The sequence below is a fragment of the Sinocyclocheilus rhinocerous genome, unplaced genomic scaffold, assembly GCF_001515625.1.
Source record: "Sinocyclocheilus rhinocerous isolate Xijiao unplaced genomic scaffold, SAMN03320098_v1.1 scaffold11, whole genome shotgun sequence".
NCBI lineage: Eukaryota > Metazoa > Chordata > Actinopteri > Cypriniformes > Cyprinidae > Sinocyclocheilus > Sinocyclocheilus rhinocerous.
The window spans coordinates 233,813-302,615 of record NW_015625587.1 but is presented as its reverse complement, the minus strand read 5'-3'; the positions used below and the strand labels follow the sequence as shown (position 1 = coordinate 302,615).

Sequence of the window (68,803 nt, the reverse complement as noted above, 5' to 3'; positions counted from 1 at the left end):
GTGTGTGTGTGTGTATATATATATATATATATATATATATATATATATATATTACACATATTTACAAACACATTGCATTACTTTTCAAGTTTTGAGGGAAAATTCCAAGGATTTCATGTGGCCTACAATGTATATACAATTTCTGAAGTTAATTCAATATTTTCACATACAGATCAGCAAATTGCACTATTTTTTCCCCCAATTTTTGTTCTAAATTTTACAACAATTTGTGTCGCTGTCAACTTTATTTATTTGAATTTCTTTTGTCAACAGAATTCAAAGATCATGAAATCGTAGGACCAAATAGAAGGAAATTTAGGAAAATAACTGAATAAAGAAAACAATTTAATATATTTCCAATACAGCAACACTATTTTTTAGTTTAATAGTCACACACACCCTAGTTCCTGTGACACTGAAAATATATACACTTCATTTATCACCCTAAATGATGTCTAGAGCAAATATAGTGTCAAGCTTGCACATACTCAGACCCTGTAAAGCAGAAACAGATTTCACATGGCCAGCTCCATTCCCTGTCTGCCTCCTGTTTTTACCCTGCGAATTCGACCAAAATATGGACTGGACTTTGAACTGACATAAATAACGCTTTTGCACTTGAGGTTCTAACGACATCGTGTATTAACAAAGTCCTGTGTGTGTACTAATTACAAGAATATTATAATCTTCACATTCTTTTTCAGCTATCTTTAAAAGTATATCGCAGCATATATAGTCATAGTTAAATGATACTAAGTCATCTGACTGACACAAGCGTTTTTAGAGTGCAATATAATGTTAATATAACGTAATCCATCCCGAGTTTTCCACAACCCTCAAACCGAGTGCGCTAAGAGGCGAAGCACTACCTTCTGGTTCCCGGAATACTTCCGTGGCTCGCACAAGTATGTGTTAAGGTGACTGTTGTGGAGAATTATTCCTGAAGGATGATGTGGCACTTTCATACATAAACTTAAATTACTAGATCATATTTAACTGATATTAGCAAGAAAAACATGACCAAAAAGACAAGTTCAACAAACACCGAGCACTATCTAACATAGTTGTCACGTCTCCCTCTCGTGTACAATGCATTCCTGTGTTCTTCCGCGGGTGAGAAGGCCTTTTCAAGGTCCAGACTACACATGATGGGAAAGGTGTTCCGGCTCGATCAAGATTCTCTGCCACAAGTTAGCAAAATACGCGCCATGTATCACGAGAGCGGATGGGAAAACCCGTGTACACGAATAAACAAAATCAGAACATTTATATTATTTTACGAGTGTGTACCAAATGATAAAAACCAGCAGCATTAATTGATTTCCGAACAAATTGTTGACCATTTCACACATGTAAGCACGCCAATAACTGGTTAGACAGTTTAGTGTGTGTCATCTGTCTTAAACTGTTTTTAATTCGGTCACAAAATTAAAATTCAGGCGACTGCAGTTTCTCAAAATTCAATGATAAACGAGAAAAAGCTGACTACTATATTGTGTGCGCATGTAGCCGTTACGACAGTGACCTCTAGTGGTGATACTCTCCACTGCACTCACACACTGATCTATAAGCTGCTCATAGAAGGAAGTTCATCAATTTATTAACGCATCAAATCTTTCAAACTCAAACACTAAGATGTAGGTCTACAACACCCAGAACAATTATTCTCAGTTTCCTTCTATCACTGCAACTCAAGCTGAAATAATGGAGTTTAGTTTTTTGCTGTGGACAAAAAGTATTTTGCTTAGATACATATGTACATACAGAAACAAAATAAGTTTTTTTATATTACAAAATAAGCTTTATAGTGTATTATTTACCTTGTGAAGTCACATCTGATAAAATGAATCATCTAATTATTGCTTGTGTAGAAAACATTTTGCAACACATGAATCTAAAACCACTCTTTAAATGTTTAAGACAATAATTTAATTCTTGTTACTGTAAAATTTCAATTTAAAAACATTCGAACTGTTCTGTGAATGTAAATTCAATGTGGGGAACAAAAAACATTTATTTATTTTGATTATTTTATTTGCTCATTTGTTGAATTTCAACGTCAATCTGTTTGAGTGTGTGAAATAAGACCTCTGGAAATTGCTTCTTTTAGTTTTTCTTTTTTTAATCAATATAAAAACGGTTACAAGTCCATAACTTCATCCTTCACAGTTTTCCCAGTGGCCTCCATGTATTTCTCCTGTACACTGAGAGTTCTGAGATAAATGGTTAAGGACAGAAATTAATAGAATTGTGTTAACATAACGACAGCAAAACAAAAAAACAAACAAAAACAAAATTATACAGTATGATAAGGATACGTGCTGAACTGGAAGTCTGCTCCAACAGCAGCAGACATCATGGCCTGCAGATTCCTCTCCTCCAGGTCTCCAAAGCAGTAGCCATTAGCTTTGTCCACAGTTCTCAGAACTTGCATCATGCTTTCCTTGTCCTGTAGAGAGAGAACAATGGTCAAAAAACAATGTCACAAATCCACATGCATCTCATTATAATTACAAAAGTGAGCACTAACCTGTACGTTAAGAGGTACAAAAGACACCAAGCTGTAGTCCTGGATCACTTCAGCCAACTTCACATTCAGGTGGTGAAACTTTTTGAAGAAAGGGTCTGAGGAGAGATGCTCCACCAAATAAGACAAGTCCAGAACCTCAGTGTAGAAGTCTAGATTGAATGCTTATATTAAAAAAAAAGAGTTGGTATTAAATTAAAGTAATTCACAAATCAGACTTTCTGCATCAGTCTGGATTATATTATCTTACCAAGTTTGCCATACTGCTCAATGAGGTCCATTTTTGAGGGCACATTGACATGTGGCAATTCAACATGCAGCATGGTGGACAGGGAAGTACACAGTACAGAGATGAACTTGACCGGATCAGCACAGTAATGGGAATCCACCAGATGTACTGCAGTTAGCTGCCAACATCAGATGAAATCAGACAGGAAATACATCTTAATAAATCCGACAGAAGTACAAGAAAAGTTCCCACCGACCACTTACCCAGAAATTCCACTATGACAGCTGTGCAAATATATTCTTCACCGAATTATGGTGAGTGTAAAGTTCCACCTGACCTGGGCAGTCAAAAAGGAAGTAGTAGCCGTGGTGGTGCTTCAGCTTGTTCTCTAACCAGTCCATATTTGCCTCTAAGTATTCCATAGAGTAGATGAGGCCGCCATTGGGGCCAAGTTTTAGACCGTCCATCACATCATCCAGAGTGACGAGCTCGGATATGTCCACAGCACATGGATAGGGCAGCCCTTCATTGGCAGGATCCAGGTTTACAATGACCACCTTGCGTCCGAGGTGGCTGAGGAACTCTTGCATGCCCCGGCAGTAAGTGGTTTTACCTGAGCCAGGTGGACCAATCACAATCTGGCCAAATTGTAGAGCTGGTTTTGATGACGTCATGTTGAAGCAGGTTCACCACTATGCAAATGAAGAAACTAAGCTACATCTAAAGGAGAAAAGGAGATTTAAAAAAAAGAAAATATATTAATTTTTCAAGTTAAAAGACTTGAGCATGTTCTTATGTTATACGTTACATGAATGTATTGGAAAAAACAATCACTGAACAACATGATCATTTGTAACCCTCGGGTTTAGTGCAGATTCTGTGAAATAATGACCTCCATGGAAAAATGCACAAATGACTTGCATGCAAGAGTTTTGTGTTTTTATTGCTCTTTTATTTATTCACTTTTTTTTGTATGTATGTTTTAATGTAAAGTGTTAAATTGTATTTCTTTTAATGCTGCTAAGTGGATTGCTCTAACAGAATTTCGTTGTATAAACATTTGCAATGACAATAAAAACCTAACCTAACATGGTGTGATGACAAAATTTTCATTTCGTGAACTGTCTTTAAGAGAGATTGAAGAATAAAAAGGAGCTGTGATTTCATAATTTAATTTTCGAATATTGGTAATCGTTTTTTATCATTATCCTTAAATGTAAATACTAAAGAACAGATCCTGTAGATTTGCGCGGTCTGGGAACAAACTAATTCAGACAGACAAACCAAAATAAACTAGAATTAATGTATATGGAAAACGACATGCATCTGATATCGTAAAACAAACATTCATACGACAAAACACATATACACAAACCTTTGAAAGTCAGTGAATTGTTTCGCTGCCACATGACGACACAAACGTGATGGAAACCGGATGTTGAGGATTTCAAAATAAAAGTCGCTGACTTTGCGCCTTTTCTTAGCGAATAAAGAAATTGTACAAAACCGTACTTCATAAATCGGACGAAACTTACGTCAGTTTCACGAAGAAAATGTATTATTTGAAGGACAAAATGTGAGCCTTATGCCACTAAGCATCTCCGAGCACTGTGTACAATGAGGCGTAATTCAAATAACAGGTTACTATAATAATGTAGTCGAAAATTTTAATTATATAACACTATATTCACTGCATACATAATTAGAAAGTTAGAATTAGAAAATCACTTTCAGATTTCCTCATTTACTCTTACAATGTGTGCTGTCAATCAAAAGGCCAACACTCATTATTATCCATCTTTATTTTACAATACAAAACATCTAAAAATCAAATATGAATGTACTGTGAGAGAACAGCAAATATCTAAAGTAAGACGCCATCGTTATCAATATGCAATATTCAAATGAGTCTCAGATTTTTCTTCATAACCATGAGGATGATAATCTGCTGCAAAAAATCTGGTTCAACTAACCAGGACCCAGTATGTATCTAATCACATAGAATACAAACGAAAACACAAGCACTCACATCAAATACATCCAGTATATTTACAGTAACCAAATCTGGACATTATATTCACTACTTCAAGAGTATCCAAAATATATGCTTTTTGAAGATTAAGTTCTGGCATTGAGCACTTGCTTTGAAGGACAACACTGTACACAGTTTGATGGGATACAAAAGCTATCCACCTGAGAATAGTCATACAGACAACTGGGCAAGCTGAAGCAAGATTCTTTCATTGTCCAAAAGGAAATTCTGAATTAATAAATTCATGCTGGTTCTGATCTTACAGATGAAATTCTTTCGAAGATTCCAGCACAAAACAGGTAACTTTGGTAAACGCTGAGGTGAGAACTACTCATCCAGGCCCTCATCCAGGCCCTCATCCTCTTCTTCCTCCTTCTTTGCGTCAACCTCGGTTGTGTCGGAGAACTCATGAAGGAGCACATACTCTCTGCTGCTGAAGCCAAACTTCAGCACGTCCTTCTCTTTGAGCTCGTAGTAGCGCTGAGGTTCTATACGCTGATTGTTCAGGTAGGTTCCATTTCCAGAACCCAGATCGATGATATATGGCTTCACTCTCCTGCCCGTAGTGCCATCAGCCCGTGTGAACTCCACTAATCTGGAGGTGATAAAAATCAGATACAAAAGCTAAATCATTATGCGAGGGAATTAACACTTGAATTCAATAATATCTCTTTACATTTTTTAAAGTTGCAATGTAGCAAAAATAGCGACTAATCTTTTTTTCCCTACTGTGCTGTACATTGAATTTCATATTATGGAAAAAAATACTATGGAAGTCAATTGATTGACAGAATTATCATTTTTGGGTGAACTATCTCTTTAAGCATTTATTAAATATCTTTTATTATTGTTCTGACCTGTACTGAAAAACAGCATGCTGTTTGGAACAAGAAGGGTGGTCGATAGGAATGTCTGCAATCTTCCTTTGTCTTCCAAGTAGATACGCACTCTGTCTGTGGATGTACATGACTGGAAGGGGCTCGTCATTCTTAAAGGGATATAAACGCCATCTTCGTTTAGGTATTCGGGCCTCGGGAGGCTCATTATACTTGATCACCTCCCCCCTGAATGTATTGGTATCTTCCACCAAGGCACCTGATAGTTCAAAGTTGGGCTTTTCCTTCTCCACTGCAGGTGCAGAATCATCAGCCTGTTTACTGCCGAACTCATGTGCCTCATCACCACTGCCACTCTGAGCCTCTTGCCTGAGACGATTCTCCCGCCGCAGTTCATTATGCCGCTCCCTCTCAGCCTGCTGTTGCTGTTGTAGGTGGGCATCCCGTTCTCTTCCCCTATTCCTGTCCTGTTCTCTGTCTCGCTCTCTTTGCCTTAGCCGCTCTCCCTCCCTTTTCATCCTGCGATCATCTGAATTATCCCTTCTCTCACGATGCCTATGACTTTCGGATCCTCTGTGATCATCTTGCTCCTGTAATGAAAACAAAACCTCCTTAGTTAAAACCTCTACTTAGAACACCTTTTTAGTTGCTCTCAATAATAATAATCATAATAATGATTACATTTTTAAAATTATTACATCATAATAAATGTAATATAAAATGCCTTAAAATTAAATATATTCTAAAATAATTTAAAATGTTAAAATATATACATAAATGAAATAAAATTATACATTTTACATATATATAAAAATATAACATATTTCTTAAACAAAAACATGCATGTGTGTGTATTTATATATACATAATAAATACACACACATACACTATGTAAACACAAACTTTTATTTTGGATGCGATTAATTGCAATTTATCGTTTGACAGCCCTGTATGTATACATACATATTTCTTATATATATATATATGTGTGTGTGTGTGTGTGTAACATGTTGGGTTACATAAGTGTACAACATAACATTTTGTAAACAACAATGAAAATTGCTTATTTAATATCCTAAAATATCAACAATTTAACATATACAATGAAGCAATAACAACAACAACAACTACATTAATGTTTTTAAATTCCTATTAAATAAGATATTGTAGCCTGATACATATTAAAGGGTCAAATTATGTTTAATTGTATATTTCCCCATGAGGTCCCCGCATAAGTATTTGTGTCAAAGCCCTCTGTGCTCTTTAACCCTTTTAAATACAGCTTTTTCGTCAATTCATGATAAAGTCTAACTTGTTAGCCTAAGACAAGCTGATATGTGATATGATATGAAACTCACCCGCTTTAACCTTACGTCAGTGCTGCGCTGTGGGCTTCTACTCCTCCGAGCTCGAGGTGACCTCTCCTGCTGTCTGCCCGATGAACGGTCTCTCCTCGCTGGCGACCTGTCCTTTCTCCTGTCAGGTGATCTACAAATACAGTTCACGAAGCATCTTGTAGGAAACTACTGACTACAAATAAAACGACTTGTTGATCATCCCCACATAACTACAATGTGGTAAACGAAATATCCAGTTAAAATAGGAGCAATCTTGTTTATTCGGCTGAGCGGTCATGAAGATAAACACAACAGGCTGTGGGGTATAAGGCGCTCACCTGCTGTCTCGTCGTCTCGGTGGAGGGCTGTTGCTGCCTCGGCCGGAGCCTGAACTGGATCGGCGAAGGCGCGGAGGCCGCGTGGGACTCACTTTTTCTTGCTTAATTTTTGTCTTTACATCCCGGACAGGAGATTCTCTGTGTCGTCTCCTGTTGTCCATTACGAAATGAGCTTGCCTATTAGCTTCGTAAAAAGTAAAAGTCGTTCATACCAAAGGGGAGCATGAAAACAGATTTAAACCGCATTTACGAAACTTCCATGAACACTTCCGGTTCGAAGCTTGTTCGCTGAAAAAATGTGTCCTTCCTTTGAAAAGCAATTTAGTTCCGCTTTCTTCAGAGCTTCGACGTACAATTTTAATAGAGTTTTTAGATAAATGAAACAAGAGAAATATTAATAATATACAATGAACAACATACTACAAATTTTAACTTAAATAAATGAAATTATGTAAATAGCAAAATAAATATGGAAAAAAGAAAATTAAAATGTATAAAAAGTGTCAGAGCTGTTCAAAAGTTTGGGATCATTAAAGTTTTTAATGTATTTTAAAGAAGTCTCTTCTGTTCATCATGGCTGCATTTATTTGCCCCAAAATACATTACCATTACTTCAGTGTCACATGATCCTTCAGATCATTATCAATGTTGGAAACAGTTGTGCTGCTTTTTTTTTTTTAACCTGTGATACTTTTTTCAGGATTATTTGATGAATAAAGATTTCTATTTTAAATAAACGCTGTTCTTTTAAAAGTTTTATTAATCAAATAATGCTGAAAAAATATCACAGGTTCCAAAAAATATGAAGCAGAAAAATGGTTTCCACCATTGATAATAAATCGGCATATTAGAATGATTTCTGAAGGATCATGTAACACTAATGGCTGCTGAAAATTCAGCTTTGGTCACAGCAATAAATTATATTTTAAAGAATAGAAAAACATTATTTTAAATTGCAATAATATTTTACAATATTACTGTTTTTTGTATTTCTGATCAAATAAATGCAGCCATGATGAGCAGAAGAAACTTCTTTAAAAAACATGACAAATCTTACTGATACCATGCTTTTAAACGGCAGTGTATTACTTTAACATTTAGTGCCACCCAGTGGCGAGGTTTGTCTCGTGTTTTAAAATCTAAACGTTAGAAAAATAAAACAATACAATATATTTCTATGTAAATTATTTTAAAATACTAAATACTTAATAATAGTTATTGTTTTCCCCGATTATTTTGACTGGTTCATATGACCTTTTCAACGGCTCTTTTTTTAATTTATTTTTTTTATTAATGCTCAATAACATAAGAACATTGTCAAGGAATTACATACAAATACATATAATAAAACAAAAATATTACACACAAAAAAAACAAACAAAAAAAACCAATGAAAAACAAAAGATGACAAGGGACTCTGCCATATAACGACAGGTCCCGCTGTAACCAGATATTAAGAATATTTTTAGATTTAATTATCCTAGCTGAAAAGTTTAAGTGTTGTCTTGCCAGAAGATTTTTAGTAATATAAATACCTAGGTATTTCACCGTGGGCTTAACAGGAATATTTTCTATTGAATCATAATTCCCTTTTTAACGGCTCTGCTTGATGGGAAAGAGCAGTTGTTATAGCAACGGGAAACAACAAAACGAAACTTTTGCAGCGTGACGAGGGTGCTCGAATTCTTCCAAATCATACTAAAACACATAATTAGAAACATTCCTGTACATTTTCTTGACACTTCCACATTGTAACCATGATTCTCCCGACTGACTCCTTGCTGAAGTATGATTGTCCGGTGTTGGTGAGCAAGAATACAGAGAGGAAGTCTCCAAGGGTAAGCACAGTTATTGGATGTACGTTATACGACTAAAAACAAACATGCAACCACCGTAAAGTATATCTTGTTGTTGTAATGAAGCCTGAACGTTAGTTGTTCTTATCTTCTCTCACATTTTATTTAGAGTCGCCCTTTGAAAGTGAGTCCCCAACAGATAGTAGAGAGCGGCCCAGTCCCACCTCCACCAAAACCCAAGAGCCCCTCAGCGGATGCCAGCAAACAGCAAACCGAAGAGATCCTTAATGCCATTCTACCACCAAGGTAAAATAAACTAAGAGGTTTATTAGTATATTTATTAAACATTTTCTTTAACTGGGTGCTGATACTATCATAACATGGTAGTTTAGTTGCATATTTGTTTACGTCACACAATGCCTTTAAAAAGTTTGGGGTCAGTAAGATTTTTGACAAATACAAATTTCTAATTAAAATAAATGCTGTTCTGAATGCTGGCTTCCACACAAATATTAAGAAATGTTTACTGACCACCAAATCTATTGGTAAATCTATCTACACAGGTTATTAGAATGAGTTCTGAAGGATCACCTGACAAGACTGGAGTAATGACTGCTAAAATTCAGCTTTGCCATCACAGGAATACATTTTAAAATATATAAATATAAAACAGTTGTTTTAACTTTAACTTAACTTTCACAATACTGTTTATATTGTATATTTGATCAAATGCAACCTTGGTGGGCATAAGAGACATTTAAAAAATTTTAACAGACCCCAAACTTTTCAACGTAAGTATATAAATCTTAAAAATGGTTGTTGCAGGGAATGGATGGAGGACAGCCAGTTGTGGGTGCAGCCGGTGTCCAGTGCTCCGTGTACACGCATGGACGTCATTCATTTGCAAGAACAATTGGACAGAAGCCTGCAGGCGAGGCAGGCCAGAGAGACCGGCATCTGCCCTGTGCGCAGGGAGCTCTACTCTCAGTGCTTCGGTAAAAATAGACATATTGCAAATTAAGTGTCATATTAATAGCTCTTGAGATTTACATGGCATTCCCTCTTTCAAATCTCTTAGATGAGTTAATCAGACAGGTCACCATTAACTGCGCCGAGCGGGGTCTCCTGCTGCTGCAAGTAAGAGACGAGATTCGCATGACCATCGCTGCCTATCAAACACTGTATGAGAGCAGTGTGGCCTTTGGCATGAGGAAAGCACTTCAAGCAGAGCATGGAATGGCTGACATGGAGAACAAGGTAAATTATTACTGAAAGCATTATTCCGACTTTTTCTTACATTATTATACTTATATTCTAAAATAATAAAAAAATTATGATTACATAAAAAAAAAACTGTTTATATACATATAAAAATATATATACATTATATATCATAAATGTAACCTATAACAATTTGTAACCGTAAAGAATATCTTTTGTAAACAACAAAACTACAAAGCAAGTTAAAAAACTAAACCTATACAGTGACACAATTACAATAACTTTTATCTTACCTTATATTTTCTATTAAATAAAAATAATATACTTAATATAAATCATGTTATATCAACTTGTTAGCTGAAGACAAGTTTACTTGTGATTATCTTCCTCTTGTAACAGAAAACAAAAACTATTACATACACACACAAAAGATATTTTGCACTTATAATGAAAGTCAGTGGTGTCCATCACATTAGACCCCATTGACTTTGTATGCACACAAATTTTTTTTTCTTTCAAAATATCTTTCATGTACTGCAGAAGAAAGCAAGTCATTATTTTTAAAGTAATAGCTGACAAGCACACATTAAATTCCAATTTTCTGCTCGCTGAGATACAAACTCTTGGTAGATTTTAGAGTTAGAGAGTGAGAAGCGAGATTTGGAGAGGTTGTTGAATGAGCAGAAAGCTAAATGTGAGGCCATTGAGAGACGGGAAGCAGAACGGCGGGAAATTGAGGAAAAGAAGCATGCCGAAGAGGTCCAGTTCCTCAAACGAACTAATCAGCAACTCAAGGTAAAGCAGAGATCATCATAATCATGATTTCTGACATTATTTTTTAGACTCATGTGCTTCCATTTATTTTTTTTAGGCACAGCTGGAGGGCATAATTACCCTGAGGAATAAGGCTTAAATATTATTAGAATAATAACACACTAACTCTCATACTGTTTCAATGAATAAAACATTAAAGCATCTGTTCTGAGTATTTATTTTTTTCCTCCAAATAAAAGAAAAAGAACATATGTAGATAAACAGGTACATGATCCACATTTCAACACTGCAGAATCAGGACATTGACTTAAGTTAAAAGCTCTGAAAATGCACTGTACTGAAATTAATTAGTTGTAGTCATAATGTTCAGGACGATGGCTGGTGCCACAGTATGAATAAAGTGCATTGGAAAGACTGCATCACAGATCAACCAAACCTTCACTTTTTCACAAATCACCGTGATTCCACACCAGATGTTCCAACCTAGCCACCGACTTGACCTTGGAAACAGGGATTGATGTGACTGGGTATCTGGCCAGGTATTATCGCTTAGCTCGTTTGGCTTTCTTGCCATCCGAGGGCATTTTTCTGTTCTTATTCTTGTTCTTGACATTGTGCGTCTCATAATAGCGGACCCCCACTTTCTTCACTTTCTGGGCACGCTCCAGTCTTCTTTTCTGTTGAGGTGGAAAAGTTCAACAGAGAGAAGGAGATAAGTTTGGTCTCAAATTTATGTGATATATCTGGACTGAGGAATCAAGATGACTGAGCTGGGAGAACAGTGTATACCTCTTTAGATGTGAGTTTGGAAGGCGGTGCAGGCTCCTCATCTTCCAGAGCTTTCCTCTTTTTACCCGCATTCACAGCTGGAAAACCAAAACAAGATGAGTGTCATTACTCACTTATTTGAAGCACCAGACACCCCTAATCATTGACACATCTCTGAAAAGATTCTGTGGAATTATTTAGTGAATTCAACTGGATTTGCAAGCCTATTTTAAATATTTTTTATATTGCTGTCAATATTAACATTTAATATTATTGTCAATATTTAAATACTGTGAATATACTCTTTTTGAAAGAAATATGTTGTTCTTGAAAGAAATTCTTTTATTCAGAAAGGATGCATTAAAATTAGTCAAAAGTGGCAGGAAAGACTCTTAAAAAGATTTCTATTGCAAATAAATTCTGTTCTTTTAAATCGTCAAATCATCAAATAAACCTTCAAAAGTATATTTTTTCCCCCACAAAAATATTAAGCAGAACAACCGTTTTCAACATTAATAATAATAAAAGCTTCTTTTAAATTAGCATATTAGAATGATTCTTTGAAGGATCACATGACACTGAAGACTGAAGTAATGGCTGCTGAAAAAACTGCATTGCTATCACATGAATAAAATTAAAATATAAATGATAAAATATATAAAAAAAATTGCAAAACAGAAAACTAGTTTTTCAATTTAAAAGTTCTTTTAAATAAACCTTTTTGACCCCAAACTTTTAAACAGTATAAAATGATTACAAATATATATATAAAAAATACATTATATAACAAGAAAACAAACAAATAAGTAAATAATAGTGCTTTGTTGTACATTAAATACACAGTTCTAGAGGTCATGTCTTTTAATACATAAACATTTGGCATTAACTTTGGTTTCCCTTTCAGTCAGTCACTTTCGACTTCTAGGATTTGGAAGCTTCTCAGGGTGTCCCAATCCACTTGTTTGGTGGGCACCAAGGGTCAGATGGCAGCGTTTACGCGTATTCAAATTAACCAAAACACTCGCACCAGAGTTTGTTTTAATCAAACCAAACCAAACCTGCAAACTGTAAACACACCTTAAAAGGGTGGAATCAAAAGTTCAGTAAAAATTTGCCCAATTTTACTGTAAAAACCTGCAATTCAGTGTAACCAAGCACAAAATGTGCTGGAATATCCATGCACCATAATTTTATGTCATTATTCATAAAACTCAGTTCCATTTGCATGATGCGATCAATACAGCGTTATTTCGAACCATGGAAAGCAAGTTCCCTTTCAGTCAGTTACTTTGATGTTGTGTCAAAGTTCCGACACTAGGGGTCACACTTGGGAGCCCAGACACCTCTGACATCATTGAGAAAAGACCAATGAAACTGGCGAGCAAAATTTGCATAGCTGGCCATGCCCCAGGCATCCAAGTAAAAATAGGCCAGTGTGGCATTTGCTCACTCGTTCTGTTCTTCGGAGCCAATGCAGCATCTCTTTGGGAGATGCAGCACTGCATTCACCTTTCAATCTTCTCTTCATTGGATCTATAAAATAAGCAGCGGTTTCTTTCTTGGCCTCACAAAGATAAGTGTAGTGAGAGTACCTCTGTGTGCTTCAATGTGATCTTTGAAAGCAAATTTCCTCTTAAAAGTGCAATTTCTCTAAAAGAGCTTCACGGATGGATTTGTGTGCGTTTACAACATGCCTTTCCATCCGTGTCCTTCTGGTTGCAGGTTGTACATCTCGCTCTCTGACAGGTACGATTGCTGTGCTCAGTGTTTGCTGAAGCAGCTTTTGTGGATGTTCTTGTGAGGACATGGCTACTGGCACATTGCGCTCATGTCTTTTTTTATAAAGATAAAGAGTCACCTCAGCTGCTTCCCATCCTGGCCCTTCTACTTCTGGGTACGATGCCTCGATGATGTGCACTGAAGGAGAGCAAGGAGAAGTTGCGGGAACAGTTCTGCCGGATGAATTCCCGGGAACCTCTCATTCCTCCAACTGCACGTGTTCTCTAGTAAGAGTTTCTGGGTGAGTTTGAGAACCTGTGTTTACCCAGGCAGCAGAGAGCATCAGACTTGAGTGGACTCCTCCACCCTGTCCTGATCGCTCTCGCTTGGTTGATTGGTTCTTGATGACCGAGTGCGACACTCAGCTGCACTCTGCCCCAGTTCCTTTCTTCCCGGAAGTGCACAAGGAGTTGATGAAATCGTGGAAGGCACCTTTCTGCTATAACACGATACACTGGTTCCTCTGTTCTCACCACCCTTGACAGTGGTCCAACAAGGAAATATACGGGGTTTCCCCGAGTGGTGAGCGATTGCGGTGCATTTTTCCGCCTGGAAAAGCCATCCGAGACTCCTGTCTAGAGCATATAAGTTATCTCGTCCTTTGTGGTGAGAGCTTATGCTGCTTCTGGACAAGCTGTGTCCGCTCTGCACGCCATGGCTGTCCTGCAGGTATTCAGGCCAGGGTCTGCACAAGGGTGGTCCCAACCTGGAGCATGCAGGAACTGTGTTCGGCGACTGACTATGCCCTCTGGCTTACAAAGGTCACGGTGCAGGCTCTGGGGAGGGCGATGTCCACATTAGTGGTCCAGGAGTGCCACCTGTGGCTCAATCTGGCAGAGAAGCGGGATGCTGAGAAAATGCGCTCTCTCAACGCCCCTATTTCTCAGGTTGGTCTCTTTGGTGACACTGTTGAAGAATTTGCGCTGCAATTCTCCACGGTCAAAAACAAAGAGAGGCCATTAAACACTTACTGCCTCAAACTCACCCAGAAACTCTTACTGGAGAACACGTGCGGTTGGAGGAACGAGAGGTTCCAGGGAATTCATCCGGCAGAACTACCCCATTACCCCCCCAAGCAGTAGCCTCTGTCTGTTCATCGCCAGGGATGGCCCCCTGCGAGGACTGCTGAGGCCCCGCAACAGTCTGGGCCGGCAAGCCTGAACAGCGGCCAGTCAATGTGGCACAGCCAGTCCTTTCCTCAGGATGCTAAGAACCCGCGAAAGGCTTCATAGCGAATCTGAGATGGGCGACCCAGGGAGGAGGGACCAGCTGACCAGCCTAGCTCCACTTCCACTGGGAGGAAGGGAGGTGGATCCTGCTGGGCTCCGACTGTCTGCCACATAGCAGAGCAGTCACCATATAGTCATTAAAAGAGCAATTTCCTCCTTCCCTAGTCACACTCCCGGCATTTCTGGCCCTCCCATTTGCGACGGCCAGACGCTAATGGCGCTTTTCCACTGCATGGTACGGCACAGTACGGCTCGGTACGGTTCACTTTTGGGGGGTTTTCCACTGGGTACAGTACCTGGTACCTGGTACTTTTTTTAGTACCACCTCGGTTGAGGTTCCAAGTGAACTGTACTGTTACCAAAACGTGACGTGAAACTCTGCTGATCACTGATTGGCTGGAGAGAATCGTCACTACCTGCGTCACTGACCTTGCGACACAAACACAAAAGAACCGCTAGATTTAAATCAGCACAGCCAGCGAAGGATCGAACGCAACTGTTTTGAACGAGCGCACCTTTTTTTTTAACAACCAAAAAGTGTCTGTTTCGTTGTCCGTTGCGGAAGAACAGACGTTCCTCTCGTTGATAGCAGAGGAACGGATCCAGCGAGAGCTTGATGGGGCGACGAGGAATGAAAACGTTTATTTTTGGAGTCGTGGTAGTAGAGGCGGTGCAACTATAACGACATGTGAATAATCCCGCCCACTCTAAAGCGGTACTGAACTGCAGTGGAAACGCAAACCGAGCCGAGCCGTACTGAGCCGAGTCGTACCACGCAGTGGAAAAGCGCCATAAGATTGTGGATCAGAGCCTGTTTTCCTCATATTCTAAAGCAACAGGTCAGAACAAAACGAGTGAGCAAATGCCACACTGGCCTATTTATATCTGGATGTCCGGGGCGTGGTCAGGTATGCAAATTTTGCTTGTCAATTTCATTGGCCTTTTCTCAATGATGTCAGAGGTGTCTGGGCTTGACAAAACGTCTCCGTTCCCTCCATCAGGGAGCGAGGGTTACCATACGTAACTGAGACATTAGCTGGTTGTACCTTTCTGTTGCTCATTCTTTGCACCATTCTGCTTTGCTATGGTTTCATTGAACACCTTCTCAGAAAGGCCTTTAGGAATTCTGTAAAACATCAAGACAACATTATAATATCAAGAGATAAGAGCAAAACAGTGAAAAATCTAAATCAGTTAAACAGGCCACTGCAACAGGGTAAGAGTCAAAGGGATTGTTCACCCAAAAATGAATAGTTATCATTTTTGGGTGAACTATCCCTTTAACCTCACAGAACCTTCTCATTACCTTAAAATTAAATCATAACTTTCTAGATTATAATTTGAAGTAATTCTATGTTTGTAGTTTATGTTTTGTATTGCTTTGTTTATTATTGATCTTGCAGTCTATGCTGTAAGGTGTCCTTGAGTGTCCTGAAAGGTGCCTATACATAAAATTTACTATTATTATTATCAATATGAGTTTAAACAAACCGTATGGCGGAGAAGTGCTTTGACTTGGCACGATCAAGAAAATGTTTTAATTTGGCAATCTTCTCATCTATCTCTTCATTCACTTCACGTGTGCTCCTTTTCTCTGCTTTGGTTGGGGAGCCGGAAACAGTGGATTCTTCTTCCTGTTGTTCTCCAATCTGCTCTTCCGCTTTTTCCTCATCCTCCTCATTTTCCTCGTCTTGGCCATCTTCTGACCAGGAGGGATCCAGTATGTCAGGTATCTCAACAGGTACAAGGTCCTCCTCGCTGAACTCCGGAGCGACGTTTATTTTGCCAAAGTTCTGCTTGACGTTGCTGAAGATATTCTGCATCTCCTCCATTTTCTGTCTCAGCAGCTTTTGATCTTCCAGCTGGCTAGATGAAGCCCCCTCCACATCCTGAGCTTCAAGTCTGTTTCCCAACTCTTCCTTCTCAGTTTCCATCTCAGGCATTTCCAGCATCGGTTGTGCTTTGTTCTGAGTAGAAAGATCAAATGTCAGTTTAAGACTATAAATGTTTAAGTGCGCATTAGGGTCTGCCAGTATAAAGACAGGCAAAAAGTAATTTTGTTGGCCACAGTGACTTAAAAGAGGATTTGTACCAAGTAATTCAATATGCATTAAGGAAGTTAAATAGAAAATGTCTTCTGAGGTCTTTAAAAACAACATAAAGCTCTAATTTTAGCAAAACATGCAACAGTGATGATCTTGGAAAACATTTTTGAATATTAAATTGAAATTTCCAAAGACTGAGCAATTGTTTTGGCTAAAAGAAACTAAACTTTGTGGGATATTAAGAACAAATGTCCATTTACCTCTTCATCCATCTCGCCTCCTGGAGGTTTCACAAAAAAGGGGATGCGTCCCCTCTGCCAATCATTCAAAACCATTTTAGACACAGTAGACAGATCTGGCTCTCCACCCTATATAAGTGGAACAACACAAAATACCAATCATTACAGCAACAACATGTACAGTGTTTGGACAGAGATAAAGATGTGAACAAAAAAAAATACAACCTACCCTTTTTTTTTTATTTTTATATCTGATTCTGTACTAAATCTTAGTGGTTTTGGCATTATAGTATTGTAAATTGGCTATCCAAACTTAAAACTAAATGGTTTTCCACCGGCTTAAAGTAAGCAAACTGTCACATCTCAATCTGACACTCTAGAGGAAAGAATAAACAAATGTGCCACGAGGACCAAGCTGACAGTTCGTTTTATCAGATACTCCACAATCAGGCCAGACCTTGAGCAGTTTTCCGGTGCGAAAGGCGAGCTTTTCCAGGAAATCCTCGGCAGAGCTCCAGGACGGAATTCTGTATGTCTTCTGGATGTACTCTGCTTTGGCCCTCTCCAGCACCGCTCCAATGTGATCCTCTGGATTTCGGATCTTCTCCACTTGAACCTAAATGCAACAGATACAAAGTGAGCGGATGAAGCTGCTGGGATTGCCATATGTAAATAAATGGTTGACTTTAAGAGTCAAGGTCATCGTACCACTCCCTTCAGCACAATGTCAGTCTCACTGTCGTCGGAGGGATAGACGACGCCAGGACAGTCGATGAGAAAAATGCGCCTCATTAGTGTGATATACTGCCAGACCTGTCAGAAAGAAAGAAAGAAAACAGTTGGTTATGGCATAAACAAAGGTTGAGCTTGAGCCATCTGACAGAATGTCCACAGATTCATCAATGACCTCCATTTAAGAAACCACAAGACCGAAAACATTTTAATATAACGAACTGCATTTAAATATACGCAATTTATAATAACTTGCGACAAGTTAGCAAGCAGTCAATTAACTCTTAAGTTTATAAAACTAAATAGATTGTTTATGAATATTACTGCCTGGCCAAAGGCCTAAACAGTGATTCAGGCAAACGTAACATTTCAACATAGGAAAAACTAGATAAGGAAGCACAACAAGTTTTTAAGCTATTAAAATCAAATCAAACCTATCTATCTCATAATCGAACTAGAAAGACTGTTGTAAAAATAAAGGAAAATAGGAGACAGAAAATGTCTACTAATTGAAGAAACACTCAAATCAGGGCACACAGGGGAAATTTTAAATGATACAATTTATCATTTAAAACAAACACGAGCGTGGAAGTCCAGATTTGTTTAGAATTTGATTTCAATCTGGCCTCCGTCAGTAATGTTTTTCCTTTGCCTTGCACTTTCACTCGCTCTCTGAAAAACCATTTCTCAGTTCCATGTTTGTACAATAAGAGGAAAAATTTGACAACATAAAAAAGTAATTTCACACAAAAACATGAATACACAAAAGTTGCAGCCAAAACCAAAATGCTGGAAACTTAAGCCCTCCAAAATGTTACCACATGTCAGGAGCTGGCAGGTAACCTTACACTCGCTAAAAAAAAACTGAATAATTGAATGTCATGTACAAGAAGAATCCCTCAATCGTCTGATGTTCATGATCAGTACATGACAAACACAAGTACATGTTATAGGAACATCTCATCAAAAATGAAAACTCTTAAATAGAAGACGACTTAAAATACAGTGTAATGGGGTTATTATTAATAGTGTTTTTGTCATTTTTGGCCCCTGGTTCACAGCTTTTGTCAACATTCATATACACTGTATGGAAAATAGCAGCATGAACATTGTGCTAAAATTCTCCTTTTGTGTCCTTAGGGAGAAAAAATGTCACTCAGGTTTGGAATGGCATTAGAGTAAGCAAACTGATCATAGCCTTTTTTCATTTTTGGGTAAACTATGCCTTTAAGAAAAAAAAAAAATTTGGCCCAAACAGAGATAAAGGCATGTGATTGGCTAATGAGAGAAATTTAAGGGGAAAAAAACTGCTTTTCTCATTCAATATGACTATACAACAATAATAATAATTATATCAAATTACTTTATTATTATTTGTGAAAAATATTATATTATTAGTTAAATATGAACAATAAAAAAATCAATAAAGAAATATATTACTATTGCAATAATATTATTGTACTGTAAAATAATAATTTTATTTTATAGAACAAGTATAATTTCAACTACAAAATGCATCAAAGATTTTTTTCTCAGAATTCACATGGATCCTACCTTTCAGGTAGGAAAACACAGAAATCCATATAGATATGTTAAAATCACATCCCTGAGATGGAAAGAAAAAGCGTCTGAGGTCTTACCTTTGTCTCACCAGCAAGGGGTGCCACGTTACAGACTTTTTTGGAGCGCAGGGTATTGATAACAGAGCTCTTTCCAACATTGGGGTAACCAATGAAGCCAACACTGATCTGCTTTTTGTCTGAGTGGAGCTGAGCAAAAATCAATATGGACATGTTAAGACTAGGCAAACGTCATTTTGAAAAGCAGCAATTAAATAGAAGAAATGCACACATACTGTCAAGTCCTCTGATTTAATGTCGGTTTCATGGTATCGAGGTCAGGAAAACAAGATCATCTTGGATCAACCCTTCTCCCAATAATTCGCACACATTCCCTCTCACATTTCATTATACACATTTAAAAAGGGGGCCCAAGAAATAAAGACTTCATACACAACCTACAAAGGCCTCTTAAATGTCATTACACCTGCAGATTTATTTTGCACGCATGGCAACCAGGATATTTTTGCACCACTGTTTTCTAACTCTTAAAAGAGTGTCCTGTCATATAACTCTCAACAAAATATGTGTTACATAAGCCCACTCTCCTTTTTAGTATTTCTAATTTTTTGTTTACGGCTGTGCTCTCAAAAATAGCTATGAAGCAGATGTGAAGACAGGACAGGAGCCCAATAGCATGGGAGGGTGCGGTGCATCTGGTACCCAACCAAGCCACTGCTTTCTACATCTGTGGCCATTCCGGACCAAAAAACAGACTGACCTTGTCCTAAAACTGCAGCTTGAGTAGATAAATGACGTGGATCGAAACTGTTGTGTGTTTAAAACCTGTTACCCCCTGGTTTCTAAGGCACGATAATGTGCATGAGCATTAAAAAAAATGCTGTAAATGTTTAAAGCCTCACCTTGCCAAACTGCCGCAGGAGCTGAATAAGGGAGCCCTTGCCGAAGGAGTTGGTAAGGCTGGCATGAAAGGCCAAAGTGGGGTATTCCTGAGAAAGAACTGCAACCCAGCGTTTCTACAACATAGACACAAGAATAAGCAAGAATTAAATAACAAAAAAGGGGCCACACATATAAAAATGTACATAGAATTATCCTAAATGTGAATGAACAACAGTATTCATTAACATTCCTATGAATGATTTATAAAATGCCCGAATGTCCAAAAATGCTCCTTAAAGCATCCCTCTTTATAAATCACATTTTATCATAAATTCAAAAGCACTGTGAACATATAAACATATAAGTATTATATAATACCTACCACTATATAGACAAAAACGTTTTGGGACACGTCTCTTAGTTATTGAATTCAATGGTTTCTATTACTACAGGTGTATAAAATTAAGCACTTAGCCATACAGTCTGCATTTACAAACGTTTGTGGAAAAAATGGGTCATTCGGAAGAGCTCAATGAATTCAAGTGTGGTATTGTGCCACGTTTGCAATAAGTCATTGCCAATGACTTCCATTGCATGGGGGAAAATACCATGGAAGATAATTGTGACCATCAACAGTTTGTTTACCAACATTCTTCAAAATGTCTTCTTTTTTGTTCAACTGAAGAACGAAATTCATACAGGTTTGGAACAACATGAGGGCGAGTATAACATGAGAGTGGGCATAATGTGCCTATTTATCTTTCATACTTTTCATAATTGATGTTGAATTATTTTAATTACTGGTATGTGAGCATAAAAAATGTGTACATATGCTCTTCAGATGGAATACACATATCATTTTCATTTCAGTTTGTACCTTTAGAAATCTCAATCTGATCCTCACTTTTGATATAGGAAGAAAAGCATGGAATTTAGAATCAAATCTGGACGTATGTGCTAAATTTCTACCTCGGTCTAGATTCTAAGTGATCTATGAAATTGTTTTTGATAAGACAGAACAGATAAAACCCCCCCCCCAAAAAAACAAGGGCACAAGCTGCCTAACAAGAATCACCGCAGAATGATAAGTGATTCCCTTAAGTTTCAACAACAAAATGAATGGGTTTCCCAATCATTTGCCTGTTAGGTTTACAAAAGACCTCAGTCATAAATCTGAACGAGGTAGGCAAATGCTTTGTTGGCTTGAATGCAAAGGCCTGCAGCTTATAAAAAGCTGGTATAACTCCCTCATTCTTTGTTGTTGCATTTCAGAATCACCAATAACATGAATTACAAACAAGAATTACAGATGTGAAAGACGGAAAAAATATCTGTCAGGGAAGGAGCCTTTAACTGGTTAACTATTACAAATTTGAAGCAAGCCAAGATAAACATGCCTATCTGTCAGTGAAACAAACTCCAGAAACAGTAGAATTGAATGTACGACAGGACACACTGCAGACAGTGGCCTTGTTCCAGAAACCTAGTGAGCAGCCTTGCTGTCTACAGCCTAAGGTGGTTCCATACATCCTAACTGTTCTGGAACAACAAAAGTGACCATTTTGGATCACTCTATATAGGAACTTGCTAAGTTAACAACACGATACTCACGTGACGTTCTACTCCGAGCAATTCATGTCCTCAGACTTGGAATTATGGATTTCTATGGCAACACTATCAACGCCTAAACAGCACCTCAATGATTCTGCAGTTGTCACATGGTACAAGTCCTAGCGCTCATATTTTATCAATACTTTTCACTACTGAATAAATAAGTATATTTTTATACTTTTATTTTATTATTTTTATAATTAAGATTTTTGACATATTTTCCACCAACTGCAACAGGATTTCAACAAACTGGTGTTAGCATTTTGCTAAGATAACAAAACTCTAATACATACAAATACATAGCACCCATATATATATATATATTGGGTAAAATAGTCTTTTTTTTAAATTAGACAATTGTTTTATTAATATTTTATGCTACTAAAAGAATAAGATTTATCATCAAGATTTCTGTTGTTTCTGAAAACCCAACATAAATGGATTAACAGAGGCTGGTGTTAGCATGTTGCTAAGCTAATGTCACAATAATGACAGTATAGTTATGTCACAAATGCAACAGTCAGTTTTGTAATGGTTACTTTTCTGAAATAAGACATTAAGTTTTGACAAGCGAAGGCATCCTGCAAAACTTCTGGAACAGTAGCGTGCCTATGTCACCTTAAAATACCACCTACATAGGCAGCTCAACGGATTTTGGAACTGATACTGGAGTATTACACTTTCATTTCTTACCGTAACCCATGTGGGAATGAGGTCACACTTATTGAGCACAAAGATTAGGTGTTTCCAAGATTTCTCTTTCTTCAGGTAGGACTCAATGCTCTGGGAACGAGTGCCCATAGGGTCCCGAGCATCTAGCACCTGGATAATGACGTCTGAAGAGTCGATCACCTGCACAAAACATTGTTCATTTTAGGATATGACGTCATTGAGCAGTGCTATGGTTTTTCCTATAACTTTTAATGAAGGTGTTGGGAGATGGTAATAGCTACCTTATAAAGCTCGCCCCAGATCCTCTTTGACTGCCCTTTCTTAAAGATTTCCTCCCGAGCCTCTTCCCTGCAGTGACGAGAAAATGAAACGGCTTTAAGTCATTTATTGAGTCATGTCATGATATATAAGCCAAGTTTGCTAGAAAAACAAGGCTATAGTTTGTTCCTGTAGTAAGTACAGAACCTCATATTTTCAGAATCTCTAGAAGTCATTCGCTCACTTGACACCGCTGTCCTCAGACACCAAATCACGGTCTTTGTCAGCACTGTAGCTCTGAGCAGAGACCTCTGCCTGTTCAGCAAAGTCCTTCAGCTCTCCCACAGACAAGATGGGCCTCTTTCTTTGTGCCTTTGGCCCAAACGTGGTTTCAAACGTCTCTGTGTCCAGAATGTGCACCTTGGAGTTCTACAAAAACCAGCAGAAGATCAGTTGACAAACAGATTTCATGACAACCGTTTTATCGTCTTCATCATAAATCTTCATAACTTTTGGAATTTCTTTGATGAGGCATCTGATATTTTAGCTCTTGCAAGCAATTTGACAGCTCTCTGCGCTACTATTATTAATAAGAAAGAAGCCCCAATGATTTATGGTAGAGCAGAGTGTACTCATCTGCACATTCTGTGGCTTACAAGAGTGTGTCAGAAAATTGTGCGCCACACAAAACATGATTTATTCTATAAAGCATATACTAATATGGCTTTATTCACATTGCACATAAATCTATTTTGTTTCCTTATCTTATCTTGAGGATTGACTTTCTGCGTAATGAAATGGTGAAGTCAGTCTGTTTAGACAGTGTAGCCTGCATTTTATCTACTATAGAAAAGATTTAAGCCTAAACACAATGCTAAGTGACATAATTCACTAAATGAGGGTCAATTTGTATTGTGGTGTATTTGGCCACAGCTCCAGAAAGCACTGCACACTGTTGAATCCTACACATGGAAAACTTTAAATCCGATCTGACCATTTAGATACATTCCAAAAAAATCAGATGGTAATCTGCAATTCTCAAACAAAATGCAGATGTGGTTTACATTAAGTAAACACCAGCTTTCATGCATTCTTTTAAATATATAGAATGTTATATACAGTACTGTTCCAAAGCTTGTGGTCAGTTTTTTAAAAAAGAAATTAATACTTACATTCATCAAGGATGCATTAAATTGATCAAAATTGACAGCAAATATTTAAAATAAATGCTGTTTTTTAAACATTCTATTAATCAAAGAATCCTGAGAAAAAACAACAACATTGATAATAATAATAAAAAATTAATGAGAACAAAAGCAGCATATTAGTATAATTTCTGAAGGGTCATGTGACTGGAGTAATGGCTGCTTTGTCATCACAGGATTAAATTACAATTTCAGTAATAGAAATAAAAATAGAAAATAGTTAAATAGAAATTGTAATATTTCATATTACAGTTTTTAATGAGTTTGTGATTAAATAATTAAATAAATAGCCTTACGAGCATAAGACATATCTTTAAAAAATACATTTAATAAATCTTAACAACTCTAAACTTTTGAATGCTAGTGTATATAGAACATATACTTTAACAAAAAGACAACTAATTTTAATAGCGTTAATAACAGAAAAATATGCCTTAAGATAAAGTCTTTTTCTTCGGAACAATTGACGTGGATGATAAAAAACAACCTGATTTGAGGCTAACCACCACATCACATGTTCAAAATATTTCTGAGAAAGAGAAAAAATGGGCGCAAACAATGGGCATTATGGCACATGCTGGAGGAGCGGCTCAAACACCACAAATCAAAAAGAGAGGATGAAAATCAACAACTGACACAGTTTTGCCAGTTCCCTACAAAAAAAACAAAACAAAACACTGTGAGTGTGTCACAGTCCTCAGACATAGAACAAAAGTAAATTAGGACGTTCATTATGCAAAGTCCTAAAAGGTTTTGCTCACACATGGAACAGTTTAGATGTTGAAGCAAATCAACAACATTTGCAGAAGGAACATGAAGAACAGAGCAAAACCTTTTATTTTATTCTGAGCACATATATTTAGCTCTGTTCTTTACTACTGGCAGACAGCAGGCCTTTAGGTGCCAAAGAGCAAGTTCTATCACGGGTCAGGGTATGCCCTCACTACACCGTCAAACTAATAAAATCACTGTACCGTTATCATGGCACAACAATTGTTCTTGTTGTGTTCTTATCGTAGTGCCGCATGTGTTACATAAAGTCCACAACTTACAAGACGTTTAGCCAAGAGGTGTTATGAGATGTTATAAAACTGTTTTCTCATTTAAATACAAATGAGCAAAGCCAGTTGTTCACAGGAATTGCCAGAAATGAGCAGCTGACCATTGAAGCCAGAAACATTTTTGTTTTAATAAGGCCATATTTTTTCTAATCAAATGACAACACACAGTATCATACACTGAATCTTCTAACTTTGGAACGATCTACGTAGACAAAAACTGTGTATCATAAAAAAGCACATCTAATGCCTCATTAACTAAAAGTATTATTAATCATTTTCGGTAATTGAGATGAAATGAGGTGAAATAAAATACAAACCTTATTACATGAAAACCTTAAAAAATGTGTTGCCTGAAAAAAGTACAAGCTGAAGTGCTAAAATGACTAAAAATAAAATAATAGATTAAAGCTAAAGAGAAATATAAAAAAACACAAACATATAAAAATGACAAAAGCACATAAAATTTGAAATGAAATAATAAAAATGAAAATGAAAAATAAAAGCAAATTAAAAATATTAACAACACTATAATAGTAAATAAATATTATATACTCATGTCAAGCCCAAAGTTAGATGCTAGCATGTTGCTAACATTATGATATTCGAATAGGCATAAAATTATATAAAACAGATTAATTTTTTTAATTGATATTTTCTGGTTACAACTGAATTATAAATAAATGAAGGATTCATGTTACTTGGATGGATTTATTTCACTGAGCTCATCACAATGCATTACTGGATTGCCTGCTCTGAAAAACTGCAAACCAAACTGCATGCAAACAATTAGCCTACCTGTCTTCTCACATCATGCCACATGGTGACAAAAAAACAAAACAACAACAACAACAGGGTTTTTGTATAAAAACAGCATGCATGTGTAACTTGCGTTCATACTCACATGTGCTTTTATTCGGTCATGCAGCAAGGACATCGGTAGCTTAGTCTGTCTCATCACTACTCGGTACGGATCTTTCTTTACCGCGTTCATCTCTTCCTGGAATTTCTGTAAGGATGACTGCTTGATAACACGTGTATTGGCTGTAAAGGAATCATATGGGAAAACAGAAGAAATATTCACATATTCAAACATAGTTACATGCAATATGGATTTTGAACGGTATGACCTCAGAATAAGTGGCCTGTAATATTACTTAGAAAAGATGGCTAGTTCCCTCAATAAAAAGCTAATTCCTTTCAATCACACACACTAAGACTGATTAATAAAAATAAAAAAAAGCCATTGCTCTTACCAAACCACTTGATGTTGGGCTCAACTCTGGCCACAGTTCCAGAAGCAACTGTGTTCTGGTACTGCAAGGGCTTGATCACCTTACCTCGACTGTTGCTGTGGGCATATAAATGAAAGAGATATACATGCTTCATCATAATTTAAAAACTTTAAATTATTATAATTATTATTTTTTAATAAAATAAAATAACAGCTCATTGTCTTGTGACTGGAAACCATAAAATTCACTGTGTTTGTGCTCACTTGGTAAATAAAGCTCATTCTGAGTCTATTCTGAATTGTTATATTTTGTAAATGACAGGTCTGATTGTTACCATCTCTGCTTCTGCCTGTACATATTCAACCGTTTGATGGTGGCACGGTCCCTCATGTTGTTCCCTCCAGCTCCCTTGACCCGGTCTATGGGATAAAGAATGTTAAAAGAGACAAACATTGTTATATACAGGGACATATAGTGCACTGTACAGTAACTTTATATACACTTCATAACTGTGACAGATCGTTAAATCAAAGCACAAGGGCCACGATTAACAGAAGAGTCCTTTGTGTCACTTCCAAAGTCCACCAAATTATAGAGGTAAAAAAAATGTCTCATGTTCACCGAGGCTGCATTTATTTGATCATAATATGGTAAATCAGTAATAATGTGAAACAATATTGTGATTACAATTTAAATGAACTTTTCTATTTGAATATATTTTAAAATGTAATTTATTCCTGTGATGGCAAAGCTGAATTTTCAACAGCTAGTACTCTAATCATCAGTGTCACAGGATCTTTTAGACATTTTAATATGCTAATTTGCTGCTCAAGAAACATTTTTTTTAATTATTATTACCAACGTTTAAAAACACTTGTGCTGCTTAATATGTTTGTGGAAACGGTGATACTTTTTTCAGGATTCTTTAATGAATAGAAAGTTCAACAGAACAGCATGTATTTTTAATACAACACTGTAAATGTCTGTCAATTTGTCCTTGCTGAATAAGATCAAAATCTTTCTGACCCCAAACTTGAACAGTAGTGTACAATTTGTAGCATTTGTCCTTAAGTAACCCTTGATTACATTAAAAAAATATGTTTACTTCGGATCACGTTCAGTGATCATGTATCAATAAAATATGCAAATCGTTTAAACGTGAAATACTGCTTTTTGTTTAATAAGTAGTTTATTATGAGCAGTGTAAGAAATGAATTAGGGTCTGGATCAAAATGGCATTAAAAGACATCAAACAAACAAATACCTTGGATAGTTAAAATGTGACAGCTATTGTAAGTGACAGCCATAATTGCTCAGACTGACAATTTATGCTAATTCAATTTAAGCATTTGGCATAATGTTCTCATAATGGTGAAAAATTCTCCCTGAAAGTCAACTATAGCAAGCAAATATAATCCCGTAAAAATAAAGATTTCTGACACTGATTCTAAAAATTTCTGAAAAACATTCAATCATTGTGGTGGCAATCTAGAACGAGTTTGTAATTCATTTATTCTTGAACGCTTATAAATGCCAGGTAAAAAACGGGCACTTTGGTACACAGACATTATTAGTCTTAACAATACACGTGCCAAGCAGCCTCTGATTGGACACCTGAAGGCTTGACAGAAGTCATGGTTACACGAAATCAACGAGTAACTCTGTAAACATAGAATAAAGTTGCTCTAACAACAGGCAACGGTGAAAACATAACTATAGAACTTCTCGTATAGGCTATTCCTCAACAAGAGTTGGCTAATGCTTTAGCTGGCTAGCAGTTCACAGCCACACTAACGTTAGCGGTTTATTTAATCTTACCGGGATTACTGCTGGACTTTGAGGGATTTATGGAGCTTTTTCCCTTGAACTTTGGCTTGACCATTGTGATCGATTACTCCGGGACAGTCCTAATACTGTAAATAATGAAATATAACAAAGTTTTAGTCCACTGTAGATTTCCACGTGTTACAATAAACTGCACAAACCCGGAAATGCGTCATCATTTAAGCGACGACCTTTCCCCCGTTTTTTTCCCCTCGAAGCAGAGCAAAGCTGTCAGTAGCTTATCAAACCGAAATCAGAGTAAGTTAAGAGCATCTACAAAGCCACAATTTAATTTAGACATACTTATGTCAATGTACGCTAGCTAATAAACGGTCTATGGGTGGTTAACATATTCCGAGGAAATAAAACTATTTCAAACACCGTTAAACGTCTTTAATAGTTATTATGCATGAAGTTTTATGACCTCAACAATTGATTAACTGCCTGGAGTATTTGCACTTTTAAAAATACATGTATAACACAACAGAACCATTAAAATGAAATTAACAAAATAAAAATGGTTTAAAAAAAATCCTCATTGGTTCATTAATAATTTAGCCTAACTTAAAATCTTGATGTTTTTAAAAAATATCATGCGCCAGTTAACATGTTTTACATTTCCAAGTCTTGTTTAATTTTCTTTTTATTTGTTCAATACATCTGGGTCTGAAGCAGCACAAAGCTGGTAACCCTGAGCTATTTGTTTGACTAAGCATTAAAATTAAATAAATAAAAATGTCTTCTTAGACCAACACAGCATCAATGCAGTTATCGCTCCCATACTGTTTAATTAACAGGACAAATATTTAATTTGGAAAACTCTTTTATTTGCATTTTATTTTAGAATGACTTGATAATGCACACATTAAATTCATGCAGGACTCCGCATACCCAGAAGAGGGCATTCCGGGATAGTTGTTGCTTCAGTTGCATTGTCCTGTCCCATGTCTTTGAGCTTCAACCGATGTCTGTTTGCTACATTGAATCAAAACGTTGTCTTATGCTTTTAGACTGATTAAAGAGAGCCGTTTGAACTCTTAAATTTGACGTTGCAACAAGATGTATATGACTTACCTGTTTTCTTACAGCATGTTCTACTCTACAATATTACATTCCACTCAAGTTAAAGGAAACCAATTGGAAAAAGGAACTATAAACTTCCATATTGTCAAAATAGAATTAAAACAAACAGTACACAGACGCATTTAAACGGTTTTCAGCTTTGACCAAAAATACATGTTATGTTGCCAGCCGGTGTATCGTGTAAACTTAAAACCTGCACAGAGCCTGTGTGGAATGCGTAGATAATGGCTTCTGGGGCGGCCCACACAGTCAATAAGAACCAGGCATACCTTGCATAATACTAGTATTCTATAGACATATCACTGGAATCTCGGAAAATATCAGAGATCGTCTTTAATGGTTTGATGTTTCTACTAAGCTAAGATTTTATTTATAAATTAAAACTTATCCTTCTTTTCTTTTCTTGCATTTTCTTTTATTCCAACATAATAAACAAAATTATACGTTTCCTACATTTTTAGGCGAAAGAAATAAATGAAAAAAAAGTATAAGGAATGAAACTCAGTATAAGGAATAACTTAAGTTTCATAGTCTTTTGAGAGCAATGGAAACTTGTGCACTGATTTGCACTAATTTTGTAGAAACAGTTTTTTTTTGTCATGTTTTTCTCCAGTCGTTCGCTTTCACTCAGTTAAAATCAAAGGTGACAACATCAGAATTGCATTGCAAATAGAGGTCAACCAAGAAAGAAAACAAAAACAATGCATACATTTTAAGACCCACATTTCTCTGACATCCAGCTTGCTTAAACAAGAAGCTGAGATCATAAAAGAAAATGAGAGGCAAATCCTCATGATTTCCTCAGACATTTTCTCAGAGGACTGTCTCTGAAAGGCTATTAAATTTGAATGGAGTTGCGGTTGCATGAAATTCTATATTTTGTTTCAAATCCTTTTATGAAAGGTCCAGACTCTTTGCTCATTTTTGTGATTGCTTGGTATAAGCCACGATAAAAATAATCCTCTCCAAAATTGGACTTGATTCAAACAGTACATTGTTGTCTATGAAAAGCTGTCATCACGATTATTTGAAAATTGCTTATGAATTGTATTAATTAGAGCAATACATGATTTGGCAGCACTGAATATTTGAATATTAAAGAGCTAGATATTTAAAGAATATCTGGAGAAGGATTTGTAGAGACAAATTTTGATGTGCAATTGTACATTTTAAACATGGTTACATTTGCCAGATATCATCATAGTAAATAATATGTAAATAAAACTGTTGTTCCCATTGCACTGGAATGGTGAATCTTTTTTCTGACACTAAAAGTCAAGTGAGGACACCACAGTTTCAAGCGAAACACTAAATAACAGCCCAGGTTGCATTAACTCTTCTTAGATAGATAGAATAGAAGATACTGAACAATATCCTAAAAAAAAGGATTCAGCATATTTTATTGAGCAATTCAGCAGCAGCTGCAAACAGGTGTGCTCCAACAATGGATGCCAGAGTGAGAGGTATTTTTAAGATGGCTTGCTGATAGGTCTACTTTGTTTCAGTCAGGGAGGGAGAGTTTGCTTGTTTGATTTTTCCGTCAAGATTAGGTAAAGTTGCAGGGTCATGAATCATGATATCCCTTTAGGTATTCACTTAATCTGTTCTCAGTGCTGCCAGTAAACTGCCCGGCAGCCACACGGGAGAAAGTAATGATGGATCGAGACCATAGCCTTTGCTGGATTTACTAAGCGGGCTATTTATTGAGGGCCTGCATCATCTTTATCATTCAGGTGTACACTTGACTGAAATAAATACTTCAGACTTCTTACATTAATAAAAAAAAAAAATTTGCTTTCCTATTTCCAAAAAGCAGAAAAGGAAAGTAATTGTAGCATCATACATATATTTGTACAAAGAAGAATACTTCTTTATTTGTTTGTTATTCCTTACAGGTGAAAAATTCTGTTATTATGATTTATATGACAGAAAGAGCTTTATTACCAAGTGTGCTTGCTCAAGGAATTTTTCTTGGTAATGAAGCTTTCATTGCACACATATAAATACAACAACAAAAATAAATAATTAAAATTACAGATTAAATTATGAAAAGGTATACAGACACTGGATAAGTAAGAATAGACATATATACAATATTATGGATAATATGAATAAATAAGAGTCAAAATAAAGAGAAGTGAAATAATATTAAATGTTTATATTATTTATATTATAATAAATATTTTTATTTCATTTATATTATAACATTTACATTCATATTATTTATATCTCATATCTATATCTAATATGATCCCATACATTTAATATTATTGTATTCATATTATTAATATTATGCATTAATATTATGCATACATTTTTGTTCTTAAATAATAATGATGAAACCTATAGATATGTTCAATAATATTTAGTGTTTGTGTAAGATTGATGTTTAAAGTCAACTTTACATGAAAATTGAAGCACAAATGTGTCACGTGATCATCTGCAGTGCAGATATGGACCTCCAGCCTCAGAGTTAGCTTTCAACAGTCATCATGGCCTACAGCCTCATCACCCCTTCTGCAGTAAATTATAGCTGAGTCACTGGTAAATGATATAAGATTAAAGCTTAAAAAAAAGAATTGAAAGCAGACAGTTTGTCCTTTTAAAGACCAAATGCTATCAATTATTCTCATCAGCAAAGGGAAGTACAGATAAAACTATACTTAAACCAGGATTTAGGCTAAACATGTCATTTCAAACATCAAGTTAAATACCCTATATTGGCAACACTTGACTACTGGCAAAACAGGAAGGAAAAACACTAACAGACAAAAGACAAAAACAGTTACTCTTTTATGCCAAAGCAAAAGGATAAAAGTGTAGACAAATTAACATTGTTTAACCTTACATTTACATTTTATTCATTTATTTTAAGAACGTGGGAATGGAATGTTTGTGCAGTTTGTGATTTTGTATATTAATACAAGAAGTCATATGCACACTATCCACAGTTCTCACACCAGTGACAGCCAGTTACCACGACTGAACACTGTAAGTCATTACAAAAGCCAAAATCTTTGTTTATAAAATCATTGTTTTCCTGACATTCAAAGACACGCGGCGGTTTGACTGAAATAGCTTTCGAAGGAAAAAGCCAGAGGCTGATTTTTTGTAACAGAGTGGTGAATGTTATTGGCAAACATGTGGAAATGCAATATGAGCATCATCTGTATCTCAACAAGTGACCGCACAATTCATTCCTGACAATCACGGAGGCTTTCTAGAGACTTCTAATTCACATTACTTGTAACATTGTTATTTTAGTAAGGGCAAACCATTTGCTGGATAGTACTTATTATATTAACAGATTCATAAGAAAAAATCTAAACATTAGGTAAATATGAATGCAAAAAAAAATGACACAAACAAACAGAAACATAAGTGGTGATGCGAGACAGAGCCGGAAGTGCATTTTCTTGAGTTTATAAATGTAAACACTGAAATCTTTCATCTGTTTGTAAGCGTAGCATATCGTTTGAACCAAAATAAGAGCTTCTGGTTAAACAAAAAGTATCCCAAATTCACAATGATCTTTTATAAACAGTGCAATTAGGCTGTTTCCCCCTCAATGTTCTTCAGTCAGAATATGCTGCGGTAAACTTTTTTTTTTTTTTTGACTAAAACATTTGAACTCCTCTTTGTCGCTAGACACATTCCAGATCCAGAAGATGCTACAGGCTAAAAGGTACATGCCTCTTTCATATCGAAACCTCGCCTCAGGATAATCAAAACATGCCTCATCATGACAGATATTCCATTACGTTGAATTGCTGTGTCTTATGATTTCAAATGTGCATCTCTTGCTATACATTGCTGTCCGATAAAGATGACTAATGTATCTTGCTGAAATATTATCCATATTTCAGCAAGATACATTAGACATCTTTATCGGACAGCAATGTATAGCAAGCATGAAACACTGCAGGCTTCAAATGAAATAAAATATTTTATGTTGTCAGCGCCACCACTTCTTAAAACACATACTTTCTTCATGTGTATAACCTTTGCCCCAATTCTACAATAAACGAATAAAGGTGTTTGTTAATGAAGTTAAGAAGCCAAAATGTTTCAAAATGTAAGGAAGTCCAGGCACAAACTGGGGTCAGATTGTGGAGGAACGCTAAAAATCGGGTCCCACAAAAAAGTGATTTACTTGTTTGTTTGCTTATTTATTTATTTAAAGGGGTCATATGATGTTGCTAAAAATAACATTATTTTGTGTATTTGGTGTAATGAAATGTGTTTATGCGGTTTAAAGTTAAAAAAACACATTATTTTCCACATACTTATATATGAAATAAATTACTAAATTAAATAAATATTGGACTTTATACTGTCTTTACACTATATGCATAGATATACAGATTTTCACACAAGTCCTGAAAGTAGACAAAGAGAACCCAATAAAACAAATTAGACAAAAATATATACTTTGTCATTTATTTATTCAGGGAAATTATCTAGTGTTACATATCTGTGCCATGCATGATACACTTCCACAAACATGATCAAACTTTGACAGATCCCTGTTCATTTACACTGCAGATCTGGTTGCACAAATCAGATTTTTTGACTATATATATATTTTTTAACGACCCGCTTACACCTTTTAAAAGTGGCCTGTATCCAATTTCTGCATTTACACTACATGGGCTTAACTTGACGTGGCTCAATGCATTAGACAGTGATATTAAAAGACCAAACTCTACACACACTATTAATAAAGAATACTTTGTATAGAAAAGCAGATGAATCCAGAATACGAACGCAAAGAGTTTAACTTATTGACAGAACTCATAGAAACATTTTTAATGCGATAGGCTAGTTTCATCCTTACATCAAAATCATGAATTAGTACCGATTCTTCACAACAGTGATTGTATACACAGATCCGCATCTGGTGGTCTAATGGTCTAACAGTAGAACTTGTTCTAAGTTAGTGGGTCTGGGTTCTAATCCGTCATTTCATAGTTTGTTTTTTCCTCATTGAAACCAAATGTGTTCATCAGTGATTGTATATCAAGTTTTTTTGTGTCAAAACATTTTATATCAAAACATTTTTTGTGATTTCACCCGAACTAATAGAGAGCCTCCACTACAGTTAGCAATAGATTGAAGAGCTCGTCTGATTTCTGATTATGTTTTGGGTCATATTTATGCAGAAATATAGAAAATTCTAAAGGGTTCACAAACTTTCAAGCAGCACTGTAAATATATATATACATACATACATGCATACATACATACATACATACACACACATATATATATAAAGAAAATAAATAGTTTCTAGTTAGCATTTATATAATTTAATTTAATGACAGCATAAAGGCCAACAATTATTTAATTAATTTAATTTAATTAATTAAATTTTTGTAATATCACATGGGGATCATAATATTTGGGGATTCTGGGCAACAAAAATTAAAACAAGTTATGGAACAAGTGAATACTTGATGCAGATAAGCACATCTGAGCCAGGACTGTGGCTTCTGTGTGGTGCTACGTTCCTCTAACGTGTTTATCCTCGGTTAAGTTACTCCTTGAAACTTCCACTTGTTTAGCTCTCTGCTCCCTATAGCCTCGCAGCCTTATAGTCTGTTCACAAAGTTTGCAGTGCCTTGGCACAACTAATGATCTTCTAGTGAGAAATATCTCTACAAGACATTTTTCATCAAAACCTGTGTTAATCTGAAGTGTAATGCAAAAATGGCTCTCCACCCACAATCTCAGTTTCACGAACCTCTAGCGCTGCTAAACCAAGTCTGTTTTATGTCTAGCCAAAACAAACAAGCTCTTCCATCTCAAAGAAGTCAGACAAGCTGTCATGAAGTTCTAGTCTCTATTTGCATCACGTTAGTGCATCTGGTTTGCCGATGGTCCTCAGGTATTTGAAGGGGGGGTTGGGTGCAGGCCTACTTTGGATGGTCAGGCATCAAATTATGAATTGTGGTGATGTTAAAAAATAGCTAATTTGATAAGGCTCTAGCAAAAGGAAATCATGAAGTTAAACATTTCATGCGATTTTGGATCTATCAATCATCACAATTCAGCAACATTTTGTTTCAATGAAAAGTGATGAGCTGTAGAAATTTTTTATTTGCTTATAAAAAGCTCACATCACAGGGCAGCCTCTAAGTCCAGTGGTTATCTTTCGCCCTTTAACATAGATAGGGACAACAGTGCAGGCCATTTAGCTCTCAGTCATGTTCTTTCTGACTTAGACCTCTGTTCTTTGTTCGCTACCTAGACTGTAAAGTGTGACGCAGGCCCATCTCTCCAGAGGAAGTTACTCAGTAAAGATCAAAAGGCGGCACACGACTACATTTTATCTCCTTGAAGACATTCAGTTTCCACCCTTCACTTAGTGGTTAGAGGAAAAAAATCAGTTCACGTAAGAGCTTGAGAAAAATAATTTGCTGGATGTTGATTGAGTGCATAATGTTCAAAATGTCTGAACTGAATTAAAAACCAATGCTTTAAAGATTTTTAAAGGAATACATCTGTGGTCAGTTCAGATCACTGGCTCTGCCTGTCTGGCCGAGCAAGAACAGGTTGAAAAGAACCACTAAATCACGGAAAAGTTATATAATCTCATTCAATTGTAGGAAGTAAATGTTAGCTGAGTAATTGTGTTACAGAAGCACCATAAAATATAAGTAAGTTTCAAAATTAATTTTGTTATGGAAGAATTGTTGGCTATTCTATAGAAATATTTGGAAGAATTAAGATTTTTTTGAATGAAATTGAACCAAAATCATTACACTCCCTTTACAATATGATTCCTATTCACATAACTCCAAGAGGCCGGAAGATTTATATGCTTTTGTTTACACGTAACAAAATGTTTTTAATGTTCTTTTACATCTGAATGGACCAAACAAGTAAGATTTGGATTATTTGATCTGTCTGTACATCACATTTTATGTCATTTCTGGCCAAAGGTATATCTTGGTCTACATTCAATCTCTACATCTAACTAGGTGAATACGTTTTCATGTATCTTGTCAAAGACTGCATTTTGTCAAAGATTTTTGGTGCTATCTCTTTTCCCTACGTACACATACACAAATACAAATGAGTGTATCAATAAAGGCCAAAAAGCATGTTTATTTAAATATTGACTTTGAGTGTCAGCATATTTTTATAGGACAATAGGGAAATTTGTTTTAAAAAGTTATTTCTTAGAATTTCAGTGCAGTCAGCCAACCATCCTCAGATTCCTCGCCGCCGTTGACTGTGAAATCAAATGATTTCCTCTTTACTCTTTACACAGGCCCATGTCTGTTTGACATCAAACTGACCAGAGATGATTAGTGTTTGGGTCTGATGATGTTTATTCAGAAAATGGCCTTGATTTTTCAGCAGCTGTTTCCAAGAGAATCATATGTGGTTTGAATAAATATGGGTCTATGACTTGTCAGATGTCATCCTCAATCCCACCTTTAAATTCCTTTATGGCTGACAGAACCATAAACCAGCCAGCATTTGCAAGGTGAATCACTACATACTCCTGTTTCGTTGTTACAGGGTGGGCATGTTGTTTGTGTGCCCTTAAAATTCAATGAAGTATATGTCTAATGTAATTAGGCTTCTATGATCCTTGGCTTTAGCCGAAGAGTCTTCTGATGCATCTAGATGGCACGGTTCATCGATCCATCACACTTGATGTTCTCCTGGGATGTAAATTTACATGAGTTATGGATGCACTTTAGATACAGTGTGATGATACCCAGGTTTACCCAGGGCAAGGGCCCTTCCACAATCCAGCAATATAACAGACCATCTCCAAGGTGCTTCTGCTGCCTTCTAAGGTTACACATTCACTTTCTGTTGTGTGTTTTCACACTACCTCTCCAGACACAGGTCCTAATGTCTAACCTGCATCAGCCACAGTCAAAACAAGACGCCAGAGATTTGTTTTAACATCTAACACACATGACATGTTTACCCAGCACAATCCAACAAAACAACGTTCTGTACTGCTGCTCTCAATTCATTTAATAAACTCGGTCAATGTGGTCATAAAAAGAGGATTTTAACTGGCTTATCATTTAAACCTGACAATATTTCTTATTCATTTAACATCTGAATGTTGTTTAAAATTTTGCTAAATGTTGAAACTTTCTGTTTATCTTCAGGAAATAAATTAGATTTTAAATTTAGGATTTTCAGTGTGTATCAGTGTTTACAGGTTTTTTTTCTCTTTTACAGTGGTGAGTAATCTCTCTTGATCAGCGGTAATTTTCATAGTTAAACACAAATGAAACACTGATGTTTATTTTATGTTGAAAAAAGGCGCCAAAGAAATTAACTCAAGGTTTATTAACTTTGATCAAATAAAGCATAATGAAATTAGTAAGAATTTTTTTCCAGAAAATGGAAAAGGGATAGATTTCCTAAAAATATAAAAACATTATTTACTTGATCTCATTTGTAAAAAAAGAAAAAGAAAAGAAAAAAAAAAGCATGTCCATGCTGTTTTTTTTAGTAAAAGTGAATGTGGTTCAGAGGCATAAATCTCCAGCAATGACAAATAAGCACCATAAATCCAGTTCAAATAAAACTAGTGTCCTATATTCCAACTATTCCATATGATAGGCTTTCATTTGTTTAATTTGTTTTTTTAGACTCACAATTTTCCAGTTTGTGGTAGCTCTCAAATTTTATTTGCATTTGTATTGCATTTTTTATTTCCACATTTTATTTAGCATTTTCATGGTACCTCACGAGAAAAGACATTTGTGATTTTTACATTTGGACCTGTTCCTCAAAAAACATCTCTTTTTATGTTCCACAGAAGGAAGAATTTACATACAGATTTGTAACAACATGAGGGTAAATAAATGAAGACAGAATTTACATTTGTTTGGGTGAACTATCCCTTTAAACTTTCACAAGGGTCAAGATGACCTGCAGTATTAATGGAGGGTTAACAGATATTCAGCAGTATGAGAAAATGTTCTTAATTCGCAGCCAGCTCTAAGTGGAGATGACGTTTTCGGCCAAATATAACATTCAATCTGATGCATGCTCCAGGACCTGTAAATTAGAGTAAGGTCCCCCAGGCTCCTTTGATGAATGAGCCTTGCCAGATAATGGTGTTCTCTAGCTGGGCAGGCATCTGCACAGGCACTCGCACTGCCAAAACTGTCTTACTGCACTTCAGCCCTTAAATTTGGCCTCTCATTTTAGTTGAAACCGAGGTCACACCATTTGTATCTGTCCAGGCTTCAAGCGAAAGGAAATATATTAATTTTAATGTAAAGGCAAAAAGTGGAAGACAAGTTGCATCACCACGGGAAAAACATCCCTCAATAGTAGACTTGTGTCCTTGTTCTTTATTTCAGCACTTTTGTAAACTTCCAATGAATTGATCTGAAAGTTAACTGCTGAGTTCTGAAAAAAGTCATGTCTTGCACCTCATTACTGAGTCCATGCTCTTTTGTGTGTTGAGTGAATGGGGCTTTTACCAGCACATCACCAACAGCCTAAGGAGATCATTTGGAACACAGCTCCAAATGTTCTCTGGTATGAATGAGTCTTGTATGTACTTCCCTATGACTCGTCTTTATTCGGAATGCATGCCAATATTTTGTACCAACAATTGCCTTAGTAGACTGGTCAATTGCATGTGGTCAATAAAACTTATTTTTTTTCTGATTTAACTGTCATCTACAAATCTCCACGAAATTGCAGAGAAAACATATGACATGATCTGCCCACAATAAAGCAATATCTTCATTACATTTTTCCTTATTTACATCCCAACTAAATGTTTTCCTTCCTTTTCAGCTCTGCACTTCTAAAAATCCATTCAGAGGAAAGCAAAATGAATCAGCCCTTGGTAGAGACCCAGCACTCATGACTTTAAAGTACCTGTTAATTTCATTTGAACAGTGTGGTGTTTGGGTAAACAACGCCTCAGATCACCCTTTCCAATGTGGCCAGAAATAGGATAAAATCCACTGACTTACTTTGGAAAATAAAATAATAAATAATGATTCTTGCCCATCTATATTTCCTTTTCGAACATTCTTCATGCAACAACAGGGACCAATATTTTGCTTGTTTTGCCAGCTAATATAAATACATACATATATATAGGCCTATTCACCCTGTAGATTTTGAGGATGCTGTCTAGGCTTAAAATAGCTGAAGTAGGCCTATATATTTTAAAGCTTTAAGAAGCCTAGCCTGTAATAAAGGTAATCTACATGATTCTTGTGGTGTATTTCTAAAAGCGAAAAGTGAGGTTTTGACTGCTGTGAATGAATCATTCATATCAGATTTATAAAACTGGATCAATTGATTCATTAAAAAGATCTGAATAAAAAGAATCAATTGAACCGAACATCACTTCGGCATGATTTACAGTGTCGGGGGTAACACATTATGTAATCAGATTACTTTTTTTCATGTAACTAGTAAACTCACGCATTTCTTTTTAATTTACAAGGAAATATCTGAGTTACTTTTTCAAAAAGTAACTTATTGAAATTTATTGACTGATTTATTGACTGACAGCTCTTCTATCCCCATGTTGAGAGAAATCAGGAGTAAGTGCAGAGGTGTTGTGTGCGTTTTTTTTTTTTTTTTATTGCTGAAGAACTTTCTTCTCCTGCATTCTATTCTTCATGCAATCCAGAATGGCAGCACAGTGGAAAGGTTTGTTTGAGATGAGCAGCCTACACTATACAGACGTGAATTCACATTTCCTTCAGCCTGAGGCTTATTCTTTTCACTTTTGGTGTGAAAGGGCTTTTATATTTGCCAAAAATATAACTTTTTTTATATTGAAAACAATCAAGCAAACGCAGGTTAAACATTTCCTGCACAACATTGTGTATATACATTTAACAACATGTGAAGATTATTAAACTATAACAAAAGTCATGCATTAATATTCTATTTAAATATGTGTTAAATATTTAAGTAGAAATTTAAATAGAAATATGTCAAATATTAAATATTGTTTAATATTTAAATATTCTATTTACATATCCATATACTGTGGGTACTATACCCAAATTTAAACTCTTAAGCTCTACGATCCTTTTTACTGAATAATTTCACTATGCCTGTCTTTGTGTAGAAACTTCAAAAACGGTTGTTTAAAACGAGCATTTAATTCAGGCATAAGCTTAAGCTAATATCTTGCCCTCCTCACTGACCTGAAACACAACACCCTCACAATTATCTCTCATTGTCACCTGATCCTTCATTACACAGTCAAAACACATCAGTCAAAATGAATAATATCAGTAAACACGTTATTAAAACAAATAAATGAAATTACAGGTATGAACTGTAAGAAACTGGGACTTAGCTAGATTCACTTGTTGGATATATAGCAGGGGTGGCGAACGTCGGTCCTGGAGAGCCGCAGCCCTGCAGAGTTTTGCTTCAACCCTAATCAAACACACCTGAACGAGCTAATCAAGGTCTGAACGGTTACTAGGAAGCTACAGGCAGGTGAGTTTTAATTGGGGTTGGAGCTGAACTCTGCAGGGCTGCGGCTCTCCAGGACCGGAGTTTGCCACCCCGATATATAGCATGAATATACTCACCCTCAAAATATCGATGTAACCCAAAACTTCTCCCTCTTGCTGTTGGGAGTGACAGCTTACTGCCTCACAATGCGATTAACATCTCGTTTACAGTAATCTGGGGAAGCTCTTTTAAAAAGCGAGTGTAAAATATCAACTTCTCCTGCGATGACTCCACAGTTAACGCCAATAGAAAAAATGGCTTCCGGTGCTGCACCGGATGTAACTGAGCTGGCAAAATGCAGTAGTGATTGTGCATAAAGCCCATTCTCACAAAGATACGTTCCGTGTTCTTCTTCCGAGTTTGTTCTGTCAAGACCAGTCTCCATGAGAACACAAGTCGTTCTTTGAGTTCTTGGAATTGAGAAACAGCTCATGTTTACACGGCAATGTTTAAAAGAACACATGGAACACAAAACGCTATGTGAACTGCCGTTCAGCTTCAACTTAGAATATACCGCACAAGTCATATAGATGACTTTTACAACACCGTTATGGTATTTTTACTTCAATAGCAACCACCTTTCTTCAACACATATCATTGTGTTCACCTACCAAGTGAAAACAGTGTTTGGAATGACATGAAGGTGAGTAAACGATGACAAAGTGTTAATTTTATGGTGAACTATCCCTTCAAAGATGAAGGGAATTTTGAGGTTCTTCCATGTTTCTGTCTCTCAGGGTGGGGCTGAACGAAATAAGATGTGTCTGGTGCCATAACTTCATGAGCTTGTTATTCAGTACCTGTGTTGAATATCACGTACAACTGTTTGACGCCTGATGTTGTTGGAAGGGCAGAGCTCATCTGGCACAGCAATATTATGACATTTCCATAGAATAACGTGTATTTTTGTCATATGATAAATACTAGGCATGTACTGTACTGTGCGCTCACACACAAGCCGGTGTGTGATGAGAACATAAGTGTGCAATTTACTGCCACCTCACTTAGCCTGTGGCTCACACATCTGGAATGGATCAGGTGAGAAGGTTGAAGAAAAATTAAGAAGCACAGCAAAATATTTAAATTGAGCCGGCTGATAGGATGTGTGAACTATGCATGCTCCTGCTGCAGGAATGCAGATTGTGAGAGCATCTGGTGCAGAGCCTTGATTTCAAGCAGACGTAGTATAAGTGGGATGCACAAAGAAAAGCCATGCTCACAGGCCATCATTCAGTCATCATTCATATCATAAAGCTCCACCACCAAGAGGCCTTTTCATCATATGGAGTGTTTGTCATTGCAGTGTTTTTAATTTTGTGCTCATTTGCTCATTTAGACACACTGGCAGCCTGCAGCTCTAGGGCAACTGCGTGTGTGTGGAAAGCACAAGGGCTTTGGTGTGTTTTAGTTGAACAATTAGGAGAACAAAAACATACAGTTTGGTTTGTTTATAGGTTCACAAGAGAAGTGTATTTGATGTAATAATGAGACAGCAGGTCCATATGGGTGCCTGCAAACTTCATCTTGCCACTTCATCAACCTGCACAAAAATGAAAATCATCAGAAATTCCTCGAGGCATATAAGATGTATGGCTGGTGTGTGGAAATTTCCCAATTAAAATGTAATGCATTAGGACAGATGTACGCCATGGAAGTGTTTGTAGATATCAAATTGGAATCAGATTGTCATTCCTTTTGATACACTATAGACTACTGTTCAAAAGTTTGGGGACAGTAAAATGTTTTAATATTTTTGAAAGTAGTAATATTTTATTAAAAATACAATAAAAACACTAACATCGGAGAGGTAGTATTAACATTAAGTGGCATGGCATCTGACAAACGGAAACCATTGGCACATGCCACTATGCTCAGTGGCACATCCGGCACATGTGTCAGTGAAGGTTGGCATGTGCCACTGACACTTATTGTGACGTGCCGATGGATTGTGTTAGTGTCACTGACATTGTTGCAGAACATGGCACCGTATGTTGCAGCAGTGACACTGCTGCTGTCAGCCAGAGTATAACGTAGACTGTGTAAACACACGCTCTTAATGGCAGAACGATATTTATTTGATGATACATTTCGGTTTCTGTCAAGCATATTAATTATACCGCGGAGTTAATATGTATAACAACTTAGGCTTCTTCATACCAATGATAGATTAATTCCGTGTGTTTCCTAGAATGGTTAGCAAACACCGTGTCTACACTAGATGCGATCATTGACACATCACATCGTGCCGCAACAGTTAGAAGCTGTCCACACTGGACTTGACAAAGCGAGTGTTGCAAATACCTGCATCTAGTGTGAATATAATCACTGATTATAATGGGTTCTATTGTCTTTTGTCGTGTCGTGTCCTGCTGTGCCGCGCCACGCCACTCGCGTCCAATGTAGACACAGAGTAGGTCAGTTCAAATTTGCATCAGACAGAAAGATACATTAACACACAATTATTTTTTGATAACTTACCTTATTATTCTTGTATAGACGTAATCAATATTTGTCCAGTGGTAAAAATGCAAGCAGTACCCAGCTTCAGCAAAGTCAGTGCCAATTCACCTGAGCCAAACGATGTCAGCACAAATTCAAAACATTGCTTGTTGCTCGCTCATGCTCTAACCTTCCTTATTTCTTCTTCTGTTGTTTTGTTGCACATTAACAGCATATTAGTGCACTGCTGCCTCTCACTGGTGTATTAAATGTAGGGCGACTACATGACTCCACCATTTTGACATTAGCAGGTTGAAAGGCTTTGCGCAAAGCAGAAACATTCCCTTTGCATATTTCCACTTTCTTTTAAATGTCTGACACAAAAAAATAGAGATTTTTGTAATGAGGTGATTAAAAGAGAAGGCAGAAAATCTTCTGGTAATTTCCTTTCTTTTGATTGGCATTAAAGTGGGATCTGACATCGCTAACCAGAAGGTGGCTCAATAAATACACCTTTCAAATAAGATCTTTACACTATCTGTAACAGGTATTCCAATGCCACTTATTTAACAAGTCTGAAGGAATCCAGACATTTTGGGGTTTGGGTTTGTGACACCCCTCCTCATGTAAATGTGATGTTTAAGTCTGTAGTCATTCTCAGTTGCACACTCATGATACCAACTGCTGTATGATTTATGGCTGTTGTTAAAGGAAATGCTTAATTTAATATATATATACGTATATATATATATATTTTTTTTTTTGGGGTAAAGACCTGCATTTTGGCTATGGTCCCTGTATTTGACTAAAACCAGTCCTGATTGAGTTTAGGCCTATTCCTCAAGTATTTTAAACATTAGGCCGTGGAAAATCATTATGAATGTATTTGATGTGGTTCTAATATTGCGTCATCATTTTTTCAGGTGTGTTTTCTATTATTTTTTATTTTTTTTTTCAAAGAGCTGGCTTTTGTTGAACTTCACAGAAATGAGCTTTGGAAACAGCATGAATTTTGTTTGACTTAAGTGAACTAAGTTAACTGAATCTTAAATTTTTTTTCCATTTGGCAAAACAAATGAAACCAAGGAAATGTTTATTTAAAAGTGCTGAAAGTGTTTATTTGAAAGTTTGAGAATGTTTATTTGAACAGTGAGAAAGTGTTGAACTTGCCCTTTCCATTTCTAAATTGTTTTATTGGTTGTATTTTATTAGTCCTGTTTCTTTGCTAATGCAATGTTAATTTCATTTATTGAACTTTGGGGGATTACTGTCTTTACCGACTGTACCCAGTTTTGATGAATGTTACCCGTTAGTAAAGCATCAATCCATTTTAGATCAAATTATTCCACTTTTTATTGATTCCATCTGTAATTTGGTATGTAGCATATATTCTGGCAGAATATTGTGAGCATTAGCAATATGCTGATATTTGATTGTATCAGTAAATTCCTTGTCTTCAATTGCTTCGGATAAAATGTAAGAGCTAAACAGACAATGTTTCCACACACTGAAAGAATATGAGCTAACTTTGTGTACATTAAAAAGTGTTTTGCTAGCACTTACAAAATGTCAGTTTTTAGGATAGATCTGGTGCCATGACCCAGAGGACTTGGATTAAAACACATATTAATTTTGTCAAATTAAAGTTAAATCATGCAGTCTTTTAGATGTTTTTGTCTATTCATACTACTTTAAAGCTCATAAGAAATTATTTTATATATATTTATACAATAAACAAACAAAACTGGTATAATAAGACTGTCAGGTGCAACACCTGCTCACCATCTGCCCCAGTGAAATCAGGAGACAAGGCTGACAAACTTGTTACTTCTTCTTATTGCTTTTTTTTTCTTGATCTCACGTTAACATGTTGAAAGGTATATTTATGGAGCAAGACTGTAAGAGTTGTTTCAGATGGTTTCAATTCATCAGCTGGAGCATACATCTGTTCCTGCTTCAGACAGTAAAAAAAAATGCTTAACTTACATAAAATGTTTATTTTGGATTATGTTTGCAACAGCCTCTCCAGTCCTAACAAGTTGTCAGATATGTCCGATAACCAGATGTATTTGTGTATTTGCAGATGCTGAAATCTGCAATGTGAGCAAAGGACTTCATCTGCTATTGACTGGCATCAAGTATATTGATCAAGCTTATGCCTTCTTTTTATAGTTCATTATATTTGTTATTTCAATTGTTTGAACATCAAAATGACAAGATTTTCATTGTGACAAATAGTTAATCAATTAAAAGTTATTCAGCGAAGCAGGCAGGTAGAGTTCAGTGTTAAAGTTATATAATTTTTTAGTAACACAACAGACTTTGAACAAATACCAATGACCTGAAGTAACACTTTGTGAGAAGGTAATGTCGAAAGTACGAAATAAAGACATATCGACCAGTATGATCTATGTACAGGTATTTCTATCAGTATTTGTTCAGCATTGCTGGCACACAATGAAACGTTGTATTAACTATTCTTTCTGTATCAGCAGTGTGATCTTCTAACTGGATTTGATCTATATTTTATACACACCAAGAGCTCCAAAAACAACCAGAGCCATCTAAAATGTCTCAAAAAACAACAGCAGATGAAAGACTCAGAGTTGCCAGTCAAAGGCCATAATGTTAATGAAATTTGTGAGGTAAAATCCACTGTTTTTACATTTTCTATTGAATTGGTAAGTTTACAGGGCTGAATTTTTGACGGAAAGCAAAGAAAAAATAAGCTGAGGTGCAAAACTAGGCAAATTCATACAACCACATGCTCAAAGAGCTAAAGCAGAATGTTTAGCAATCACTTCCATTTTATGCCAATTAACTCATTAGCCTCGTAATGTAAAAAGCACAAGAGTTGATACTGGCAGGACAGAGACGGGACAGAGTGAAAAAGAGGACATTTCCATTGATTAACACCTTTAACAGCTCCAAAACATCTGTGGAGAGGTATTAAGTAAAAATAATAACAATAAATTCAGAACAATTGTGAACAATAAATATTAAAAATATATATGATTAGTCAGATTTTTATTGGCCAATACATGGAGCTTGTAAGCGCTGGGCAGGGACAAGACATCTTTGCACCAGTTGTGATGTGAATTGTTGAGATTTAAAAAAATGTGTATCTCCTTGGGCCAATAAATAATGCTTTGGAGAGCAAGTCTTGCATAAAGTTCTGCAAAAAGTGAATAGTGCTTATCAGTGACAAAAAATTATTTGAGAACGAACAATTGACCGTCATTACAAAACAACTCAGTGGTTTCCAATTTCAGTAGTGACCAAGTAGGAAAAATGCCTAAAAAAAAAACAAACACAGCATGTGTTAAAACCTTTATAAAGTGACCACAAAATACTGAAGCTTTTATTTCCTTTCATAGAAAATCCTCCTCTACCGCTCCACCAGATGCCAGGAGGACATGTGATGTACTACCCAGCAAGATAAGATGTCCAGCTTTTTCCTTTCTAATATCACTTATATCATTTTAAAAGATCAAAGCATTGTACATTGTTCCACTTTTCAAAGGGCTTGAGACAGGAGATTGTATTCTGTTAATAACCACACATTTGGAAGCATTAAATATAACTCAAGGATTGCAGCGCAGTCTGTTCCAAGCAAAACACATTTAGGAAATATTAGCCTGGTTTCTTTGATTTTGTCTAAAGCAGTGGAAACATATATACAGTACAAAGATCAAAATTAGGGAGCATTAGATAAGTGCATATTTAGTGAAATATACTACTATTTTATAAGTTGTCTATATTTCATTAAAATAAAATGTATATAAAAAAATAAGCAAAAAAAAAAAAAGATGAACTTAACTATAATAGTGGTACAAGACATATAAGAGCTTTGCTACATTTTGGTATTGCTCTCATTACAGTAGTACATAACTCAATGGATCATCATGATGAAACAAATTTTGTTTTGATTCTGGTATAGGTTATGTCTAACCTAAGTTGTATACATATTACTTAAAATTCACTCCCCTTTCAGTCACTGATTATATCCCTATCCACCTGATTTTTCTCGTAAAGGCAGGCACGGCTATTTGTAAATTGTGGCTTCTGGTGTCATTCGCTTCCAGCTATTTTTAGTTGTACAAAACAGCTCATTTTGCTGCTTGATATTGCAAACTGCTGGTGTGTCAAATTTCAGAATGTGCCAGTAATTTGGAAATATCCTTGCTTAAACTCTATAACACTTGCACATGGCTTGGCTGATACCAAAACTGTGTCTTAAATCTGTCTGGGACAAGTAAAACCCATTTGAGGCTATGTTTTGCCTACATTAGCTTGGCTGGCCATCATCTTGCGGGAGCTTGAGAGCCAAGAACATTAAGGTCTGACCATGAATCACTTCAGTATAATTGCTCTGATACACTTTCAACAGTCAAAGGCAAGGTTTCCTCTCCTAAGCACTCAGGTCTCAAGGAAAGTGCATAATAACAAACCGCTTTCAGACTGAATGTGGGCTAGTCAAGAAATTGATTTAAAAATTCATGCTTGCACCACAGGAGCTTTTCTTTCTGGCTTTGATGCTATATTTACTTTACTCTATAAATATCAATCCAGAGCTGTCTTCCGGTACAACTGACAAGCATAAAGATTCTCAACCTAATCCCCAGAAAAGTAATCCTCAGAGGAGCATTTATAATTGTCTGAAAGGGTTTAGATAAATAAACATAAAGTACACCAGTTCAATACAAAGAAACTTTAAAAGAATTTCTGTGGTGTCCAACTTGTTAGTTCACCACCTCTTTGCGTGTGTCAGTTTATGATCAATAGAGTCTCGCTGATACTGGATTGTTGTCTATGACATCAGATTGGCAAACAGTAACCTTAGCTATTGTTTTACGCTCCACCAACCAGTATAGATCATCCTTTTGCACAAAAGCCAGGCAGTTCCTCAGCTTTATGGCTTCTATCTTCAGGCCCTTACCTTCACCTCAGGCTGCCTTTGCCTCCCAGAGATGAATAGTGTCGGTGAAATAAGGGTACAGCCTTTGAGTTCAAGCCCAAAGAGCTCATACCATAGGACATAAATTGCTCTGCTAGTTAGGGCTCTGTAAAAAAATATCTGTGTATCTGACTGAAGACAGGAACAGCGAAAGCAAAAGCTAATGATTGAACTACAGTCATTCTCTGAAAGAGATGAAGATGGCCTGGAGATTTTTCAAAGCTTTGCAGAAGTGTTTTCTGTGGGTGCCTAAACATGACATCCAGTTGTTCTAGTCCCACTTATAAAAGATGCAAATATTGCATATTTGTACTTCAATTGTACACATTCAAGATGGTAAGATTTTTTTTCTCAAACTTAATGAAAAGAAAGGTCACCAAGGCTCTTATGGTCACCAAGGTTACATTTATTTGATTGAAAATACAGTAAAAACAGTAATGTTGTGAAACATTATTACAGTTTAAAATAAATGTGCTTAATATTTTTATGGAAACCACAATACACTTTTTCAGGATTCTTTGAGGAATAGAAAGCTCAAAAGAACACCATTTATTTAAAATAGATATGTTTCATAACATAAATGTCTTTACTGTCACTTGTATTCATCACCAGAGAGAGGCCTAATCGTTTCACTGGAAGATCAACTTGTGATATTTTGATTAAAACTTGCAAGTTTTATTTTAAATAAAAAAAATTCAAAAACACAGGGTAAATTTTCATTTTATGCCAACTTTACCTTTTTATTTATTTTATTTTATTTTATTTTTTAACTATTTTGGTAAATTAAACCAAAGAATACCCAGGGCTATAGAATCAACTATCCAGTGAAGTCTCTGCTTCGTGACCGGCAGCCCTTTATGCCGAGTTCACACTGCACGATTTTAGCCCGATTTTTCACTCGCCGACAGGTTTTGCGAAATCTCCGACAAATGCCCGAAATCAGAGGCAAATCGGTGCTCGTTCACGCGAGTGACAATCACGCAGTGTGAATTATCAAAGACGCGATCTGAGGGAATCGCCGACACGTCGCAGACGCCCGCAAAATTTTTGGCATGCTAAATATCTGGAGCTGTCGGTAATTCACAATCATGCTGTGTGCAATGATTTCTGACTGAAAACTACATCGGCGATGACCTACAGCCAATGAGAGACCAAGATACAGGGCAGCGGGAAGTTCGGGGAGGAGTTATAGACCAGAATATCAGTATTTTAATAGGTATATGAACAATTATATCATACAGAAACAAGCACAAACATTTGCTTGACCAGCCACAACATCAGCATAACAGTTACTGCAAAATTATTTACCTCCAACTCTCTTTGCAGAACACCCAATCCCTGTTCCCTGCATCTCCCTCCTGCATAATCTGTTTTTCTTTTTCTCCTTGTAGCTGGAAATCAGCTCACCGACAATTTGCCGGCTATATATATTTTTTAAAAATAATTACAGTCTTGCTTGAGAACTCCGGTCTGACGCACGCAGGTTCTTGCGTTATTTCCTTATCACTTCTCGCGTGTGTTTTGTTGTGAAACATAGCTTGCGGACCAGACAGAGTTGTGGCGATTCTTCCTATTGTAAAGTCATGCCGTGTGTAACCTCCTGTCGCCGATCCATCGTGCAATGTGAACACAGCAGCGACTGACTGCTACCTCAGATAGTCGTGCAGTGTGAAAACCACGGTGACCCGACGACTTTGAAAATCATGCAATGTGAACTCAGCATTAGAGTGGAGCCCTTTGTAAATGTGCGTGGAATCATTTCACAAAAATTAGTTCATTAAGCCCTCGTCTAGCAATCCCAATGCTCCAAATAGTAATTAAACCTAAATTATCTTTGTTTGTACATTTTCTGAGAGGAGTACCTTTTCTCGCGCCAAAGCACCCGTATAAAGGCTCTTCCGACTGCGCGATCCCGATACATACACATATACACAGAATTACAGTATTTAAGTATTCATGCAAACATAAGCTGTTATGTCTTAAGTGAACGTTTGGGGAACTGTTGGGAAAAAACATTTGATGTGTAACATTATATTAGATCCGAGCATTAAAGTATGTCTTAACTCTTTCCCCGCCAAACACGGAATTTTTCCGGGTTTCATGAGACTACGCTTCCCTGCCAAACATGCGCTATTACGCATCTCCTGAATGAGTCTAGAATGTGCCGATCAAAAACACATGCGAGGAAGACGCAGAAATGAGCGATCTCGTATGAATGCATATGAAAAACAATGCGATCATCAACAATAAACAGCATATAAATGAAAACTGCCTAATGTTAATTGCCTAATGTGAAATGTCGATCCAGGTGGCAAAGGACAGTGAAGCTTTGGGGCTGTTGATGGAAGCGATAGGCCTACTGCATTTTTGCTTTGATCATCCTACTGAATATGATCCACATGTAGTATTTGATAAAAACTTGATTTTCTCTGCTTTTTGCTCAAAATGTTGCTTTTTTTTATTTTATAAAACTTACCTACATTCAAAGTGTGGATAAAAAATAGAATGCTTGAAGCTAGAATAAAACATTTTTTTTTGTTTAAATGTAGAGGCTCTGTTCTTTATTTTGATGCAGGCCTATTGCATGTTCAGATATTTATAAAACAAAATTTTTGGGTGCAATGAAATTTTAGTGAAAATCATCAAAAATGCTGGTGGTGGCAGGCAACTTTTTTCAAAAACGCTGGCGGGGAAAGAGTTAATATATAGGCCATCTGTCTGATTAATGTTAAAGGGCACCTATTATGCCCCTTTTTACAAGATGTTATATTGGTCTTCTTGGGTGTCCCAGAATGTGTCTGTTACATTTCAGCTCAAAATACCCCACAGATTATTTATTATAACATGCTGAAAATGTCATTTTTGGGGCGTGTCTAAAAAAAAGAGCTGTTTTGGTGTGTATCACTTTAAATGCAAATTAACTGCACATTCCCGCCCAGTCTTCAGAAGAGGGCGTGGCGTACAAAGCCACTAGAAGGCAAGCCTGCAACCTTTAGCCAAAAAAGCGTAACAGCTATTGCTAACACTTCCGCTTTGGCAGTACGTGGGAAAGGAGACCAGAGGCCTTTTTTTTTTTTTTATGGATGTCAATGGGGGAGGAGTCTCGCGTAGCCAGACCTTCAGACTGACAGCAGAAGGTCTGGGAACCTTGGCAAGCTTTGAATGGCAAGGACCGCCCCAGAGGCCATATGACTGGCAGATAAAGCACCCAATCACATTTCGGTTTGTGCCACGTCATGTTTAGGGGCGTGGAAATGTCCACACAATAACAGACCGTGTGTAAAACTCTTGGACGTATTTTAAAGATGCTATGCCGCAAACTTTAAATATTTCACATACTTTTAAAAATCCAGCGTTTAGTTGATCCTGATAAGCGCTCATTATCACAGTTGTAAACATGACTGCTTTCTTCTAACATGAGAGGGTTTGGCGTCACTGCATATTTGTTTCCAGGCGGAACGTTAAATAACGTGACACATACGTCTCCCGGAAATCCTGTATAATTCAACTAATCCGATGATGACTTCGAAACTCCCGAAGGGTTTCCAATTGTGTGTGCCGTATGCATCAGACGTTCAGCCAACGGTCCGTGGGCGTGACGTCTGAGGCTGAGACTAATGGAGGAGAGGCTTCACTACGCTGAATAAACAGCATTTTAGAGGAAACAGCTTATCATTTAATGAATCGACAGCCTATCGGCTAATCTTCATGTTTTACACTAAACAATACTTTTAGATTGAAATATTTATCCAAATAGTTTACACCAAAAAAATTCAGTTTTATAAGAGAAGTCACTGACATTTTGCGACAGGTGGGATTCAGCTTACGGCACTTCTCATTCATTCCTATCGTATCCGTAAACGGCGATTGAGTGTCGCACAACTCTGACTAAAATTCAATGATGTCAAGGTTATAATGTGATTGGTTATTAAGGCACACGTGATCCAAATTGACCGTTATGCTTTCTCCAATAGTAAGTAATACAGACCCTCTCATCTCCCAATAGTAAGACAATCTCTGGTGGCGTATACATCTCTGCGTTACATATCTACAGCAAAAAACAGCCGGTAGCAAAATGACGAGAGAACCGGTGTTCAGCCGTACATGTACACAGAGACAAATATGAGAATGAACCAGGACATCTCTGAATGGTTATTTGATACATTTATGTACATTTAGAGTGTTTACAGCCCATTTGCAACAACGAATGAGCAACACACACACAAATACTTCTATAAAGTTTGCTATGTGTTTTAACGAAATGACACACACACACAAAATACGGTTAAAACATTAGCTAAGCACTATAATGACATGACATTAATGTGAGGGATACTGTCGCATCATATTCAAATATTACTTCTCGTATCGGTGCTCATGTGGCAAATGTGGGAGGATTCCTACAGAACCAGAGAATGTATGCTGCATTTAGTGTTTTTAATTTCTTGTCTTTACAGATAACATACACAATTTTTCAAGACAATCACCTTTTACACTGTTCTTTACAAACGTGTGGTTATACAGTACATAAACAAGATTAAAAGTAGATGACAGACATTTGGTCTCTAAGACAACAATGGCTTTAGCCGCATTTGTTGTGGAACTGGCTAACAGGCACATCGACTGAAATGGCAATTTACTCAAAAATCGTAAAGAATAAACAGTGTGACACTTACTTCTTCTGGGAATGAAGCTGGATCACGAACAGTTGGTTCAGATCCATCCTTGATTAACAACTTTTTAGCAAAGCCTGCCTTGTATTGCCCCTCATTCACAAAGCAGTCTGTAGTGAAATGATTTGCGCAGACATAAACGAAATTTGGTACATTTTGAGGTGCATTACCTTCAAAAATAAAAGTAATCCACTGCGTCTTCAGTGGCTCCAATGTTGGGAGAAAATGAAGACTTTTATGCTCAGTCTGCTGAGTCATTTGTGGAATGGAATGGAAACCATGATAGATTGGGTCGCATGATTACAGAAAGGCCCTTATGTTCTTGACTAGACATCAGACAGAAAGGTGTTCTTGGTACATGTTTTCTAAAAGGAATCTTAAATGACTCTTTGATTTGTATCCCTAATGAGTCATATCGAAGTGAAATGTGTTTGCAGTATCCAAAGCAAAAAGTCTCTATGAGCACACCTCGACAGAACAGCACCTGATCAACGGATGATACCCATTCATCTTAACCATAACAAACAGCTAAGTGCTACTTAGCCAGTGCTATTCTTGCCTGGTCATATGAGTCATAATATGGCCAGCACATGTTGGCAGTTGTGATGTTCTGGGCACATTGCTTTCAGCATGATCAATCCTCATCTTGAAGCAGTGGGAAAGTTTTCAAAGAAAATACTTCCCATAACATTCTTGAGTTCCACATTTACTCAGATGGCAAGGCAAGATTTTATTTGAATGTTCTCAGTAGATTTTGGATGACTTTTGAACAGTAAGACAAAAAAGGATCATTTGCAATAAAAACGTCACTGTCTTCTCTATTACTGAACTTGCTAAACTTGAACTCATCCACAGATTGCAGTATATCCACCGATCAGTCTGCTCAGCCTTAATCCACTGTAATAATAATTTTATGACAAAAAAAAGATTTATTTATTTTTGATAGTACACAGGCATATGACATTTTCGGTAATGCTTTAAATAAAATTTACAGTGTAAGTAAACCGAATTTACACCGTACCTTTTCGTAATTATAGTGTAGGCCTACCTATACAGTACAGTACCTCTGTGTACTAAGCTACATATACTAATAATAAGGGAACAATCGGCAACATTTAGGGAATAAAGAGGTAATAATCTGGAAAATTACAAATTATTCATACTAAAAGTATATTGAAACTAAGGGGTAGCCTACCCTATTGTACTGTAATATTACGTTGTATGTATGACCTATGCTAAACAACAATTTAACGTTTGCAAGCGATTTAGCAGCATACATATAAAACACATATAAAAAACACTGGGTTACTGTTTCAATTCAAACGCTTGGTTGAGACTATTGGGTAAGGAAGCTGGGTTGATTTGACCAAATTTGGGTTGATAATCATAAGAAACCCGACGGTGCTGGGTTAGTAATGTGGACGCGAAAGAGAGCATGCACGTCACGCGACGGTTCTGTGTGTGTGTGTCGAAAACAGTGTTTGCGGGAATATGTGTGGAAAATAGAAGAAAACTAACTGAAGCGCAGAGTAGAGACAACTTTCTGGAGTGTCAAAAGAAAAGAAGAAAAAACTTTCAAAAGAAGAAGTAGAGGCTTTGAACTGGCTTTCCAATAACGAAGATCTTGTAATAAAAAGAGCGGATAAGGGAGGCGCAGTTGTTGTATGGGGCAGAGATCAGTACATCAAAGAAACCTTTAGACAGCTACAAAATTGTGAGTACTATTAGCGCCTGAAATTTAATCCAATAGAAAGTATTAAAAATGAATTGACTGACATTTTATTACATGCTGAAAATGAGGGATGGATTTTAAAAAATGAACGTGATTTTCTATTTTGTAAAGATCCTAGGATTTCTACTCTTTATATGCTTCCAAAAGTACACCAAAATCTTGAAAATCCACCAGGGAGACCTATAATTAGTGGTAATGGGTCTATTACAGAGCCGGCTTCAAAATGTGTGGATTATTTTATTAAACCATTGGTTAGTGAACTCCCCTCGTTCATTCAAGATACAACTCATGTATTGAATATCGTTAAAGAAATGAAAACTACAGAATCATCTATACTGGTGACTATGGATGTTGAATCATTGTATACGAATATAGATCATAAAGATGGGCTGGAAGCATTATCATACTATTTAGATATGAGATCATCTACTGAAAGGCCACCGGCATGTTTTATTATGCAATTAGCAGAATGGACATTAAATAACAACTTCTTTCTGTTTCAAGGTGAATTCTATAAACAAATTAAAGGTACAGCAATGGGTGCCTGTTTTGCCCCAAATTATGCAAATTTGTTTTTAGGATTTTGGGAAAATAAATTTTTATTTTCTGATTCAAATCCACATTTAAAGAATGTGATGTGGTGGGGTAGATATATAGATGATATCATTTTGATATGGATAGGTTCAGAAGCAGATCTGTTAGTCTTTCATTCATACTTAAATAATACCAATGTGAATTTGAAGTTGAGTCTTGATTTTTCACATACTCAGATAAATTTCTTGGACTTAAATTTTTTTAAAGAAGGCAGTGGTGTATTACATACTACTATTTTTAGGAAGGAAACAGATAGAAATACTATTTTAAGAGCAGATAGTTTTCACCCTTCATGGTGACAATATTCCCTTAGGACAGTTTCAGAGGTTAAAAAGAATCTGTGACAAGGAAGAGTAATAAGAATTCAGATCTGGAAGTATTATATTGGTGATCTTGTGTGTTTTTTTTTTATATAAAGAAATTTATACTATGTACATACAGTCTGATTTATATATTTAAAAAAAAATTTCTCTCCTTTATACATGATTATATTGTGTTTGATTTAATTTGATATGTAATCGTCGAACTTCCTCTCTATTGTTTGTCCTGTGTAGAACGACCAGGTGATTGTTATTTGACTAATTAACAGCTGCTTAAAATGAACTCAGATTGTGTTTGTTATTCACACCCTGACGAAGGCAAAATAGCCGCAACGCGTAGGTGTGTACTTGTCACCTGTTCTTAAAACTTATAGCCATGATGAAATAAAGGCTTTTTAATTTTTTTTGAATAAGATTCGAGTGCCTTGGACTACTATTATTCTTACGAGTTGAATCAACCCCTGCACCCAAAGAGCACCGAGACTAGAAACCCAATACCCCGTGCAGCACTTCTTTTGCATTCTTTATTTCGAGGAACTTTCTGGAGTGTGTTCGTTTAAAACTGGACCTGTGAATGTGGTGAGCAGGAACTGGAAACAGCTGGAATGGCGCGTGAGACAAGTTTATCCGTGTTTGTGGCGCTCTTGACAAGAATATGTGTGGAAAATAGAAGAAAACCAATCGAAGCGAATAGGAGAGACATTTTTGAAACTGACTGGAGTCTGTTCTTTTAAAACTGGAGGGTTTTGTCGGAGTGTTTGAGCCTTGAGCAGTGACTGATGAGCAGTAAAGCCTTGAAATGAACACGTCGAAATGGTGCTTGAGAGGATCAAAAAGGTCAAATCAAAGATGGTATAATCCTGTCGATTTATTCTTGACTTTCAGTTTTCATTACAGGCTTTCAGTATGTGTGTTTCTTGGCGTGATGGTTTGGCCGTAGTGTACGTAGTTTATTCGTCAGTGGGTGAAAAACATGAACAAAATAAACAAAATCTCAAATTTGTTCTTAGACATAAGTTATTCAATATTAAACTTTTCAAAATCATGTTGTTTTAACTGTATAAGTGTGGAATTGCTTTGCTTTTTTCTGAGCTTTTCATGTAGGCCTACGGTTTTTTGTTTTCATTTTTGTCAGTTTCTGGTGTAGGCTAATAATTGGGCTGGACAATAATTCAATATCAATATATATCGTAATATAATTTTTTTCAATAACGGTGATAGGATTTTTAAACACATTTCCGATATTTCAATATACATTAGGTTTCCCATAGTTGATTTATTTGTGGCTGTTTTTGGCAATATTTCCGCATTTTGGGTTCATTTAAACCCAGCAGTATCATTTAAATTTTCAAACAAAATTTTAATTAAAGGGGTCATATGATGTTGCTAAAAAGAACATTTATTTTGTGTATTTGGTGCAATGAAATGCGTTTATGCGGTTTAAGGTTAAAAAAACACATTATTTTCCACAGCAGATATTGTATTGCATTACCACATTTTCTTTTATTACACCATTTTTTTATTTTATTAAGCCATTGGATCCTCTGCAGTGAATGGGTGCCATCAATGAGAGTTCAAACAGCTGACAAAACATCACAATCATCCACAAGTAATCCAAGTAATTTAACCTTCTTGAGCTCTTCAGCTATTTTTGGCAGAAAAATGTAACGTTTTTTTGTTGTTTTTTTTTATAGAAATTTTTACTTCATCGGAATGGTATGAAAATTGGTAAAGGTTTTGGCACTTGTGATGTGAAAAAAACCCCCCCATCATGGACATGATTTGAAAAGGTTAAATGGTCCTGAAAAAAACAGTCACACTTGTACTCCTCGTGGTCAAAAATGACTGCAATGCATTGAAAATTAATGGGAAACAAATTTCATCTAGTGGAAATGTGTGATACACAACTTTAGATTCATGGTTTTGATTAAGTTTTAGAATAAAACATGTTTTGGAAAATATACATTTCATATAAAATTTTTCATAAACTTAAACCTCTCTCTCTATATTATCTACATCCTTAGCATTACTAAGCAGTTCCCTTGGATTCCCGCACTTCAGCATTAGATGATGGCCATGTTCTTTTTGGGAGGAGATTAACATTTCTGCAAATGCTGCAGACCCCCAGTGAGTGGCCCACCCGATGGCAGACAATGTATGAGCTGTGGAGGGATTAGGGTATCTGCATCGCACCCTGTTTATACCACCCTGCCTTTCAGACTAAGTGTGCAGAAATGGCGAATCAGTCAAGATGGAATGTTGCCCAGCCATAAGAGAGCTGTAGGATCAGGTCAAACTCCTGGTGCCAGGCTGTATCACGTTCAGCAGCCTCAAAGGCCATTTTGGTTTGATTTCAGAGCCGATTTGATTTGACTTTCAGACAGCACGTCTCTCATATACACTTCTCACTGTTGCCATTATTGGTTTCTTGGTTTGAAAGGAGAGGAGGGTGGATGGGCTTTTATTTCCTTTATACATTTAAATGATAGTATTGTAATGCAGTAAGAAAGTCGATAAACCCAAAGTATACATATAAACCAGATTTCTTGGTAAATGTAAACGCATAAATGTATGAAAACTGAGTTCAGGAATTCCTAAGTTTATTGCCATTTTTTTTTAATCATCATAGTGGTTTGTTTGCTCGGATGTATTGCAATGATGAAACGATGTCATATGGAGATGACGAGAAAAAGAAAACCAAACAAATGAATGCCTGCTATAATATAAATGAGTCCGTCTTTCATCAGTAACACATGTACAAAGAGTATGTGTCAATGACTACCATATGAAGAAAACCATAAAGGCACAACTTCAGAAAGCACATTGTCGATGCACTTAGGAGCCCAAAGAAGTGTCACTTCACAATTTGTGCAAGTTCTGCAGTGAAACATAATAGATTGATGAGAAGAGTTTTACAAGAACAAAAGAAGAGTTTAGAGGTGAAGACAGAAGGCAATCACGCACAGCACAAAATATCCTTGTGAAAAGGCAGAAAGGATGGTACTATTTTGACATTAATGACAGCAAATAGAGTATTTATCAGTTCACCCAAAAATGAGAATCTTTTCCAAGGCAGTAACCATGTATGTTATGTTAAAAAAGGCACAGTTAAACTAGTCAATATAACATTATCAATATAACAAGTATTAAAACACACACACACATTATATACAAGTATAAAATACAGTAAAGACTACTACGTTATTGTCACAATTCGCTGGATCCACGGGCACGAGGAAACTGCTCAGAACAAGAGTCTTTTAATGATTCAACTAGGAGACACCGAGTACAAGGATGACGTTCACAACAAGTAGATCCGACAAACTTAACTGAACAGACTGGGGCTTATAAACATAGGATAACGAGGGACAAAGTAGACACAGCTGGAATCAAATGAACATAATTAACACGAGGAGAAACTGGGTCATGGGGAGCAAAACACACAGTCCAGAACCCTGATAATTATAGGGTTATAGGGAATTATATGTATTTCAAATAAATGCTGTTTTGAACTTTTTCATCAAAAAAAAAATTCCACAAAAATATTAAGCAGCATAATGGTTTCATTAATAAAAATGAATACAATTTCATTAATAAAAATGAAATAAAAATGTTAGACCAAATCAGCATATTAGATTGATTTCTGAATGAAGCTGAAAATTCTACTTTGTTACCACAAACTATTCTAAATGACATTTTATACAATATTAAAATCGAAAAGTTATTTTATAGTGATTTCATATTATTGCTGTTGTTACTTTTTTAAAAATAAAATTAAATAAGTGCAGCCCTTGTGAGCATACAGTAAGAGACTATATTATATTGATATTTTTGATTTAAAATGTGAATTCCTTTCAACCTCAAGAGAAGCACAGGAAATCACATAGAACAGAATAAGATTTTGGTAAATGTGTTAATGTGATTTAGAATTTAAAACTGAATTTAATTAAATTAATCTCACTGATGAAATAAAATCAACCTAATTCCATGAATTCAATGTTCTATAAACCATTGAGGGGTTTATAAACATTTGTAAGTTGTTCATATGTAAAATGGACTACATGTGGTTATTTTCTGGTGTTATTTGAAATCAGTTACCTAATGTGAATGAAAATATGAAAACAATCTATATGCGCAATTCTGAGAAGCAGCGTAGATTTACATATCTCATGTATGATTCGGAGTACAGAGTCACATGTTCATGACAGACTGATGGTCTGTCTCTCTAGAGTCTAGACGGACATTGTTACAACATTTCACATGATTCTTTCTCTCCCTGGACAAACCAGAAATGTTTAATCCATTAACCAGTGACAACACGGCATTGTAATTTATTTTATTTCTTGCTCCAGTCTATTATTCATTTCCCTGTTTAGCCAAAGGATTATGATGATGTTTTTTGTTTTCCATTTTTTAAGCCATGATGGATTTGAAGAACATCCATATGTTTTATTTTGACATTCACATCCTGCTGCTCGAAATGGTTAGATGCTGGAGTCATAAACCTATCATTAAACATCATTAATCCCCAGGTCCCTTGTTAAACTGGCCATTATAACACTCTACCCTGGAGGTATTAACAACAACCTTAACTACCATTGGCTGATAGACTTTAGCAAAAATTATTACCTTAATAAAGTCTATTTTATAATATTTGCATGCACAAGCATCTTCTATTTGACACTGCAAAGGCTGTCTGGCTCATTTTAAGTGCTCCCGTGGGGAAGTTTCTTGGCAGGCTAAGTGATATGTGGCACTCCCATTTGGAGAGGGACCGCAGTGATGCCGTTTGAGTAAATATGGACTTTTAATGTTCCAAGTCGTCTTATTGCATTTTAGGTTAAGGTCCATGTCATTGCCTTCTCTATCATTGCCTTCTCCACCACACTCTCTCTTCTTTTTTAGCTGGAATTATGAAAATAATACTGCAACGCCTCATCATGCTGCAGACCTCCGGAGACTAAATACAGCTGGAGGGGTCACCAAATTTAAGAAGCGTGTTGTGAATTTAATTAACGATCACAGCAATGCTAGTAAAATTCAATGTCCAAGAACACTGTTTATGGGTATTTAACTTTAACATTTATAGTAATGATGGTGGGAGCTGGGAATGCTTTTTGATTTGGTATGGAAAGTGTGAAGAATCCTGCTGATACTTGCACCACAGGTTAACAACACAATTTCAGTTCACACACAAAAAATTAATAAATCAAAATAAATAAAAATTGTAAAAAAAAGGTTTTGTTGAGGTTTAAAGGTGGGGTATGTATTTTTTCAAAAACGCTTTAGAAAACTAAGTCGGGCCGAGTACCAAAACAAACTTGTAGCCAATCAACAGTAAGGGGCGTGTCTACTCATGATGGGGACGAGAGAGAGAGAGAGAGAGAGAGAGCGCTCAGTGCACAGGATGTACATTAGCCATTGCCTGGATTGCATACGTATGTGTGGGGCGGAGCTATCAAAATAGGGGTGAGACCCTTTTGGGGTAGGGGCGTGTTTGTTTTGGTGATTTGAAATATCAACATTGGCTACCAGAAATCACTTACCCCACCTTTAAAGTGAATAACATTTATGAAGACAATAATATAACACTAATGATAAAATAAATTAAAGGGATAGTCCACCCAAAAACGAAGATGTTTAATCATTTACCATTGTATGACTTTGTTCTGAATTGATGTGTTTAACCAAACAACTCTTTGGTTACCCACATTGTTCAAAATAACTTAAAGAAAGAAATACATACAGGAATGACATGAGGGTGAATGATGAAATTTTTTTCATCTTTGGTTGGACTATCCCTTTAAGTATATGTACAGTGTACACTCTATTTGAACACTTAAGCCACTGTTGAAAATAAAAAGAAAAAATTGCAACTAAAATACATCTGAAGAAATTGGCAAATGCAAAATAAGATCAGATAATAAAACTTCCATCTTAAAGATCATGGCTCTGCACAAGACAACTGCACAGTCAATACTAAATCATTCCATGTGAGAATGACAAATTGTACAAGACACATGATAGTTGCTTTGACCATTATAAAGATTTGCTTTCTGTTCCCTACTAAGAAGGAGGAGTGTCTGAAGGAATAGCAGACACTTGGCCATAAACTTCACAAGTCCTTCCCACATGAAAACCAAAGGTCATAAATCTCATCTCAGTAAATGCTGTAAGTGCCTTTTTAAATCGCTTGTCAAAATATGAAAAGATTTAACGGACATCCAGACATCCAGGAATGGTACACGATAGTTAGGGGACAACGGGGCTGGTCACAGTTTTAAGTCTAGTGAATATTTCTTTGTGAAAGTCAGTTTCTCAACACTCACACACTGATAACGTACTGGCTACAAAGAAATGTACAGAACATTTACATGAATAGTGCCTATACCTACACTCTTAAAAATCAAGGTTCCGGAAGGGAGTTTTCACAGCAGTGCCATAGAACCATTTTGGTATTCCAAAATAACTTTTTTCTTAATATGAGGAAGAGTTTAATAATCTGAATAACCCTTTTGAAAAGGTTTCATGGATGTAAAAGATTCTTTATGGAGCCATAGACACCAATAAAGAACCTTTTTTTTTATTGTTGGTAAAAAATGTAGATTATTACACATTGTGACCAACACGGGGCATGTTGTCATACTATATGGAGTGAGTTATCACATTTTTCAGCAAAATGTTAACAGTAAAACAATTATGAAAAACAGGTCAATTTAGGAAATGGTGACAAAAAATAGTAAACTGTTGTTTTGGTCAACATATACTACATCAATTTATAACAATTAAAATATTTATCCTGACCTTACATTTGTATAAAAGACCTATGTCCTATGAACACATTTAAACTTTTAGGTTAAAATCTACTTTCGTTATGTGACTCTAGTATAGTTTTGCAGTTTAACTTTACTTTTATGTTACTTTTTTAAGTTACTGAGATACATATCTTGTGACATCTTTCCCATGTGACAGCTAGCCCCAGCCTCTCCTATGTGGAATTGAATCTGATATAAAGTAGCTCTCAGACAGGATTTATTCCCTTGAATGAACCCCCCCCCCACTCCAGAAAACCCTTTCCCACCATTTATTTAGTGCTAATGCTTTCTTTAATGTCTTGCATCCACTGTGAATTCTTCACCCTTCTTGAAGACACTTATTATACTCGTCTATATAAGCGAGACCACCACTGCTTTCCTTTCGCCTCTGTGTTCATGGGGAGTGCTGGATTAAAATCCTGGGGGGTGGATTATGGCAATAACCGTTTATTAATTTCTACAGGCTCAAAGGTACAGTATGATCTGTGAGAAAAAGAGCAGGACTAAAGAACTCCTTCATCTCCTGGTGTCTGCAAGAGCCATTGCCGTGTGTTACTTTACAAAGCACCTGTGAAAAGAAACAGATGCTGTGTATCTGATACTTTTAAAAACAGTTTAAATCATCGCTAACACTGAGTACAATTTTAAGATGATCATTGGTACCTATACTCAAAGCTTTTCAAGATCCCCTGAGAACAAAGGCTTAAAGATAAAAATTAATAAGCAATTCAGAGCAGAAGAATTACAACTGTTTCAGAAACTAGATTAATCAAGCAGCGATTTTGCCCATATCTGGACAAAATGTTTACATAAAAAACAAGGACTGCTATATATTGAACATGGAATTTTTTACAGTAAGACAACCTATTGCCAATGATAGCATATGTTTTACAGGTAATATCATAAAACACATATACTTAAGGTCGAAAAGATATCAAACTGTTGGACGGCTGTATAGTATATTCAGAGGTCTGCAACTACACTGCAAACATATTTCATCAGAAACAAAGCTGTAGTCCATATCAAAGCTTTTCAAAACCCCTAACCCCATTTATTAATGATATTAATGATACCTCAAATAATTTGAGGTGTTCAGTGTACTTTTCCAAGCAACTGGACTTGGCCTGATGGATGATAAAATGAGCAAAAAAATCCCCCTAGACGACCACTCAAATAACCGCCTAGCCATTGATGTGTCACAATCCCCAGTTACCAGTCCATTCATTATCCTCCACAGTCCCCAGTCACCAGTCCATTCATTATCCTCAGTCACCAGCCCAGTCCACTGGGAACTACATTTCCCAGCATCCCTTCTGGTCAACACCTGCACTCAGTCAGCCATCACACCAGACATAGATGATCTCATCAAGCAAGAGCAGTTACTCTCCACTTTTTCCTTGTCTGGTCTCGTCTCTCCACGTATGAGGACTTACCTGGCTACTTCCTTGGATACTTACCTGTCTTCAGTCAGTCTTCAGTTCCAGTCTTCACTAAGCCTTCATCGCACACCTGCAACAAATAAAGAACTGTTTATGCTCAAAACTAAGTGCTATCTATCTTAATTGAATTATAAACTCATCTGTTTACCATGTTGCTTCTCTGAAATACCTGTGAATAAAGACTTTGTTGTTGACATTACCTCTGAGTCTTCTGCTTCTGTACTTGTGACAGAAGACCCGACCTAGAAGTGATTACGTTACGCATACTGTTCGAGCGTTTAGTCCATGGACAATCCTGTTTTTTTTTGTTAGTTTGCCTTGAACAAGGAAATCGCTCCCTCGAGGAACACTTAGAAGATTTCATCTTTCTGGCTAACCTATCAAGCTTCCCGGATCACTGCCTCTGCTCATTTCTGTCTGACCCGTTGACGACCATGCCAGCCCCACTCCTAACCCAGTGCCCAGCCCAGTACCATCCCACCACGAGGAGCGACAGCATGAGCCCACCTCAAACAGGGAGAGCACCTCAGCCGCGATGTTGAAGCCCGTGCCAGGAGGAGTGGTCAAGCCTGACATCATCTACAAGCCTGAGGGGATCCTGTTTGACCAGGTGTGCGAGCCGGCTATACAATCCATCACTGTGGGAATCCTCATGGATTGCAAGGGTATAACTCCACCCACCCTCCTGCCACCTCCAGCCTCGGATGGCTCCGCTCCACCTTGTCCCGCCATCCAGACTCCTGCACCTGCGCTCCTCCCACCCTTGATTCCGGCGTGGACCATTGGCCATTTGGCCTCACTGGGCTCCCTCGGACTGGGCTCCACCTGGGTCAGACTTCGCCATGTCTCCGCTGCGGACTTGCGGGCCGTCTGCTGCTCTTCGGCCCTCCACCCTTTTGGCTACAGCCCACTCCGCTCTCCCTCAGGCTCAGACTTCTTCCTTGGTCACTCCAGCTCGCCCTCTGGCCTCCGGATCTCCACCTACATCTCGGGTGATCATCGCTATGGCTCATTCGTGGCCTCCTGGATCCTCAGCATCGCTCCACCTCTTCAGCTCTCTGTCTGTGCTGTGGGCTCCACCTCCATTGCCGTCGTTGCCTCTGGTCGTCCCCATGGCGGTGTGTGTTCCCATCATGCCTTGGCTCCTCCCACCAGCAACGCCGCCATGGAGCGCAGCCCTGGCTGGGTACTGGGATACCTTTCCTTGTTCAGAGTCATCCATTGGATCAACCCACCTTCTGCACCACCCTGGACACTTTTGTTTGGCCTTCTCCCGGTTGTTCATCCTCCAGTTAAGCCTCCTCCAATCCATATGTCGGGGCGAGGACGCGTCTTCCAGGAGGGGGCATACTGTCACACGTTCACACTGTTAGGACTTTGTTGTCAGTTTGCACCATTTTCACTGTTGAGTTAGTTGTCATGGTTTCAGATTAGTTGTCATTTAGTTCAGATGTCATTAATTATCCCTATTAGCTTAAAGGGCTCATGATCTGGCTTTTTTTTAGAAGTGAAGAAGTGAAGTGACATGTGGCCAAGTATGGTGACCCATACTCGGAATTAGTGCTCTGCATTTATCCCATCCTAAGTGCACACACACAGCAGTGAACACACACACCGTGAACACACACCCGGAGCAGTGTTTGTTATTTTATACTGTTGTCTGAGGTCCACTTATGAAGTTTGTGTGGTTTTTACATTCAAAAACATCAAAATCAATAAGTAATAGGCTATTTTTTAAATGAAGCGAACAAACGCTCAATGTTTTACTCACGTGAGCTAAAACTTCATTGAAAATAAAGTTCAACCACGCATTCCTAATATTTGAATCCGAAGGAAGGTTATGCAGCGACTGTGTTCTTCCACAACCAGGCACTGCACAATATTTTGCGATCTTTAACGGCATGTTTATTGCTTGGTTGCTGGATCCGCCACTTACGTTATTTCCCTACTATGTCATGCGCAAATCAGTGGGCGGGGCTACAGAATTGGGTGTTGATATTCTTCTGTGGAGGCCAGGATCTGGCGTTCACTGGGTCTGGTGTCAATAAAAGCTTTTATTTCAGTAACAAGGACGTTTTCAGTTTTAAAAGTACAAGAGATTCTTTTAGTACGATGATCTCTTATTAAAGGCTCAAGTAAAAGTTGATTTCTCAATTCATGACCCCTTTAAGTCCCCTGTGTCTAGTCATTTACTGTTGGGTCTCGTATGTTCCATGTGTTGTGAGCTATTCTCTCTGTTTGGATTTATCTGCCTGTGGATTAATAAAGACTGCCTATACCTTCATCATTGTGTTTATGTGTACTACAACACAACTTGGTGACATGATGGAAAGTAACATTGCAAAAAGTAGCAATCATATTTATAGAGAGGTGTTAGCATTGCTATTTTTCAAATTATGTGTCTTTTGCATTACATTTACACTACTGCTCAAAAGTTTGGGGTTAGTCCATTTTTTTTTTGAAAGAAAGTAATACTTATATTCAGCAGCGATGCATTAAATTGATCAAAGATGACATTAAAGACATTTATAATGTTAATTCTATTTCAAATAAATGATTTTTTTCTATTTCAATTAATGCTAATTAAGAAGCACAGCAGTGTTTAACTTATTTCTTGTTAAAAGTGTTTCTTGAACACTAAATCAAATTGTAATAATATTTCTCAATATTACTGTTTTATTGTTTTTTTGATCAAATCATATCATGCTGTTGGGATATTTCTCTGCAGCGGGCCCTGGAATAAACTTCAACAGGATTGAAAAAAATGAGATATAATTAAATTTAATTTACTAATAAAATCAGTTGCGATCGCCATCTTTATGGATTTCCCTGAGAAACATTCGATTGGAGACAAAAGACTGCATATGGTTTTATATCTCGCTCCAAATTTAAATAAATTGCAAGGTTGTAACAGATCAAGGCAACCCAAAATACTTAACATTACACCTACCTGAAAGCAGATTTTAGACTGAATGCCAGCAAAAACTGTAGATGGGTCAATGTTTTCATGGTATCTGGTTAGATGAATTGCCAGGTACTGATGGTTATGGCACCCTGTTGGATTGTGAGAAAATGGAAAGTGCTTTATGATTGATGTCAGCTTCAAATGCAGTCAGGTCAACTCTTAGCTGCTGTGAATGGACCATAAAATACTACTGACTACTGATTTCAGAACTGCACACATCTTTCTTTTCTTTCCCAGAGTCTCAATGAACATTACATTAAAAGATTAAAACTAAAATAAAAATAGGAATTCAATTGATTTTAAATGATATAATGATAATCTGACTATTCTGAACCTCCCAGTTACAGATGCTGATTGATAAAAATATCCAGAAAAGCTTGTTTTAAAATCTTTCCTTTATGTACCAATCCCTCTCGGTAACAATAAACAGACAGGAAATGGCTCTTAATTACCTAAATTAAAACAGCAACACCTAATCCTTGTTTAAACTCACAGACTATGGGAGAAAGGAGGGAAGCTGTGCTGGGGGCTAACTGTTTTTCAGTGGAAACTTCTGATAAAATGTTTATCCTTGAACTTGGAAAAACTTTTACTATGATTCTGTGTCATGCAAGATTGGTTTATATGAGGCCAGATCTGGTGTAAACAATACATATTTTCTTTTATATTGGTAGCTCAGCCAAAACACATAAGAAAACCCTCCTGCTCTTTATTAGACTACAGCACGCACTCTAAACTTTGTCCTGACAAGCAATCCAAGGATTGGTGAAGCAGAAGACAAGCTAAAACAATGGAGAAATCTAGATGACTTAGAGATCATCATGATATGTGTGGTTTAAGTTGGTGGTTAAAAAAAAAAATCATAGCTTGCTAACACAAGCACTGCAGGCTCAGCCCCATGCGGGGGTGGGCCAGGACAACACACTCTCATGGCAATTTGTAACTATTTTAAACTGTAAAAAATACTTTTGATAAACTGGTGATTTTGTACAATCTCATTGATACATTTCTGCACAATCTGTTTACACCCCACTGAAGGTTTGGATTAGGGTTGGACATTTTTTCGTTCTAAAAATCATATGTTTTTGCACAAATCAAATTGTACATATTCATGAGAAATTGCCAGCTCGTAAAATAGTAAAATTTTCTCAGATTAGGACGTTCAATTGTAAAAAAAAAAAAAAGATTGTGAAAAGCTTTTACTAAATGGCAAGTAGCTGGTTGTACACTAATACAATCAAGCAATGGTCAAGCCTTAAAACACTGATTTAGGAAGTATTAGGAAGTGTTTTACTGGAAAAGAGCTGGGAAAAAGTTCTTTGTTTTACAAAGTTCTTCGTTTTACATTTAGTTTTGTATTTAATTGTTTTATTAAAATCTTATATTGCCCAGGGTGAATAATATCTGGGCACAATGCTCCATCATCCTTATAGGAGCGTAACAACTGTCAAAATGTTTCAAGTGTCGCTGGCAAAAGAGAGTTATGAATTAATTAACCTACCTCAACATTTCCATCACAGATTGAGTATGAGTACAGTGGTGGCCAGTCTGTCACACTGACAGTCTTGCACTTGTGTTAAAGGGGTCATATGATGCTTTTTTAAAGATCATTATTTTGTGTATTTGGTGTAACAGAATATGTTGACATGCTTTAATGTTAAAAAAACACATTCTTTTTCAAATACTGTACATTATTGTAGGTCCTCTATGCCCCGCCTCTCTCAAACGCTTCGTTTTCTACAAAGCCCCCTCCTTTGACAAGCGCAGTCCGCTCTGATTGGCCAGCTGACCCAGTGCACTGTGATTGGCCGAACACCGCAAGCACGCGTCGGAAATGTAACGCCCCTCTTACCATAATCGCGAGCGTCAGCTTTCAAAATAAATGTAAAGACAGAGCCGAAAGGGGAACAGAGTCCGCGTGACAGACACAGTGATGAAGCTGGTATCTGTTTGCAGTACACAAGCCACGGTTAAGACAGCTGAAATCTGTCTTTCGCACTGACATGGCTGCATCAACACTACTGCTGTTCCTGAAACCACGCCTTCTTTCTTTGCGTGAACATTTGGGCGGCGTTATGCAAATCTT

At 36.7% G+C, this 68,803-nt stretch overlaps 3 protein-coding genes, 1 long non-coding RNA gene and 1 pseudogene across 4 annotated transcripts; 2 read left to right on the top strand and 3 right to left on the bottom strand.

Moving 5' to 3' along the window:
• Nucleotides 1–2,089: 2,089 nt before the first annotated feature.
• Nucleotides 2,090–4,205, bottom strand: LOC107756100 (GPN-loop GTPase 2-like; annotated as a pseudogene).
• A 214-nt stretch (nucleotides 4,206–4,419) lies between these two features.
• Nucleotides 4,420–7,592, bottom strand: LOC107755266 (smad nuclear-interacting protein 1-like). Its single transcript, XM_016572012.1, has 4 exons — nucleotides 7,300–7,592; nucleotides 6,983–7,112; nucleotides 5,646–6,214; nucleotides 4,420–5,383 (listed from the first exon to the last, which is right to left on the bottom strand). The coding sequence occupies exons 1-4, from the start codon at nucleotides 7,458–7,460 to the stop codon at nucleotides 5,116–5,118; spliced, it is 1,128 nt and encodes a 375-aa protein (XP_016427498.1). The 5' UTR covers nucleotides 7,461–7,592; the 3' UTR covers nucleotides 4,420–5,115.
• A 1,326-nt stretch (nucleotides 7,593–8,918) lies between these two features.
• Nucleotides 8,919–11,269, top strand: LOC107755261 (axonemal dynein light intermediate polypeptide 1-like). The gene is made up of 6 exons (XM_016571999.1): nucleotides 8,919–9,137; nucleotides 9,265–9,401; nucleotides 9,921–10,090; nucleotides 10,174–10,352; nucleotides 10,947–11,111; nucleotides 11,188–11,269. The coding sequence occupies exons 1-6, from the start codon at nucleotides 9,057–9,059 to the stop codon at nucleotides 11,227–11,229; spliced, it is 774 nt and encodes a 257-aa protein (XP_016427485.1). The 5' UTR covers nucleotides 8,919–9,056; the 3' UTR covers nucleotides 11,230–11,269.
• Nucleotides 11,270–11,278: 9 nt separating this feature from the next.
• On the bottom strand, nucleotides 11,279–28,407 carry LOC107755255 (nucleolar GTP-binding protein 2-like). The gene is made up of 16 exons (XM_016571985.1): nucleotides 28,202–28,407; nucleotides 26,718–26,802; nucleotides 26,405–26,499; nucleotides 26,053–26,192; nucleotides 23,130–23,314; nucleotides 22,909–22,975; nucleotides 22,649–22,807; nucleotides 20,365–20,478; nucleotides 19,523–19,651; nucleotides 17,859–17,963; nucleotides 17,608–17,766; nucleotides 17,172–17,279; nucleotides 16,358–16,833; nucleotides 15,913–15,992; nucleotides 11,880–11,956; nucleotides 11,279–11,767 (listed from the first exon to the last, which is right to left on the bottom strand). Exons 1-16 carry the CDS (start codon nucleotides 28,263–28,265, stop codon nucleotides 11,633–11,635), a joined length of 2,178 nt encoding a protein of 725 aa, XP_016427471.1. The 5' UTR covers nucleotides 28,266–28,407; the 3' UTR covers nucleotides 11,279–11,632.
• A 16,207-nt stretch (nucleotides 28,408–44,614) lies between these two features.
• Nucleotides 44,615–58,942, top strand: LOC107756095 (uncharacterized). Its single transcript, XR_001641776.1, has 3 exons — nucleotides 44,615–44,626; nucleotides 56,460–56,462; nucleotides 58,865–58,942. It is a non-coding gene; the product is annotated as an uncharacterized LOC107756095 (long non-coding RNA).
• Nucleotides 58,943–68,803: the final 9,861 nt, after the last annotated feature.

Excerpts from the sequence above, each read along its gene's own strand:
- LOC107755266 (XM_016572012.1), bottom strand. The coding sequence starts at position 7,460 with ATGGACAACAGGAGACGACACAGAGAATCTCCTGTCCGGGATGTAAAG. Across the intron at positions 6,215-6,982 it reads CTGACGTAAGGTTAAAGCGG|GAGCAAGATGATCACAGAGG; the intron begins GTGAGTTTCATA and ends TTTTCATTACAG. Across the intron at positions 5,384-5,645 it reads CATGCTGTTTTTCAGTACAG|ATTAGTGGAGTTCACACGGG; the intron begins GTCAGAACAATA and ends TATCACCTCCAG.
- LOC107755261 (XM_016571999.1), top strand. The coding sequence starts at position 9,057 with ATGATTCTCCCGACTGACTCCTTGCTGAAGTATGATTGTCCGGTGTTG. Across the intron at positions 9,138-9,264 it reads CAGAGAGGAAGTCTCCAAGG|AGTCGCCCTTTGAAAGTGAG; the intron begins GTAAGCACAGTT and ends CATTTTATTTAG. Across the intron at positions 10,091-10,173 it reads GCTCTACTCTCAGTGCTTCG|ATGAGTTAATCAGACAGGTC; the intron begins GTAAAAATAGAC and ends CAAATCTCTTAG.
- LOC107755255 (XM_016571985.1), bottom strand. The coding sequence starts at position 28,265 with ATGGTCAAGCCAAAGTTCAAGGGAAAAAGCTCCATAAATCCCTCAAAG. Across the intron at positions 22,976-23,129 it reads TCTGAGGACAGCGGTGTCAA|GGAAGAGGCTCGGGAGGAAA; the intron begins GTGAGCGAATGA and ends TCGTCACTGCAG. Across the intron at positions 17,964-19,522 it reads CCCTTGCTGGTGAGACAAAG|GTCTGGCAGTATATCACACT; the intron begins GTAAGACCTCAG and ends TCTTTCTGACAG.